The following is a 72089-nucleotide window of genomic DNA, read 5'->3' as shown; positions in this document are numbered from 1 at the left end:
TGCCCCAACTTTTAATCCCGATTATGTTGATATCGGATAATTGTGAAGTTCACAATAAACCTTTTGTCACAGCCAGTTATAAAATGCAAGAAATTTCGTGATATTCAATAGCTTGATTGACAGTTTACTATTAGCGTGCGGTTTCATTTTGTGTCTGTCAGTCATAACACGACGGCGCTAAAATTCCATTCTCTACCCAGGCAGCAAAATCCGTCATTTTTACATTGATTCAACGCCGATTTTACTGTCTGGGTAGGGAGTTGGTCTTTGACGCGATATGAGTCATTCTTTGCTGGCAGACATCAATTAGGAAGGTAATTTATTATTTGCGCAAATTGCTTTGTAGTGCAAAAAGTGCATGGAATACTGTTTGCACAAAAATTGAAAAACAAAATTGATGAAATTCTGTGTTCTATGCAAGAGGACTTTCAAAATAAAATGTCAACTGAGAAATTTGACGAAGAAATGGCGAAAATAGGTCAAAAACCGAGTCTTTATCACCTTTTCTACCTAAAATACACAATCACGAATATACTTTGCGAAATAAATTGATTGAAGTGATAGAAAAGGCTTTTGACCAACGGCATACTTTTTCCCGTTGTTATTTGATATAAGCCGACGGAGTAATTAGCAATAAGAGAGACGTAGACCTGATGGTCTCGGCCAGTAACTCTTGACGCCAAAAGGAAGCAGTGACAGATACGGTTAACGAAACACCTTTTATTCTGAAATAAAGTGGCCAATAAGATCTAAATAAGCAGAGATGTAGCCTACGTATACGCCGCAAATTCTACGCCGCAGCCTTGCGGCGTACACTTTTTGTTAGCTTAGTTGTCGCTTTAGGCTACGCCGTAAAGTTTTCGCGGTTTTTTAGCGCATAGCGTCAACGCATACTTTTCAATGTCTTCTTTTCGGTACAACACGCCAATACCTTCCAGCGCTGCAGTTGAAAGAATGTTTTCAATGGGCAAAGACATATTGGAACCAAAACGCAGCAAAATGTCAGATAAACACTTTCAGATGCTTGTGTTTCTTCGTGGAAATTCAAAATAAAACTTGTTTGTTTCGAGTGGTTTATACCGTGTGAATGTTTGGCACCTAGCAAACAAAATGAGTTTACGCTCGTGTATGCGCTGACGCTGACAACTTTTTTTTACAAGTTACGTTGACGCATACGGCGTATGGTTTTTCGAACGTTTACGCTGACGGCGTCAATATTTTTTGTATGCGCGTACATTACTGTAAATAAGTAGGCTATTGTATTATACTTCTGCTTATCAGTAATTTTATGTGCTGTGCAATGCTCACAATGCGAGTTCGAAAATATCTTTCTTGATTTTCCCAAGACAAAGCTTTCCTATATACAAATTAGTAGCACAATGAGAAGGAACTATTTTTTTTATTTTCAAAAGAATTTTCGATCTCTGTCATGCACTCGTTCAGTTTGGCCATGCCCTTGCCATGTAAGCGAACAAATACGCACTCACACTCCACATCAACACAGCCAAGTACACGTTGAAAACTGCTTTTGCCGAGATAAAAAAAAATACAAGTATTCTTTATCATAAATTTAATGTGCTCAAAATTGATGATATTATTAAATTAGAGACTGCAAAGTTTATGTACAAATATGTGCACAAATTGCTGCCACGGGCGTTTGCTGGCTGCTTTCCTTATGTAAATGAAGTTCACCAGTAGCCTATAGCAGGGGTCCGCAAATACTTTTTGGTGCGACCCAAAAAGCAATCGTTCGAAATTTTCGCGACCCAAACGTTTCGGAAGTATATAATTTTGCGCAAAACACTTTGCAAATTAATATCAATTCCAATACGGTCGTCCCCGCTTATTAAGGCCACATCAGGACCGGACAATTTTGGCTTATTAAGTGGGGGACAATTTTCTACCACTCCCGTACCTTCAGCAACTCCGGAATGGACTAAATTGGGTTTAATAAGCGGGTGGACATATTAACCGTGTGCTTCGTCGTCGTGCAAGCCTCTGGGGCAGAGGGTCTACTCTATCCTTTTTCTGCCCCAGACTCAAGATGTTTCCGGACTACACTGGAAGGCTACTAGAGACCAGTCTTTAGTTTCATCATCCATGACACGCAGACCTTCCATTCCGTTAGGTGGCTTGAAGATGGTACAGTCATTGATGATGTGGTCTGCGATCTGTTCCTCCGCACCACATTCACAGGAAGAGGCCAATTCCCCAATGGCGCATGGTTGAGCGGAAAAGCCGGACACCCGTGCAAAGACGGTTGAGGCGCACCCATGCTTGTCTTTGTAGTGTCAGGCCGATGGGGCATGTGTCGGCGTCGAGGATAAACGAATGGAGTCTGGTGGTACTTGACTTCCCTTCAGAATTATATTTATAGTCCGTCCAAGTAGCCGCAGAGATGAAGTTCATCTGCTTCGTTGATCAGAAGTTGAGCGGCTGGCACGAATGGGTGTCTTGATTTCAGTCGACAGGGGTGCTGGTTTGGGGGAGCAGAGATCTTGTGATGGAAAAGATGGTTAGGCTCTAGTGCCCGTGGCCAAGAAACAAAGTGGCTTCTTCGCGACGAAGCTCAGAAGGTTGGATGCCAGCGAGAATGGCAAAATTGTCCAATGGTAATGGGACGCAGGCATCCGGTAACTGTGCGCAGTTTATGGCAGTGAGCACTGCAGCACCAAACAAGTGTACAGTACTCTGCAAAAGAGTAGACACGGGCTAAGGGCTATACGCAAAGTGTCAGCTCTCGCCCCCCCAGCTGGAGCCAGCGCGGGATGTCATTTTCTTGCGCAGTGACACCAAATGGTGGCAGTACAATATGTGTACGATCTGTCTGGTGTCACCCCAAGATATTTTGGTTTGGGGCAAAAGGACAGAGGTTTTCCATTGTTCTGAACATGGAGCTCACGATCAGCTTCCCGATTGTGGAGGTGGAAAGCTGCCGCCAAAGTTTTGGTTTCGCTGAGTTTCAGTCGCCAGTTCTGGAGATAAGCTGAGAGAGTTTTCATGCCCTGCTCAAGGTGTCTTCCAGGCTATATAACAATCGAAAGTATAAATTTTCTTGTAGCCTACCAAATTGTACGAAACTCAGCACATCAAAGACCATTATGATTGTATTTATTTTTGCCATACAAGTTATATTTATGGTAAGTTCAAACCGTTTCGCGACCCACTGTGGATGGTCTTGCAACCCAAATTTGGGTTGCGACCCACTATTTGCGGACCCCTGGCCTATAGCACTGGTCAAAACAAAAAGAATGATTTGTATTTGCCATTTATAAAATCAAACGTTAGTAAGAACAGTGGCGACTCGTGGTCTTAAAACATGGGGGGGCTGCATCAACCAGTAACCTAATAAAAATAATCATAAACCTGTACCGGACTGAGTTATAAATGCACTGAGTTAGGGTTTAGGGTTAGTAACACAGTAACATGTTCTTTTAATTGGCTGTCGTTTAACGTTTTTATTATTTAAAGTAAACTTTTGATAATGGTTCGAATTTGGTCAAGTTTAGGTGGCCACCAGATGGAGCTAGTACTATTTTGGGACTTGGTATTAACTTAGTTGGTTAGATCTATGCTTGTGCTTTCCAACAATAGCAAATTTGTTCAAATTGAACAACAAATGAATAAATGGGAGACAAGTTCCTTCAGGTGTTTTTCAGTGCATTTCCCGTACTTCCTCCTTTATAATTGTCCATTCCAACGTGTGACGTAGTTGAAGTCATCATCCAGTTGACCAACAAGGCGAATTGTGAAAGAGCACTAAAATGGCTACAGTTAACATCTAAATCATGCCTACCGATAATTCTTAGGCTACCGTACTTGAAAATATCACAGCCTAATAAATCTTTTCAAGACAAGCGTGAACAATAGCCTACATCTCAACTAACCTAGATAATAAAGATACAACTTGCTCTGTATTTCTTGATTTAGCTAAAGCCTTCGACACAGTTGATCACACTATTCTCATACAGAAACTGCAAACATACGGTTTTCGGGGCCTTCCATTACAATTGTTAAAAAGCTATATCAGCAATCGTCTACAGCACACGGTCGTCAATGGAATCTCTTCAAACTCAAGACAGGTTACCTGCGGTGTGCCCCAAGGATCGACATTGGGACCCCTTCTTTTCTTACTGTATATAAATGACTTACCAAATTCAACAAACATGAATGTTAAACTATTTGCTGACGACACCAATCTTACGATGAGCGACAAATGTGAAATAAATTTGCAGAACAATGTGAATGCCGAAATGCAAAAAGTTTACAACTGGTTGAAGCTTAATAGATTATCATTAAATTTCTCAAAAACTGAATACATGCTAATAACAAATAAAAAACACATAAAAAATTTTAACATTAACATTGGTAACACAAGCATTCAACAAAAAGATCAAATAAAATACCTTGGCGTTTACATAGATAACAAATTAACATGGAAATATCACATAGATAAAATTTGCGGAAAAGTAGCAAAAGGTTCATGGGCGTTGCTTAAACTCAGAAATTATGTCAACACAGACACTTTAAAAGATGTGTATCACGCTTTGATTTACTGTCATTTGCAATATTGTATTTCAAGCGGGGGAAAGGCCTGTGACAGTGCACTGGATCCATTAATAAAATTACAAAAAAAGGTTATAAGAATAATTACGAAACAAAATTACTATGCTCACACTAATTTTTTATTTTTCAAAATGAACATCTTGAAACTAAAAGACATACATAACATTGAAATAAAAAAACATATGTACAAAGTTCATATGAATGAGTATCCGTCTACGTATTGTGATTTATTTACAAATGCTTCATCTATTCATCAGCATAACACAAGATATCAAACAGGCAACAATTATTTTATAAACAGATCAAACACAGAATTTGGCAAGAAGTCCATGCAGGTATTGGCCCCAAAGCTCTGGTCAGAGGTTCCAAGCAGGCTAAAAAACTTATCATTTCATTGTTTCAAAAAAGAGATCAAAACGTTAATTTTACAAAGCTACAGTGCATCGTAAGTGATATGTTATGGAAACCAACTTGTCAGTTGCTTAGGAAACTTTATTATTCTCTGCTTGCTTCATGGAATTTTGTGTTTTGGCCTACGTTATCATCAATATGTTTTTTGTTTTTTTTTGTGCGTATGCTGTTGTTGAAGCACGGGAACGTTTCAATTATTATTTTTCTCTTGTAAGCTTATTTTAAATGGCAAAATCGTAATTTCCGTAGGGTGGCAATTGACTAGTAAACCGTATGGTCGTCTCGTTGTCTCCCTGTCGGTATGGGAACTTGTGTAACTTTTGTACTGTGTATATTGCATATTTCAAACATGTACCTATGTTCCTGTTACTGACAAATAAAACATTGATTGATTGATTGATCTCATGCTTCTACTGGTCTGAAATGATTAAAAATACGGTAATTACAGTAATTTGCTTCATTTCACATCAAAACTAGTCTGTCTCAGTGACTTCTCAAAACACAGATCAAGTAAAGTAACCTACGATCCCTTCACCTAATCACCGATAGCTTCCACACGCTTACCCTACGAGAACCAAAGTTGGAATCCCTGACCAGGGTCTGTTCTATTTGCAGTCCCCACAGCGCTTGTTCAGTGATGCCAGAAAACTTTTTTCTGCAAAACTACGTCTAAAAAAAGGAACAAGCAACACCGGACCTGCAAAATTTGCAGACCCAGAATTGCCAATTAATTTTTTTAATACAAATTTTTTTTTTTATTACAAAAAAAAATAATATTAAGAGTTTTTTAATTCTTCAAGCGAAATAAACTGAAAAAACATGGCTAAACTATCTATATGTATTATAATTCACATATGCACAAAAATGTTGGGGGGCTGCAGTCCCGCAGTCCCTTATGACGAGCCGCCACTGAGTAAGAAGATGCCATGTTTCAATGGAGGGTTACCATGTAATCAAATACCAAAAGAAATATATTACAAGATATTTAATTTTAAATGTTTTTTAAAGAAATTGTACAATAATCGCTCCTAAAACATATCATTTGCTTATCTCTTTGCCCATGGTCATTATGTTTTTTGTTGTCTTGTTTTTTTATGTCACTGTTTGGTCACAGCGGTATACCATAATCTCTTCATGGGAAAATTGTAACATAAGATTTCCGGATCCGTTCGTCTGTATGCAATGACCGAAAGAAACACTCTTTTGAAAACGTCTATTCAAAATTGTATTTCTGTAAAATTAGCCAACTGGCTGCCGAAATTGGAGAACAACACCGTACACCACTAAAAACTTGTCACTACAATGCAAACTACTTAAATAAAGACGTAAATTTTGTCCAGCTGGCAAGCACTAAGCAAACAGTTAAATGTGCGACCAACCTAGGGATTGTAGATCATAGGGATGCGAAACTTCATCCGCTTTTGGCTTATCCGCAACACTAGAAGTGGTTACGTTTTTTTGTAATTTACAAAAGACTTTACTTTTTATGGGTTATATAAGAAGAGTGAAGTTGGTTTTAAAGTAATTTAAGGTTTTTAGTTGAAAGCAAGCCAGCAGTAAAGCGTAAAAAAATGTCAAATTGGCAATTGACTCTTCTAATGTTGAAGGGTCAATTGCCAATTTGCAATTGTCAATTGCCAACGGAGTTGCGCGTCCCGGAATGTACCGTCCCTAGACCAACCTTCAAGCATCCATTTTAAAATGACGAGAATAGATTGCAATGTTTCAAACGCACGTAAGCAGTTTCTGTGACGTAATAATGATAACCATTATGAAGCTATTCTAGCACCTGTTAGATTTGGCTTACACCATGTCTCGTAGCCTAATTCAAGATTTAACGATGATGTAATGTTTCAGCAGGTGTGACAAACGATGGTGCAATCTTTGCTTATTTTTAGAAATATTTCATCACTTAATACGCTAAGATTCAGTAGACCTGAACGGTTTTATGTGACTTTTGATTTGTACAGAGATTGTCCGTAACACTGTTACAATATTATAGCTTTGGTAGAGAGATACTTTTTGAATACCACAGACAGATAATCGATAACAGCTTTATAAGATTGAATTGCATAATTCAAAAAATAATACAGAAAATAAAATTGCTACATAACTTCAAACGTTCAGTTCAGTTCAGTTCAGTTGTTTTTTTATTTCTGACCATCATATCAAAACAATACACGTCAACATAGCAAAGGTCGAGAAAAAGGTAGAAGCGACAAAACGCGAACGTTAAAAACGTGCTTGTGACCGAAGTAAGTTATTGAGTTGAAAAAAAATTTGGCACGGTCGCAACACCTTCAGAAAAATTTAAGATATACAAAGAAAATAAAAAAAAAAGAAAATGTTAAAAAAACAAAAACAAATAAATTTCGGCAAAACTTTATGCCCTCGTCAGGAAAATACCTTAATTCATCTAAACAAAAACAAATATTCGTGAAATGTTATTAATAAATGACTGAAAATAAATAAAACTGCACTGACCTGCGTACAAGCAACAACTGACGAACAAACACAAAAGGTGGTAACAATCTGTCAAACCAACGAGATATAACACAATGAGTGGAAACTCACTCTTCTCTTAGTGTTTCTCTTTTATCTCTCTCGTTTCTCTACGTGGTTCGTTTCATGGTTCACTGCATGCACATGAAAGGCTACAGACTGCGACCGTACGGGTGTACGGCGTGCTAAGAATGCACTAAAGCAAGGCTAAAGTGACGGCGAATACCACGAAGTAATTGGACTGTTCCGACCATAGTATTATTGTTAGGTGGTTTAAAAGTTTATTTTCGTTACCGCTTGTCTTTTCAGATTATTGTGTGAAATTTTGAAGTAGGTTAATCAGGATGTTACAGGTCAATAAGCAGGGTAAATACATAGGCTCTTGCTAACAACAATATTAAATTAGTATAGGGTAGCAAAGGTCTACGAAATACGATACAAAACGACTGACTGTAGGCTATATGGTTATCAAAGTTTATCTTATCCAGCTATAAACAACCAACAGGGCTAGAAGAAGTTTGGCTTTTTATAACAGTGCAATGGAAAACAGTTCTGATAATTTAACCGTCGAGTATCTTGTGGAAATAATCGAAGATGAAGAATTTCAAAGTATTCCCATTTCAACGAGCGCGTCTACAGTGCAACGTGAATTTGGGTAAGAAAGCGTTTCAAAGGACCTCGCACCTCTAATTAAATTGTGCAGTTGTGTGTTGAAAGCTGAATAAAATTGTTTGGATATATTATCCGGTATTTTTGCAGATGTCACTTATGTCCGAAAACTTACAAAACCAACGGGGGATTGCGTTTTCATGTCAAGTCAAAGCACGCTGGAAACACATGTAATAACACCAGAAAAGGTATGGTACTACAGTTCCGCATATTACCTGCCTGTAGACCGGCAAGACAACTTTATAGCCTGAATCGTCCATTTACACATTGTTTCTACGTCTGGCGACGACGGATCAACGTTAAAATCTGACTGCAGTCAGCCACTTGTGTGTAACAATTGCTGTGGTAGGCATATCCAGTCTGCCAAATTAAAACATATCGCAAATATTGCATCTATTCAACACCTGCCTACGTCGAATCCACGTAAAAAGGGGAAATTGTTAGACCACATTCCAGACGTCAAAATAGCAAAATGAGGCCCCTAATTTCTTGAAACGGAGGCCCATACCCCCTTCAGGTTGCAACTAAGACATCATATATCTCGTTTTCGTTTGTAAAGGGGGCATTGGTCCCCCTGACCCCCCTCTCGGGAGCCCAGATTCTACTGAATAGCGTCATTACACCAATATATAATGGAAACATAAGCTACCGGGACGCATCTTTTGAAAATGTACCATTACATAGGTGTATAGAGGGAATGGACCAATCAGAGGGTTAGGGAAAAGGATAGTAGGCCTAATAATATAGTTGCTAAGATCGAGTTTTCGACCAACCAACATGGCGTAGAGAGTATGCTATTGGCCAGAAGACTGGAGGTCGTTGGTTTGAATCCTCTATTTTGGTTAAGATGTCTTTGATTTGGGAATTTGTAGACAAGTTTCCTTTTAGGAAACGTATTGTGGTACACTTTCAAAAGGTGCTACCGGGACATCCGCCACTACATGTAGTATTCATTACACACTTTGTATTTTTTTAGTGTCTGAATCAACAGTACAGAAGATGTGGTTACAAATTGGTGGTTCACTTGATAATTTCACTGATGCAGCTCTTCAATATTACATTCGTGCATTCGAATCCACCACAAATGGGAGCGAACTTTTTCACAAGTTTAGCTGTGATGCAATTGAAGTGATCCCAGGTTTATTTCACGGAAAACTTCAACGTATGGAAGCAGTGGAGCAAACAAGAAAATTGTTTGATGTGTTTCTGAGGTAAAAACCAAACATATAGTGGCATTTTCATTCTATACCGATGCTATAGCTTGTTTAACCAATGTAGCTTATCAACAGTGATTTACATTTATTTCAATCATGTCTGGTACGACGAACGACAGTTCTGCCAGATTTCAGAAACTGCCTTCAATGATTAATATGCTTATTCAGTGATCTCGTGGGATTGCTGTTGACTGAGCCAATCCCAATCTCTCCGTCTTATCTTCAAGTACGAAACTTGTCTTAATTCAGTCTGCATTTATTGGTCGATATCCAAAAACTTCATATAAAGTCGCCAAATAGATAACGCAATTGTCTATACCAGCCAGTAAATGAGACATACTCAAGATGCATAAAACGGGGCAAGATGCATATTTTAACTTTGCCTACATTACCGTAAAAAATAGCACGAATTAACGTTTTGAAATTTACATTTCAGAGATGAAAATAGCAAAGTTTCACAACAACAACAAACGACTAATACGGTGCTTACAACTGATGAAATACACATAATAGAATATATTGGGGGATACGTGTTACGAAAATTGAAGCGCAGTGCCACAGATGAACAACAAGGCATTTTGTGTAAACTAGAAAGTGACACCAGTTGCACAGCGGGTTCATCTATGATTGACACACTACAAAACGACGAATACGGAACATTACTGAAGCCAAGTCCTACTCTGATGAAAATTTTGCTGAGGCTGGAAGTGGATTTTCGAAAACATTTCAGCTTTCGTAATACAATGCAGACTGTGTTTAAGGAGATTGATATAAAACGTTTGTATTTATTAACCAACGACTGGGACATTGTGTCATATATTGTAAACCACATTTGCAAGCTACAGTATATTTTAAAATTCGTACCTATCAAAAAACGAAGATTTTAAAGCTCAAAGTCATTGGTGATGTTCAGAAAAACAACATCAGTCTGCGTAAAGCGTTACAGTAAAGACACTAATGTACGGAATATTGCTCGTTGTTTTACAATAAAATGTAAATGAAAGTACTTTATGTTGTAGTGCTACGCCTTCCCATTGCTTTAGACTACGTTTTTTTTCATGGAACGTCATTTTTCATAAGGTACTTTTCATGTAGTGGCCGCTTTTAGCGAGCGCCGAATTAGTGTTGTGGGCAATACCAGTGATTTTACACCAAGGCTACTGTGCAACAAACTTTACTCAGTCGAATTTTGTTTGATTTTATATCTTCTATTAGCCCAGTTAGCTTGCTTCAAGTGATCATTAGTGTAGCCCCAAAATTTTTGTGACATGTAAATAATTTAATTCGTTTTTTTGTTCTTCTTTGTTTTGTGTTTTACTTTGTTTTACTTCATGTCCCGTAATCTACAAAAGCTCTACAATTTCTGAGCTCTTCAAAAATTTTCTCAAGTGGTGGTGGTTTAAGATTTATACTAGTTGTACCGTATACAGCAATTGTCAATCCTTCATCCCGGTGGATCTTGGTTGATTCGCCGTGACAGCACATAAGTGCTAGGAGGGCTATTTTCGAGCAAAAACTTAATCAACTCGGCCATGGCTTTTGATGACATAACCAATCCTTCGAACGTTTGGTAAGATAGGAATTTCTTTTCTCGTACAGCAGCAGTGTCTCCTACAATGCTTTGCTTCCACTGGTTCAGTTCAGCTACAAAGGTTGAAGATAGCCAAGTTAGACGTGGATCGTCTGTTGTACGATATGGCACCAACCTTTTATTGTATCCATATGCCACCCTGGTGTTCATTACATCGAACCACTGGTTCATCATGCCGGCGAACCAGGCACTTCGCTCCATTTCAGGACCACCTCGTTTTTGCATCAACTGGCCGACTGTTCCGGATAGAACTTGAGCTGCGTAGCAAACTCTCATTTTTGAGTAACTTTGTAAGTTAAAATGGGCGCTGGTCAGCTTGCAGCAACGCAGCTCAGCTCTGTTATCTGTCTGTGTTACAATATTATGTTTCATTCCTCTTCATGTAATATTTAATGGTTGTAGGCCTACCTAAATTTTGGTGTCTGTTTAAATATTGTGCTTTATATAATTTTTTTTTCGTCAACAAAACAAATGAAGCTAACCTGAACTATATCAACTGAAAAAAAAAGACTTCGGATCCAATCTTCTTCCTGTTTGCCAATTATTTCAGACTCTACTTTAGCTCCACTCCGATTCCGGCCCTAACCCGAGACGCTGGCTCTCAAATCTTCCGAAACTTCTACTCATGTACACCTCTGGTGGCAATTGTTTGGCCTTGCATTCCTCTGGCAACACTGATTTATATTCTCGATTATTTTGTGTTGTGTGAATGAATCTAACCCAGATCTAAAACAATGAAAACTATTAATACTACAAAAAGTGCTCAATGCTAAGCAAAAAAGCAAAGCAGAGCGAATTAAATCAAAATATAGTTATTACTATCTGAATTCTTAACAGTGTGTTTCACCTCAAACGGATCATCAGAAGGGTCTTATTCAGTCAGTCAGTTCATTTATTTGTCACAAACACAAACATGAAAAGAGTGTTCTAAATAGAATAAGACCCTTCTGATGATCCGTTTGAGGTGAAACAGACTGTTAAAAATTCAGATAGTACCATAATAACTATATTTTGATTTAACCCAGATCTAAGTATCTAAACTCAGAAAGTAAATTTTGTTTCTTTAATTTTGAGTGTACCGTTATTTTAAAGTTGTTGGTTAGTTCTGATTGGAAAAGTTTTAAAGCACCAAGAATTAAGGGACTGTGAGGGTAATTTATGATGGGATTTCTAGTAACTTTGGTCTCAGCCTTCATTTCAGGAAGCTCCTCGGGCATTGCCAATCATACAGAAATAATGTTGGCGATCTTGTGCCTTGCCAACCTTTTTAGCATCTTATTAGACGGGTGCAACCTAGTTCGTACCCTGAACAGTTCGTACAGTGAAAAGATCGAGAGAAAAAATTAAAAAAAGCGGAAGTCGCTGATTGCAGTTTAATAGCACAATGCCAAACTCGCTGATTGGAGTTTCCGCAAACAAACTCGAGGGTTAGGGTTAGCGGAAACTGCGGAAAAATGAAACTGCGGAAAAATATTTGCGGAAACTGCAATCAGCGAGGGTTAGGGTTAGAGCATAGATTACTCTATGGTTAGGGTAAAGGTTAGCGGAAACTGGTACCCGGTCAATTGGTCGACAAGACAATTGGTCGACAAGACAGTTGGTCGACAGGACGTTAAGTCGACAGAACGATTCATTTTAGGGTTAGGGTTAGTTAACTAACCTTAACTCTAACCTAACTCTAACCCTAACCCTACGCACTTAACCCTAACCTGTCGACCTAACGTCCTGTCGACCAAATGTCTGTCGACCAATCGACCGTGCACCGCGGAAACTGCGGGAAAATGTTTGCGGAAACTGCAATCAGTGAGAGTTAGGGTTAGAGCCATAGACTAAGGTTAGAGCATAGATTACTCTATGGTTAAGGTAAAGGTTAGCGGAAACTGCGGAAAAATGTTTGCGGAAACTGCGATCAGAGAGGGTTAGGGTTAGACAGCATAGATTACTCGATTGTTAGAGATAGGGCCGAGTTAGGGTACTGTAAGCGGAAACTGCAGTTAGCAGAAACTGCAGAAAAATGTTTGCGGAAACTGCAATCAGCGAGGGTTAGGGCATAGATTACTCTATGGTTAGAGTTAGGGTAAAGATTAGCGGAAACTACGGAAAAAAGTTTGCGGAAACTGCAATCAGCGAAGGTTAGGGTTAGAGCATAGATTAGTCTATAGTTAGGGTTAGCGATAACTGCGGAAAAATGTTTGCGGAAACTGCGATCAGCGAGGGTTAGCGTTAGGATTAGCGGAAACTGCGATCAGCGACTTCGGTTTGTGCTACCTTTCTCTCGATCTTTTCAGGGGGGAGATTTTAAAATGTTTGCGGAAACTGCGATCAGCGACTTCCGCTTTTTTTAATTATTTCTCTCGATCTTTTCAGGGTACGAACTGAGGGTACGAACTGTTCAGGGTACGAACTAGGTTGCATCCTTATTAGACGGGCTGTGATTTCGGTGAACTTTTTCTGTGATAGAAGTACAAAAATTCAACAACAGAATTAGGCTACTGCACTGTAGGTCATAATGATATATTTTTTTGATTGTCAGGTTAATAATAGGAGGCATTCCATTATAATTCAACAAATTTTAGAAAGAAATGTAACCTCTAGGTTTCAAAAGGTGTTGGTTTTGATATATTTTGTTGTGTTTAAAATTTGAACTTGGGCAAAAAAAAAATTTTGAAAATCGGACAAGTGGTTTTTGAGATATCGCGTTTTGAAATTTTGTTGCTGTCACTAGGTGGCACTATTAATGTTCCCAATGTTTTTTGATTTTAGGGTTATATTTGGGGTAGAAAGTTGGTTGAAGTGTCTATTCCACCATTTTTTATAATGCAAAATTCAAAAATGGTCTCAATTTTAGTCTAAAAGCATTAGCTAAGGAGTTATGGGGCATTTAAAAAAATTGGGGGACCAAATGCCAACCCTCAAATTGTCATGTGGGTAACGAGATATCTCGATAAAATATTCTGTTCTTGAAAGTTTCTTGCATATACTTCATGATAGTATAATATTTTTTTATGAGACTTTTGTCCTTTTTGCACAATGCAACCTTATATCAAAGATCTATTAATGCAATATTTGAATGATGCTTGCTTATGACGTCACAATAACAAATTACAGATTTCCCCAAAAAACTTTTTTTCATTGTGAAAATTGCCCGGGAAAACAAAATTTGACTGCAATTTTGAAACAAGGGCTGGTTTTCCTGAGCAATTTTCACTATGAAAAAAGTTTTTTGGGAAAGTCTGTAATTTGTTATTGTGACATCATATGCATGCATTATTCAAATATTGCATTAATAGATCATATAACTTCTTATGCAAAAAGGACAAAAGTCTCATAAATAAACAGTATATTATCATGAAGTATACGCAAGAAACTTTAAAGAACAAAAAAAAATTTTGGAATATCTTGTTACCCACATGACAATTTGGGGGTTGGCATTTGATCCCCCAATTTTTTTTAAATGCCACACAACTCCTTAGCTAATTCTTGTAGACTAAAATTGACATCATTTTTGAATTCTGCCTCATGAAAAATGGTGGAATAGACACTTCAACCGACTTTCTACCTCAAATATAACCCTAAAATCAAAAAACATTAGGAACATCAACAGCGCCACCTAGTGACAGCCACAAAACTTCAGAACGCGATATCTCGAAAACCGCTTGTCCGATTTTCAAAATTTTTTTTTTGCCGAGATGCATTTTTCGCATACTATGACATATGCTTTAGTCATCAAAATTGAAGACTTAGTGGTTATTTGGATTTGTTGAATTATAATGGAATGCCTCATAGGTGAAATATAAGGATGCAAATGCAACCTAATTCGTACTCTGAAAAATGGAGAAAAAAATTACAAAAAGCCAAAATAGCACACGGATCTGAATTTCCGCTTAACCCAACTTTAAAATTTTTGTGGAAACTCTGATTAGCGACTTCGGCTTTGTTGCAATCAGCGACTTCGGCTTTGTGCTATTTTTTCTCTTGATCTTTTCAGGGTACAAAATGAGGGTACAAATTGTTCAGGGTACGAATTAGGTTGCATCGAAAATATAAATAAACTTTGCTAATGCACTACGTGACTAGCCTATAAAAAACAAATATGAGAGATTTTGTAGCATTATTGTAATTCCAGATGTCGCATGTAAATCTTTCATAAAGTTTGTCTATGCCTGATATATCATATATAATATATATACAAAGTTGAAAACATTGTGCTGTGTTTGATACCAGGTTACCGTATATACTGTAAGAAGTAGGTTGATCAAAAAGTAATTCAAATTGGTTTCCTCTAAAAATGAAGCCTCCTCTACGTGCCTCTGAAGCGGAGCCATACTTAGAGCAAAGTGCAAGCTCAGGAGGAGCGCAACCTTCAGCTAAAGCAATTTATCAACAAAGGAAAAATTATGGAAAGAATGTTGCAGCTATGGGAGAGGTCTCACAGTATAAAGTTGAGGTACTGCAGTATGTTTGCTTTTTCAATTAATTGTAGAATGAATAAAATTAAGTTTTTTCAAGCTTTTTAGAATCAACAGCAAATTGTTCGTTCTCTAGGTCCAAATGTAAAAATTGTACGTAACAAAAATATATGGCAGTGGGTATTTGACCGGCGCCGGTCTTTGATCTGAAACACTATTTGACTGGTCATGACGTCACTATATAGGCACTTCTTTCTTTTTCTCTTTCAAAGAAAAAGACGAGAAGAGTGCCTATATATATAAGTTCTAATTTTGACAGTTATGTTCAACTGATTGGGTGGCGCGTAGGATATGTCTCGGGTTGGTGATCCAGAGGGAATGAGTTCGATACTACGCGGAAGCGTTTTTTTTTTTTTTTTTAAATTTTAAATTAAATTTTGACCCGAAATGACTCAATCTTTAGGCTGCTGTATTTTTGTGGTCAATTTTTAATTTCAGAAGCCTACAGCCCAATTTTTTATGTCTTTTCAACTATGAGTAATAAAGTTAGAGTTTTTAATTTTCTGGAATTTAAGAATTTCTCTGGGTAATTTTCCGTTTGTCATAAGAGGATGCGACCGTGTTTGCCGAACGACGCATTACATTTTTGCGTCCTTCGGCAAACACGGTCACATCCTCTTATGACAAACGAAAAATTATCCAGAGAAATTCTCAAATTCAAGAAAATTAAAAAACTCTGACTTTATTACTCATAGTTGAAAAGGATGCAACCTAGTTCGTACCCTCAGTTCGTACCCTGAAAAGATCGAGAGAAAAAATTAAAAAAAGCGGAAGTCGCTGATCGCAGTTTCCGCAAACATTTTAAAATTTTCCCCCTGAAAAGTTAGAGAGAAAGATAGCAGGAAGTCGCTGATTGCAGTTTCCGCTAACCCTCGCTCATCGCAGTTTCCGCAAACGTTTTTCCGCAGTTTCCGCTAACCCTAACCACTTATCTATGCTCTAACCCTAACCCTCGCTGATCGCAGTTTCCGCAAACATTTTTCCGTAGTTTCCGCTAACCCTTACCCTAACTCTAACCATAGAGTAATCTATGCTCTAACCCTCGCTGATCACAGCTAGGTTGCACCCGTTGAAAAAACATAGAAATTGGGCTGTAGGCTTCTGAAATTAAATATTGACCACAAAAATGCAGCAGAACGATTGAGTCACTTCAGGTCAAAATTTAGTTAAAAATTAAAAAAAAAATGCTTCCGCGTAGTATCGAACTCATTCCCTCTGGAACACCAACCCGAGACATATCCTACGCGCCACCCAATCAGTTGAACATAACTGTCAAAATTAGAACTTATATAGGCACTCGTCTCGTCTTTTGCTTTGAAAGAGAAAAAGAAAGAAGTGCCTATATAGTGACGTCATGACCGGTCAAATAGTGTTTCAGATTCAAAGACCGGCGCCGGTCAAATAGCCACTGCCAAAATATATCATATATAGGCCTAGAGACATCCCATTTTAACCTGTATGTACATGCTTGATTTAAGATCCAATTATTTTGAAGAATATTTGATTGTTTGAAGCTGTTTAACTCTTATCAGCGCAAGATGTAAGAAGGTTTCTGAGTCGCTTACTGTTGTAGCGATTTCAAAATGTTAAATTGTTTCCACAATCAATTATTTGCGTTTACCTTAATCGGCACATCTGTTGACAAAATGTTAACAATCAGAAACAATAGGAAATAGTCCTGAAAATAATGAGTTTGGAATTTGAAATCGTTGCCCAATAGCTCTGAGCTATTATTGTTGTATAGAAGGCGACTTGTAAGGAAAGTTGCATGAGTATTCAGTGAATGGCTTTCCAACTGATGGGAGTTAGATTGCCAGTTCTTGTATTCTACTTCAGAAGAAGAATACTGTTGTGGATTCCCCTTCAATTCCAACCATTCATTTACCATACAATGCACTGATAAGAACGGTTAAGTTAATGGATAATTGACGTGAAGTTCCATCGCAGCTCAAACCAGCAAGGGGAAGAGCGGTGGAAAGTACTGAAGCGTTGTATGACCATTTAAACAACGCACTGCTATTGTCATATGTAAGCCTACCAAAACGAAACAGGAATGTCCTCATGATGTCTTCTTCTCACTCTACTGTTTCAATAATTGACTGTCACAAGAAACCTTCAGTCATAGGCGCCGAGTTTTCAAAATAGCTGGGCGGGCGAACACATACTGTCACGTCATAAAGGTTATTTTGTGCGTTTTTCAAAAGGGCGACTTTGCTAGGTTGTTGGGCTAGCGTAGTTTTACATGTCTAATGTCTATGTCTCCTCTAACACGATTTGGAAACAAGTAATAAATATAATTGGTACGCAACAACGTCTGGTCCTGGTAATTCAGTTCCGCATATTTTTTGTGATTGGTATGTGCGGGTTGCGAGACAAAAACTGCAATACTGTACTAGTTTCATAATTACATTACTATTGTTGATACAACACGATAACACACACACAATACATCGGTGGGTTCATACGATAAGTCGCTCCTAGCGGGCGCACAGATAAGAGACAAGATGATGTAACGCAACGCAGAAGCGATTTTATGGCAATTCAGCTTCCGAGAAGCCCATAGTGGGAAAAAGAACGAAAGGTATAAAACACTTTTTTACAAACGGCGCTCCATAGCATAGTTAACAAAAAATGTGTTTTTCCGAACAGTGCTTTCGGAGATAAACTGCGCAATTATTTTGTCTTTGTCAAGTACATCAACTTCTTTGTGAGCGGTCATGATGCAGGCAGTTTAATATCAGTGACGTAACAGACGCAACTGTGATGATTGAGACGACAAAATAGAGCATTTCGGCAGCAGAGTTAATTGATAACGTCGTTTGAGAGAAAATTACTCCTTTGAAGAACAATGCTACAGTTTTTACACCGATTTAACATCTGGCGATGTTAAAACGATGTAAAAGCAGTGGAAATTGCGGTCAGACTTTTGCCGCGATTGAAGTTCCTCACAGGTTTGCGCAATTTACTTGATTTATAGCACTGGGCTACGAGTGGCAGAGTGGAGACAAACGGTGCGGCTGGACACTTTTGCTCGTTTAACGGCGAATCAACGTTGTTTAACGTTGCATGAATGTAACAATGGCAATAATTGACGAAAACTAATCGCTTAATTAGTAGGTCTAGCAAGGCCTATCATATGGCGACAAAACCTTGCGAATAAGGTAAGTAGGCTAGTATCAGAAGGTGGCAGATGGTTACAGAAATTTTGGGACTTAAAATTGCATTGAATTTTTTTTTTAATTCCTGAAATGTCCGGCGGGCGCGGCCCGCCCGCCCGGGACTCGGCGCCGGTGCCTTCAGTTATCATGAATTATAACAAGCATAAAGACGGAGTTAATACTTTTGACAATCTGTCAACATCTGTGCCGATTGAGTTACCCAAAATCGATGTGCTAATCAGAGTTAAATTGACATAAAAAACAACTTCTGGGTGTTCCAAAATGTTTTTTTTTTATTTTAGATGCAATTTTTATCCTATTGAATTTGGCACAATTGTCATTTTGCAATGCAACTTCAAACTGATACGATTTGCAACCTACTGATATGTAGTGTAAAAGGGTGCCCATCATAGTTACAACAAAATGCAAAAGTATGCTTTATCAAAAACTGTGATTCTGTGTCCTAGTGATCTCTAGTGCCAGACCATGATACCAAGTGAGCTTCCAATTGTTGTTGTATCTACATATTTTAATTGTAAAATTGGCAAAATTTAAACCAATTTTATCCACTAATCTAATTTTTCACTTATATACATTGTAGCACTTAACCACCTTCACCATGGATCGCAAGGAATCCATCTTGACAGTTGAAGACAGTGTCCGGAAGCTTCAACTGCTTGATGCCAGAGGAAAAGTTTGGACCCAAGAAATTTATTTGAACGTTGATGATAAATGCCTCAAACTTATAGATTGTGATTCTTCAGTGAGTGCTTTTATAATTAGTGTGCTTCCGTAAGTGCAACTGTGTGCCGGTAGTTTTCAGTTACTAATGCGCTTTAAGTTTTCAAAATTTGTAAAAAAAATAATAAATTTGAGCAAGATGTGAACGACCCAGAAAGCTTTCCTTATTAAGCAACAGCAGTTTAAATTTAAACAACTTCAAATGATCAATTTCCTCACTAAGGTCTGTGGTTTCAAATCCATGGAAGTACAAGGTTTATAGGCTACTTGCTAGCAGTCGTTAAGTAGGCTATCAAACGAAGTACCATATCACACAGTTTGATCAGTTAATAAGCAAACTAGAAATACTATGCTGTGCACTCTTGCGTATCATGATCACCTTATTATTTGACTTATCTTTGCCAGGGCGAATTGGAAAACTTTCCTTTAACGTCTATTGTCCACATCCAACCAGTCATCAATGCTTGCAACTTCAACAGCATATGTGCTATCGTTGTCAAAGACACAGAGCAGCATTCCACTGACATTCACCTCTTTCAATGCTCCTCTGTCCCAGTAGGTTTCATATTCTTGTGCTGGTTTAACAGCTTCTGTGATACTGTGGTTGATAGTTTTGTAATTACCGGTATACTCTATATCCAGTGTGCTACAGTATGTACCGTACTATGTTATATATTATATATATATGTATGTTTATTGGAATGAAACTTGCTTTGCGATCTATAATATGAAATCTAAACATAAGATTAACTTATAGCCTAATCGTTGGACGACATGGACATTGAATATTTTTGTTATTTATTACCATAGGTCTTTTAAATGTAATTGCTTCCGTTGCCATTGTGTAGTAACCCACTTAGTTGTTTATTTTACATTGTTTTCACTATGCTAGACGTTAAAAGGATCAAGATGGCGACTTTTGGTAGCTGGAAGAATCCTTTTCATTGAATTGAAAGTAAAGTGTTGTGTTTATGTACCTATCCAGGCCGATATAATATGCGCGGACGTCAGCAGTGCGATGAGCGATATTAAAAGTAAAAAGGGAAAAAAAAGTCGTCCAGAAACTCTTCGGCGCCACCGTGAGGCCATAGCAGCGACGTATGCTCCCCCTTCAACGCCCCCCATCAACGTGAAGGATCGGGTGGCGGAGTGGACAACCACTATTGAAGCACAAAGTAGGGACTAGGGATGCTTAATTGCTTATTGTCCATGTGGCAACTTTCTAAATCAGTGGTTCATAACCTTTTTGTTGGAACTCCTCCCTTTAACAACGATTACACATTCGGCGCCCCCTTCCCCCCCCCCCCCGGTTTCAAACAACTGTAACTCGAAAAGTAATTTTGTTTTTGTTGATCACAGTACATGGTGATGAGATACTTGCAATTGATTCTAGACAATTACATTTTTAATGCAAGGTTCAACTCCACAAGTTGCTTGTATTGAACGTTGTCTGCTCAACTGTACTGTCTGCTCAAAAGAACTGTCTGCTCAACGTTGCTTGTCTTGAACTCACGGCCTGTCGTTGGCAGTAACTACAAGATCCGAGCACTTTGAATAATATATATATTGGTTTCAGACTTGTGGGTAAATAGAAAGATAATATGGAGTTCCAGTTCTTCAAAGTCTGTCTTGGCTTTGTGGTTAAACTTCTAAGCAGAAAATTAAATGTTTTGATCGGTTTCCAATGTTTTTACCTGCATCTGAAAATTATTTCATGTCGTTTGCTTCCAAGGTATTTAGATAGTCTGCTTAAATTTACCATCTGCGAGTGCAGCACTTAACTTAGGCCACTGAAGTTTACTGGATTTCCTTTTAAATCGACTTTTCCGGAATCCAGATTTATAGTTTGAATATGAAACTTCTAATTAGCATGTTATTGGACAGCCATCAATCATTCGTGTGAAAAATACACCACATTATTCATTGTTTGCATTACATTTCCTTACACAGGTTGAAAAAACAACTGCAAGAGCTCCAGCTTTTTATGAAGCACTCTGCTTTTACAAAGTTAACAATTTACGTGATAATTAAGTTTGTTCAGGACACCTTTCATTGCTTTACTGGAGGCAAAGTGTTAAATGCTAAGGCTGTTCGATAAATAATGCAATGAGTGTTAACACTTAAAAGTTCTTATTTTGTTCGTTTTGGCGTGTAACGAAACCAGATTGCAGTACAAGGACAACAAAAGCTCCATCTGCACATAGCCCTACCAGTAATTCCCAGTTGTTAAAACATGCAAATCGCGAAAAAATAGTTCAAATTATTGTTGAAAAGCTTGCGCCCCCCATGAAAAGTGGTTGATGCCCCTTAAAGAGGTGTGCCCCCCCGGTTAAGAACCACTGTTCTAAATCTATCAACAGCATTTTTTCAAAACTACAATATACAGGGTGGGCCAAAAGTAGGCTTACAGTTATAAAAAGTAGGGTTTGGGTCTAAAAGTAAATTTATTGTTTTCGTGTGGGTACTTTTAATTTAACCAGATAATTTGAAGCAAGCTTCATCTGACCAGATGATTTTGTCCAACATTTCAACTTGTTCTCCAACAAATTGGTCAAAGTTTAATAACTGTAAGCCTACTTTTGGCCCACCCTGTATTTCATCTATATGATGACTTCTTTCATATAGTTATGTTTTGTGATTGTTGACGAATATGTGAGCTTCAATAGAAGCATAAATTTCAACAATTTTAATATGCCGCACATATTGGAGAATCAATTTCAATTGTTTCCACACAAAGCATGTAACATATTAACCAATCCATGGCGTTGCTTTCCTCCAACCCACATATGACAATGATGGAGTTGAAGGGAAGTTATTACAGTTGCAGCAACTTTTTCAATAAAGCTGTGTATTTAGTCGGTCGTTAGCTTGCTTAGCAACACTTCATTAGCATGCATTAGCTAACTCTTTTACGATATTAACTGACACTTTCGCATTGATCCGACGTGTCTGTGTGCTTCCCTCAAGTAGTCAGCTACCACTTGAGCATTTATGTGATGGTGATCGTCATCCTCAGTTTGAGCTCCTTGAATGGCATTGTTGCTGTGTTGGCCGCTCCCATCATGAAGTCACCCACCACTGCTTGAGATTTCTTCTATGGCTCTAATGGCCATCTAATAGGCGTCTGTTGCTTGACCATGCATTTAGAGTTATGGTAGGGACGTGTCGTTATCTTACAATGTCCCTCCTTGTGTTCCTGTAAAGGCCCCATTGTGGCTGTGTACATTATTTAGCGACGTACATTCCCTCGATCCTCCCTAATTGTCCAACCCAACTATTTTAAGAAGATTTCGAGCTCAAAGTAAATAAACGGTTGCTGACATCATCTAGAGTAACTACCTCAACACCGATACAAAGTGCATTGTGACGTGTTTATTTATTTTGTCTGCAATGAAACATTAACGACATTAGACTTCAGGTTGTAAAGCTTGATCCTACAAACAAATTGACATAAACAACTGGAAGTAATAGCCACTGATGTTGAGCACACAAAACGTCAATGAATGATCTGTCGTTGTACATTCCGGAATCTTGTTAATCTTCAACTTTAATTTGTGTTACGTCACAATATGACCGCCAGGTGATAATGCTCGACCAGCCACCTTCGACCTATGTGTAGCATGTTCGTCTAATTGAGTTTATGTAGACTTTAGACCGCGTCAAGGGGGTCAGTCTAGGGTAGGGGAGACGAACCTTTTTGCGGTCGCTGGCCACTTTGTCAATTACACACGAGTTATCGGGCCGCACAACTTTTTAATCGTGACTTCATAGATTGGAATCAACCAAAAATAGAAGGTGAAGTTGGTGAATAGTGTTTTCACAACTTTACCTTATAGCTTTCCTATTTTCTAACCTTAAACCCTGAAAGTTAGTGTTTAGGGCAAGAAAAAAGCAAAGGAAAGTTGTACCAGTGAAGGTATAAAACAGCTTTGAGATGTCTTTTTTTTGTCTTTAATGCATGAGCGATTGTCAAATTGTTTTACAACCACACAAAAATTTTTGACGGGCCGCAGGTTCGTCACCTCTGGTCTAGGGGAACACCCAAGAAAAACGCTTATCACAATTTGCCTATTCGATACTTTGAGACGACGTCTGTTGTGGTAACACAACGTGTAGTGACCGTATTGTGACGTAACTGATGACGATGTTTGCCCTTCGTTTCCGAAGATGTCAAGATCCAGAATCAGAAACATGGCTTGCGCAAATGCGCGTGATTTTGTTTTAAGTAAGGAAGGGCTGCGCAGGACTCCAACCCAGGGCTCGAAATTCGTTTTTGTTTACGGCGGACAAACGTGTCCGGTCTGAGCAGCTATCTCGGCGGACAAATTAAGTCTCACGGCGGACACACCAGTTTTAGAGTCGATCGTCATGCTTAATCACTTTATCTTGATAATTCTTCACCATTTGAGAACTATAGCTACGGTTTAGAAGGCTTGTTAAAATTGCAGTGAAGTCACTCTGAAAGGCTTTCATCAGACCAACGACGTGCGCTGGAAGAGTCAAAGCGCCCTGTAGCTGCTTGATACGCCGCATAACTGATTAACTTCCACCAAACGAAGTCGTGTGGCTTCTTGCGTCACAATGCTTTGGGCACGAGTCGGAAAACTTCTACACTAACACTACTATTTTCTGCTGTGCAAAGTTTCACTCGGCTTTATTCATTAAGTTTATTTTTGCGCGTCATGTGAGCGAAAGTGAATTTTCCCTGGGTCTTTTCTTTCTTACTGTAATACCAAAGCTTAACAAATTTTGTAACCAACCTTGCCTTATCAATATTACTCGGAGATCAAAGCCAGGCATTCTGACGTAAAACTTGAACTAAGTTGCGTGTAAATAGTGTAAAAGTACCGTACTCCCATCGATTCTTGGCGAAGAATTCACCTATGTTACGCTGATTCAATGTCATCAATCGAAGCAACATAAAAATTGAAAGTTTTCCTGCTTGAATGGAAGCTAAAGGATACGATACAATATTAACATTTTCTAGATGCGTGCTAGAATGCGCGGGAAATTATATTCTCGCAAAAACTGTTCGTGCTATGCAATGACGATTTGTATCGCTAGTTCCTGTGTTATTTCTCGGCGGACAAATATGACCGATCTAGGTGGTACTTCCCGCGGACATCACCTGCTGTGACGGCGGACATGTCCGCGGTGTCCGCCGTGAATTTCGAGGCCTGCCAACCTCACCCTCTTGCCCCCGGCCTCAGAATCCAATGGCAAGACATGGTCAGGATGAAGCATGAGATGCAGCAGGATGACTATGACATCATTCATGTCACGTCATGCTCTTCAGCACGTCCTGCAACTATGATACTGGTTGGTGCTTTCCTGTCTGTTGAACTACATATCCTGATCCCGTACCTTATCGACAATACATGCAGCTTTTGGTGAAATTAATTGTCTAAATCCAACCATAAATAACCGTTCAGACTTTGAGTGCAGCTGCAACGTATTTTTGCCCCCCCACTATGGAGCAGCACTATTGTCCCCTCTTCAGTTATCAATCGCATCTCTAACGTGATTATCGTACACAGATGAACTTCCATCTTCTCCTCGATCATCACTCAATGGAGTCCAGGAAAACAATCCAGAGATCCTTGCTTTCAGGATACATCGAGACGTGGTGGGTCCCGTTTCGTAATTATTGAAACCTCCAGTCTAAGAAGTTCATTATATTTGTACTTTCATCTACTTTATGTATCATCCGCGTGTGTTCAAAGTCCATGTTTCGGGCTGTATGACTTCCTGCAATACGAACCACTCAGGAAGCCTATTCTTTCACGATTAGTTCCTTCAACTGATGGAATGCTGTGTCTGTTTCAACTAACCACTCTCCAGTAACTTACTCGCTCTACCACGTGGCTATCAACTTATGCAACTGGGATTATTACCTCATCACCGTAGGTCGATTGCATCGCGTGTTTGTAAACAGCGTCACATTGATGACTAGGGGTGGAAAGTTTCCTGGAATTTTGGAAACTTTCCAGGAATTTTGAAGGACCCGGGAATATTGGGAATTTTCATTTGGCATTTATAATGTTTTAAAAATTTGTTAAATATTTCATCAATTAGAAAAAAATATCAAAAAACCTATTTTATGCGTTTCTTATTTTCTTTAATTATTATAAACACTAATTTGGTGTTGATTAAGAATGAGGCTTATGCAATATGCATACTTTTTCAATATTTAAAAAAATACTGATCAAAGTTGGGAACACTCACACCAAGGTCCGCAATAGGCTCGCAAATAAAAGGGCTATCAGGTAAAACTAAATCTAGGCAAAACTGGGCCTAGATTTAGACAATTCAACTCAGATTGAAGTTGATTCTGAAGTCGGTGACGCTGCCAGAACAGTCATTAGTACATCATCTGAAGAAGCCGAGCAGGAGGAGATGCTAACCGACAGCAAATAGAACAACGACTTTGTAACTGACTCAGTATTGTTTTTCTTTGCAAAAAAAACAGATTGGTGATAATTCATTTTTGGAGTTATTAAACTAAACCATGTGTTTGTATGTTCTTAAGTATTTTAGTTATACATAGTACTTTTATTCTAAACAGTATAAAGCCATTATTTTCCTGTTTCAACATCAAATTAAGATTGTTTTGAAAATTCCCAAAATTTCCATGGAAAGTTTCGGCTCTGAAAATTCCAGGGAATTTTGCAACCCTATTGATGACGCAAAACAGAAACAGAAGATCGTTTGTTTTGTTATCAATCGGCGCCACTTTGCGCATCAAACATTCCGATTATTCGGAGCTCGAATAAATTTGGTGCGACACTTTGGAGCTCGAATAGGTCTAGTGCGACACTTTGGCGTAACCACCAGAACTTGTCCCCTCGTCTCGTCGCACTGTTGTGTTGTTCCCACGCTTTTGCAAGGTTCTTATGACACATTGTTGGTAAACCTTCATTTGCAGCAAATGCTCAACCACGCGTTGGACGACACTGAAACGTTCGTGTCGATGCTGCAGAAGTCAGCTGATGCCACCAAGGAGCTGACAGTGAGGCAATCCAAGAGGAAGGGATCCAAGAGGAGCAAAGGAAGAGCATCAGGGAACGGAATCATGCAACTGAGAGCTAGACTTCCTCCAAAACAACAATTTGTCGATTGCTTCCAAAAGTTCAAGTTCTGCTTCAATTTGTTGGTGAGTGAATGAAGCAAACGCGTTGTATTTCTACGTGGCTCGCTGTTTCACATCTGATTACCGTTCCTAGACGTTACTTTTTCGTCAGTATATTTGTGGTTTGCCGGAAATTTGTTCAATATTATCGTCGCTTTTACAAAGAGCATCATTATCGATTAATTGAAAGTTTTATTAAGAGATCCACAAAGGATCCTGTGTTAATCCAATAAATTATTCATAAACAAGATGGCTGCTTAGTGTTGCTTCGGTTTCATTTGTGATTGTGTGGCTCGTTGTGTGAGCTCCATGCTGTTCTGCCACGTCAGCAGTCGGTGGTGTCCCATTCTGATGGACTTGTGGTAGGTGAAACTGAGTGTTAATTCCCCCCCCCCCCCGCGCTGAGGTTGTAACCTCCTTCGAGGTCCCGCTTGTTGCGACTTTACTTTGAGACCATTCATGGCCGATCGCGTTGCGTTTAAAATACTTTAATAAATTGTTAATATAAACTAAATTAGAGATGTACTGATATATCGGTATCATTATCGGAGTATCGGTATCGGCAAATTTTGGCGGATACCAAAAATGTAAAAAAAAAACGTATTTACTGAGTTCCATTAAGGATAGGGGATCTCCTGAAGTCCTAAGAAACAGCAGGCCAGCGATTCTCCATCAAGTATCAATTCGGTAATTTATTATTAAAAATTCATGGAGAATCAGCAGAGCCCTATTTATGGCATATGCATTTCGCTCTACAACTGCATAGCATCATTAGTGCCTTATTCAAATAGATTCTATTTTCATTGCGTGCTTTTGTAGCGTGACGGATAGCAGCCACTCCATATTTAACAACGCTAAAGCCTGTTCGGCATTTTGATAAAAAATAACATTATTGAAGGTTATGGGCTATATATTAGAAATTGAAACGTTGTGCTACAAATCGTAAAGAAGCCAAAAGAACCAAAGTAGTTTCATTGTTGCATCCTCAGTAGACTTTTAAAGAAACATCATATTTGCTGCCATAATTGATGTCAGGTTTTAAATGACTGTTGCAAACCAAGCAAACTTGCGTGGTAAGTTACATCAAAGAAATCCCTGTTCAAATAGCGTTTGATAGCTCGTGGCTCATGTTGTTTGCTTAAGGTTGGTCTACTGGCTTCAGTTCATGCACTTCAACTCAATGATCTCATGCCCATGATCGGTTTGTTTCATTAAGGATTGCAGCCGATGTGGTTGCGCGCATTGATTAGCTTTTAATGGAAATACCCATAAAAGTTATAAATCTTGATTATGTTTCAACTGATCGCGATGTTGGCAATCCCTTCTGACAAGTGAATTATAATAATGTCATAGCCTAGAGCAGTTCACGTATAGATTGTTTGAAGTGTTGTGTTATTATTGACGATCCAGCTGCATTATTGCTCTGAACTTTTCCTAATTTCCTTACACAGGAAAGAGCACATGCGGTAATTTACCATATTTCAAATTGTTAAAATCACTTGTTGACTTGACCGGGGAGTGAACCCTGACCTCCCAGTATCAGAGGCGTAGAAGATAATCATTCCCTTCACCCAGCTATAACAATTGTTGTGGGTTGTAAATATGCTGCGCATCTAGGAATGTTCACTTGGACTAGATTTAATATTCCCAACGTTTTGACAACAGCGCATACGCGACATTCTTTCATGTCAAGTGGCACTAATTGGCTCGATTGGCACAGCCGCTAAAGTGGCTTATGGTGTCTTCCACAGCGCTTAGCGGCTGATGACGCTCAACAAATGATCCCTTTGTTTCTGCACTGAGGTGCCCACAGTTTCGTTGCCAATGACAATGGACTTTTTATCCGAGCCCTGCAGTTGTCGCACGACATCGACTTCTTTCTGATTGCCTCTGTTGAATGCGTCCAATCTATTGAGCTTTTAAACGGTTCCGTGATCGATAGATAAGCGACATGCATGTGTGCGATGGCCGGAAGTAAACATTTTTGTCGCTTCAAATTGAACTTACCCGGCGTACCGTTGTGACGTCAACAATAGCTGGTCAGTGGTCAACGCGGCGCATGTTACAAGATTGCATTGTAACTATCAACTGAATTTTATGTCATTATTGAACATTTGTTATTCCCGTAGCAACTTCGCGTTGAATAATTTCGATATTTGATCACCACTTGGAATCTTGTTCACAAGTTAGCGCGTGGGATGAACATTCACAAACTTTGAATTGCCGTCAGCAAACATATCGCACAATAGAAACAACCCAACCAACAAAGCGTGATTTTTTACATTGATGCAACGTCTAGAAACGTTAAAACGATATGCAATCGGAAGCTTTTGCCGACTAGTTTGTTGTTAATTTTTTTCAACTCAACTCTTTGGTGTAAAAGCTAAAGGACCGAATTAAAATGTCAAAGCGAAATTAGCTGAAATGTATCAAACATCTTCCCATGGAGGATATCTAGTCAATCTGGCAACCCTGGTTTAAAGCTAATTTGCAACGTTCTAGTAATCTAGTCAGTGGCGCGATTCGTTCGATGACCTTCGGAAGCAGAATTGTCGTTCCATTCCAGCTCGTCATTGAACAATCATCAGCCACTCCTAAGGTTGCCACAAAGGCCTCCCATGTTTGTCGACACGACGTTCAAAGACGTTGCTTTTGTGTAATTGTTATCCTTGGCATAAACAGATACGATGTGTACACTGAGGTCTAGCTACCTTGGACAAACACGAATCTCTTGCGCTTTTGTGTCAAAGCTTCCGCATGTCTCGTTTGTTCGTTCATTGATGAAGTGTATTCGTTGATTTAACGTAAGATTAGCATTGGAACGAATGCTATATGATTGTTGGCCAAACCGAAAGTGCTCGAACCTAACATTGTTGTTATCTAAGGCGAACTTCACCAGCGGTGGGGAAGCGAAGACCGTAGATCGATCCCTGACCTAACCAGGCTGGGATTATGGATCCACATGATCACTGGCGCCGACTCCGGAGGGGCGGCGCCCCCCCGTGAATTTAGCTCGGGGTGGCTGCCCCCCCGCAAATTATTTAAAAAGAATCTTAAATCAAATGTTTCTAAATTCAGATTTGCGTTAGTTTGATCTTCATTGCGGATCGATCTCAATTAAAAGATCTACTTGTTGCAACAAGAGCGCTGCTCCTAAGATATGATAACAAAAGAAACAGAAGTACGGTAGCTGATAAACGCCAGCATGGTGCCGTTGAAGCAAACAATGATTGAAAAACGTTTTTCTTGATTTCTTCCGCTTTGTTTTTTCTTGGGAGTGTCAATAACGAGGTGCAGTTTGCTGTTTGCTCAGTTTAGTATCTACTCCTATTAAGAGCTAAAGTTCAAAGTGACCAGCATATAATTCGAAGTAGCCTACAGGCCTCGAAATTCGTTTTTGTTGACGGTGAACAAACGTGTCCGGTCTGAGCAGCTATCTCGGCGGACAAATCAAGTCTCACGGCGGACACGCCAGTTTTAGCCGTCGATCGTCATGCTTAATCACTTTATCTTGATAATAATTCTTCGCACGGTTTTAGAAGGCCTTTTAAAAAATCAGTAAAGTCACTCTGAAAGGCTTTCATCAGACCAACGACTTGCGCTTGAAGAGTCAAAGCGCCGTGTAGCTGGTCAATACTTCACATAACTGAGTAATTTCCACCGAACGAGGTCGTGTGGCTTATTACGTCACAATGCTCTGGGCAGGAGTCGGAAAATTTCTACACCAACGCTACTATTTTCTGCTGTGCAAAGTTTTACAGGCTTTTTTCTTTAAGTTTATTTTTGCGTGTCATGTGAGCGAAAGTGAATTTTCCTTGGGTCTTTTCTTTCTTGCTGTAATACCAAAACTTAACAAATTTTGTTGCATCTTGCTGTAATAGCCTACTCGTATAATCTAATTAAGTAAGAGATCAAAGCCAGACATTGTGACGTAAAACTTGAACTAAATTGTGCGGCGTGATTAGTGTAGAAGTACCTGTACTCCCATCGGTTCTTAGCGAAGAATTCACCTTTGTTACGCTGATTCAATGTCATCAATCGTTGAAGCAACGTAAAAATCGAAAGTTTTCCTCCTTGAATGGAAGCTAAGGGATACAGTATTCACATTTTCTAGATGCGCGCTAGAAAATATATTATCGCAACAATTGTTCCTGCTATGCAATGACGATTTGTATCGCTAGTTCCTATGTTATTTCTCGACGGACAAACATGACCGATCTAGATGGTACTTCTAGATTTTTCTGGTATTTCTGGTACTTCTCAATTTTCAAAACCCGGCGCCTATGCACATGATCACTTTGATGTTTTCATCTTCCAGGCGAAGCTGAAGTCCCAGATCAAGGATCCATCATCGGAGGAGCTCATTCATTTCCTCTTCCAACCTCTTGGGATGATCGTTCATTCTTGTTCTGGGCCTGAGTTGGCTCGCCAAGTCCGCTCCCCTCTGCTCCTCCAAGGCACAATCGAGTTCGTCAAAGGTTGTGTGAACCCCCAAGAAATGCGACTTTGGAGGGACCTGGGTGAATATTGGTTCAAGTCAAGGTTAGTTGCATGATTTCCAGTGTTTCCCAAGCCCTACCTGGTGTAGCCCCTGCTGTGACCCCCCGAAGCTCATGTTATCGCTCTTAACCCCATTTGAAGATTGCTCTCTTAGATGGAGCTAATTAATAATCTAGTTAAGTCACTATGACAACACCCAGTTTAACCTAATGGTCCACACATCCGTACGAACAATGTAGAAGCTGGTACCTTTCCGCCTTCATAAACGAAGCCCTCGTTGTTGAGGAGCTTTTTCCGCTCTTTCCTTTGTAATAATTGTAATGCAAAAAGCATCTGGCAACCCTGCTTGGGTTAGAACAATGCACGACATTATGACGCGGTCCGAATGACGCGAGACTTGCTTATCCCTGGTATCTGGAAGTTGAGAGTGGACTGTTCAAAGACATCGCTCTCAGTGCTATAGCACAACAAAAATAAATTTCTAAACGCGCGTCACTATTCGCTGGTCTGCGTCAAGATATTGTCATAGTTCGCGTTTTTTCAATTGCACCTTTTTCTAAACTTGCTACGTTGCTGGCAAGTGCTCATGATTAGTGGTGGTGCACCGGAGGCAACATTTTGGCCCGAGGCAGGAAGTTCCGGTCAGAGATTTGCAACTCCGGCCGGTGATATCTACGTCATAATCAATCTTCCAGCCGAGAGATTGTTAGTTGTAACACTCTAACCAAGCGCTCTAGAAGGCGACTCATGGCGATGTTTAGGATTTTTTGAAAGGATTCATTCAGAAGCATTGGCGTCGATTTCTTACTGACGAAAACCAATTCCAGGGAGGCGAGATGTCCCCGCTAATTCTGAAAGCGATTTCTAAAAGTTGCCGATTTTTAGCCTAAACGACGATAATCCACTATTTGTGTACCCACAGTCTGTCGCGATTGTCGTACAACATTCTCGGCAGTAATTGTGTAACGTTGACCGAACACCCTGGAAGACACAGCCTTCGAATTTGGCGTCGACAGTTACCGATGTAAATGCCAAAGTAAAGTAATCGAACAAAATATGAATGAAATCGGCAAAAAGTGGCGACGCAAATTTCGAAGACGGTGTTAATTATAGAAACCCAATCAGCAAATCAACATGTTTAACTGGGTTGGAAAGCGTGTCCAGTAGTAGAAAGGAAAGTTGTGACACGTGAGCGTCGAACAGCTGGAGAAGTGCATCCTTGAAAGATCAAAACAATTGAGTTCAAACAAAACTATGCCAGTGAAGTGCGCGATGAAGACTCCCCATGACGTTCTTGAAGCAAACATAGTTCGTAATGTGTGAGAATTAAACTGAAAACATGATAAAAGAAAAGATGTTGAATGGTCTTGGTCGCAAATATAAATATTGCGGCTTTGCGTTTCCAACATTTGCTTCTTCGGTTTTCGTGCCGAAAACTTCACACAATTTAAAAATAGTTATGGAATTGCTGTAAACGATGAAAGTAGTTGAATATTGCCGTTGGTGGTGGGTGTGGTATCGCTTTCACTTTTTTGAGCATTTTTACTTATTTTCTCATTTTTATTCTGTAAAATTGTGTTTGTGTGACCGGTTGCCTGCATTTTCTATCCACCCGATGTAGAATTGGTTTTAAGACATTGAAGATTTTTCATTGACTTCCTTGATCTTATTTTCAATCTTACGTTTCCCGTAGCTCTGTATGTTGCATATACGCACAACAAAGATTTTTGGAAGGTACATGAGTATGGGAGAGTAGAATGAATATTTGTGAAGGAAATGAAACAACAAAATACTTTCAAATGACCCCTTACAGCGCAATGTTGCAAATGCCAAATTTTTGTGTTAGTTATGCATTTGAAAAATATTTGAATAATTTTGTTTGGCCCTCCGGGCATGCACCTCCGGGCCGAAGCCGTCATCACTTCCTGCCGGAGTTTGGCCGGAGATCGTTCCATTGCTATTGATTATATCGCTTCTAACTCCATCGAACCGGCGCTCGTGTGTCAGAGCGGTTACATCACACATCTTCCAATTTCCGGTCTACCAATAATTGTTAAATATCATACAGAACAAAAACCAATTGAAGCGACCACAATTCCATGTATGGATTTTAATGGCCCTATTTCAAAATTGTATGAAATGCCTCTTAGAAATTACAATTGATCGTTTGGGGAGCCGCGCTGTGGCAACCAATCTGATTCCGAATATCGGTTCGGTGAAGTTCTGACCATACGAACGATACTTTCTATAACTGAACAAGAGTCTAGACCAGGGGTGCACGCACCACTAAGGGTTGCGAGACCTGTGCCTAGGTGGTGCGAGGATGCTGAATTATCAAGGTTTGTTATACTATGACGTAAGAAGCAAAGTTGTTTTACCAGGTTTCAACAAAAATTTCGAGCTGTAGACATCTTACTTTTCAGTCAATCCTAGGAGGGGGTGAGAGAACTGGTTGGTAATTTCAAGGTGGTGCCGTCAAGGAAAAAGGTTAAGAACCACTGGTCTAGACCAAGATGCGATAGAAAAAACACGAACTTCGACAATAACTTAGCCGAGCGACTGTGACGCGCGCTATTTAGATAGTGAACTTTGTTACACTAGTACTGTAAGCACTACATCTGAACGGCGCTAACATACCAGCAACCACAAGAATTAACCAGGTCCCGCATCATTCTGGTATTGTGGCATACGGACCGTGACATGAAGATTTTTCCCGTGATTACAATGATACCAAAAAGGACGCTAGATGTTTGTGGATTAGCTGGATATTGTAACGAGAGGTGAAGTTTTGATTTCTGATGGTTCCTTCAACCGCGTCCATTTTAGGAACAAATTTCCAAGTGACATGAACTTCCCGCCTTATGTTCCCCGGTTCAGTTCCGGATGGGCTCCTCCTCTTATTCCATCAATGGATGCGGAGGACCAGGGATTGGCCGCCACCATCCAGGATCAAGCCAATCTTGTCCTGAGGACCGAGGAAGCCTGGAAAGCCGGTGGAGCAAACGTGAGTGTTGGAGGTTTCTATATAGATTGTATTTCTTCTGCATAGGCTCAAAGCAATTTTCAATATCTTCGGCCATTAGAGCGGCCTTCGTTTTAATATTAATACTGAACTTTTGTCGGTAGAGAACGTAACTTGTTGGTAGATTTCCTCCCCCACCAATCACCTCCTTTGATCTATTCGACATCTGGATCTTAAAATTGATGTTTATTGATACTTTCAACATCCTGGGAGTGACAATAGTTGGACCTTAATAACAACGTTAAGTTTGCAAGGAACAAAAACTTCTTGGAATTCTAAATTTTATTTATTCCTCCGCGCAGATTGAAGACGCGTTGAAACCTCTGTCTCCTGTCGTTCCGTCGGACCCTGCACTCCAGAGGAAGCAGAGCATATACAACGGAGGAGTCGATCCGTCATTAGCCTTCAAGCAACATGTGAAGAACCACGTAGCGAGGTATCCTTCCTTGGTTGCGTCAATGACATAACATATAGGCTACCGCGCGTCCGACGTGAAAGGCAGCCGCCTCATGGCCGGCCGTGTCGCCAGCTTGGTCGGATCGTTTCTGTTCTGGACTTAGCCGCAAACCAATCTCGCGTTGTCATCCTCGTCTGACATTGCTGTGACGTTTGGTGAATCTATTGCCGTCTTAGGTCTATTATGTATGTCATAATTTGTCACAATTGAAGTCTTTGCCAATAGTAACATCGTCTCCTCATGGCAGGAACCAGGCGGCCCAGTCCGGGCCGACCCCCCCTCGCAAGTTGTGCCGGGCTATGTACGACTACACAGCGCGCAACGAGCACGAGATTTCAGTGAAACTGGACGATCTCCTGGATGTTATGGACGACTCCAAGTCCTGGTGGATGGTGCAGGACAAGGATGGTGAGTCATCACCACACCATCTGCATCAGTTAGGGCGATCCACGGTTATCTTAAATATTCTAAGGAAAGTCTAAGTCGGCATTGAGTAGAAGTTTTGAAAGGGCAGTAAGTCAAATATTTCACAGACAACAACATTTCAACAAGCAGAAACTTTAATTGGTCAATCTACGTGGACGGGGTCAGCGTCACTGGTTCAAAGCCTCTACCATGATAAAAGGGGCATTCCTATTTAGAAGAGGATTTATTATGTTCTTGGTATATGCGCACATACTAATTTCATCCAAGTCATTAGCTACATATCGCCGGAAAGACCTTGTAACAAGCTGTTCAAAAACGTTATTAGATTGGTCAAGGAATTAAGAAGTTAGTCATTTAAGTTTGATTAAAACTTCACCAACTATCTCCACAATCATCCTTAAAACTAACCAAGGACTTGAGGGAATGGCTTTAATTTCATTGAGGTTTTTCCAGGAGAGACCGGATACGTTCCAGCCAACCTGATGCTTCTCATCTCATCTGCCAGCAAGTCTCCGGCAGCAACATCTACAGAGTCACCCCCTGGGTTTGTTCCTAACCCCCCAGCCAAGGTTAGTAACCATGCGGCGCTACGTCCCTTGTTGTCATAATAAAGATTATGATGGTACAGTAGATGCTTGTGCCTTGGTTATGGGTTGTTTGGTCAAAGTATGTTGTGTGACATGTAAATCCATCTGCAGGTCCCCGCGGCCCCCCCACCACCCCCGGTATTATATGCAAGCATCAACAAAACTTCCTCCCCCACCAAGATCCAACCAGGTAAGGGCCGTCACCCAGTGGCAAATAGCTGCTGGAATAATTGAATAACTCGTTTCATGTTCAACACTGGTGTGGTTCTGGAACCATTCGGAAAGTTTGTAAACGTTTCCTTGCTCGACCAGCCTGGAGAACTATCGGGGTTGATCAAGGTGTCCGAAGCGTACAAATATTAAAACCATATTCATCTTCACAACTTCGATACTAAGGACCTGTTTTAGCCTGATGCTGCGAGTTCGCTGTGGTAATAAGTTGTAAGTTCCCTAGTTATGTGCTATGACGATATTTCAAATATTAATTCGTCATGTGCATTGTGCAATGACTAGAGAACTATGTTCCGAAAGCCAGTGCATACCGTTATTACCATGGCAAACTCGCGGTATCAGACTATAACAGGTCGTTTGTGAACATTGTGAAGTAGGCAACGATCATGCTGCTAAAAGCGAAACTTAATCAATTGCATTTATTCATGTATTTGTATGATTGTAGTTGACTTGCTGTTGTACTAAAAGTATGAAAACTATCTGAGTTTGGTTGTATCTTGTGGGCTGTTCTTTGTCATCAAGGTAGCTTCGATCATTATTCTCTCTGTTGTTATGATGGCAACTCCACCTCAGGGTCAATAGTCTAACTAAGCGCTGACTTGTATTGATTGAACCTTTTCTTTGCTTCAGTTGCGATGTCATCAGCTCTGAACAGTGTGGTTCTGAGGAAAACACCCGTCAGCAACCGACCCAGAGAGTCCTCCATCAATCCTGGGAGCTTGCAGGATGAGCTGAAGGAGAGAGTCGCATCTCAGAAGAAGAAGAACTTTGTTCTCCCTAAGAAGAGTGGTAAGTTTGAAGCGAGGTGGTGGCTTGTGTGATCACAATCGTGTATTGTGATGATCATTAGGGTGGCTTGTTTTTGAACTTTTTTTTAAAATTCTCTCGGGGTAGTGGGGAAATGGTGCCAATGAGTGAGAAAACAATCATGACAAAATTTGAGATTTGTAACAAATTGTCTTCAGCCTCCTCATGGGGCCCAAAAATCGAAAAATGGGGTCAAAAACGCAATTTTTTTCAAAAATATTTTTAGTTTGGGTAGATACAATATTGTTTAGATATATCTAAATAACCTAAAAAAAAAAATTGAAGTCATTTGAACTATTCCTTCAGCTTCCTCACAGCTTCTGAAAATTTTCATTTTGCTGAAAATTTTGCATTTTTGTTTGTGGTTACATAACTACAAACTTCGTCAATGACGTAAATTCAAATAAAAGACGTCACTTTTTCCTACCTAATTAACCCAATTTCATTAAAAAATGACGCAACAGCTCAGGGCAGGTCTATAAAGAGAAAAACAATGACGTTTTATAGCTGGCAAAATGTCTAACTCAATTATGTTTCATGTAACCACCCACAAAAATGCGAAATTTTCAGCAAAATGAAAATTTTCATAAGCTGTGAGGAAGCTGAAGGAATAGTTCAAATGACTCCAATTTTTGTTCTTAGGCTAATTAGATATATCTAAACAATATTTTATCTACCCAAACTAAAAATATTTTTGAAAAAAAATGCGTTTTTGACCCCATTTTTCGATTTTTGGGCCTCATGAGGAGGCTGAAGACAATTTTTTACAAATCTCAAATTTTGTCATGAGCGTTTTCTCACACATTGGCACCATTTCCCCACTACCCCGAGAGAATTTTAAAAAAAAGTTTAAAAACGAGCCACCCTAATAATCATCTTCCATTGTTGCAGCATCCTCCACCTCTCTGCTCATCACATCATCCTCATCCCCCGCTCAAGTAAAGCACTGGCTCCGATCCAATGGATTCTCCACCACCACAGTGGACAGCCTGGGAGTCCTAAATGGAGCACAGATCTTCTCCCTGAAGAAAGATGAACTGAAGCAGGTGACGAAACAATCCGAGCAACAACGTCACAACTACATGTGGTGACGTCACACACTTATTTAAACACCCAGAGAAATTCCATCAATAATGTTTGCAATGGATTCATTCTGATGGTTTGTTCGTCCCTGTAGCTCAGTTAGTTAAGCGGCCGACATTGTGTCCCCAGCAAGGTGCAAGTTCAAACGACGCTGGTTCGGCTCTCGGGGTGTACGCTTGAGCACTGCACTCCCGTCAGCGGCACCTAGTGGATGGAGCACCACACAGACAACAATCGGAAACTTCACTCTGTCAATCTCGGTGACCCGGGGTTACGTCAGTGGTTCAAAGCCTCTACAACCGGGGGGCCGCGACCCCCTGGAAGTCGTTTAGCATTTTTAAGGGTCCCAAAGACTTTATGTTAAAAAAATATTTGGCAAAATAACATTCAAAAGTATTCTACTAAAATTATGTTTCTATGTTTTAATCTTGGGTTCAGCAATCTGATAAAATTTGATCACTTGACTAAAATCGCACTCTTTATTTAAACTTGTGTTGGTTGGAGTATGATCATTGTAATCAAACAGTAAGGCTTTATTCATCATCATCATAATCCATCGTCGGTTTGTTCCCCACTAGTGGGGGTGGCCGATTGTTTCCGCGCAGCAATTGTTTTAATCCCTTTTCTCCATTTCACCCTGTCCCTTGCATCTTCCTCCTTCAGTCCGACTTTTTTAAATTCATCCTTCACTTGTTGTTTCCACGTTCTTCTTGGACGACCGCGTTTCCTCTTCCCATCCACCTTTAGATCTAGTGCCTTTCTAAGAAAACTTCCTTCCTCCCTCCTTATCACATGTCCATACCATCTTACTCCATTTGCCCTTGCCAGTTGGTCTATGGTCTCTCTCATCTCTAGCATATCCAACAATTCTTCAGTCCTTTTTTCCCTTCTCGTTTTCACCCCACACATTGCTCTCACCATTGACCTTTCCGTTCTTCTCAGGATTGCCAGTTCACTCTCTCTCAATATCCATGTCTCGCTACCATATAGCATTGCAGGCCGCACACAGCTCCGATATACTTTCCCTTTCATCCTTAGTGAGAATTTTCTGCCATACAACATTTCCCCACATTCCCTGAACTTTGCCCAGCCCAATCTTGCCCTTGTTGTCACCGCTGCTTCACATCCACCACTTCCATTTATCCGATCACCCAGATAACAGAAGTCTGTCACTGTTTCGATGCCATGGCAGAACTCATCATCATGGCCTTCCACTTCATTCCTTCCTTTACTGCATTTCCCACAAACAAAACACTTCGCCAATCTTGTTGCGGCTCTCTTGACATTAGCACATCTTGCATGTACCCACTTTCCACATTCCTTGCATTGCATTGAATTTCTCATCACTCTCTTGCCACATATTCCACAGGGATCTACTTTGCTCTCAACAACTGTTCCTTCTGCTCCACTCACCATCACTTTTGTTTTTTCAAGATTCACCTTCATACCCTTGGTTTCAAATGCTTCTTTCCATTTCTCAAACTTTCTCTCCAGTCCCTCCATACTATTACTTGTCAAGACCAGGTCGTCTGCATACAAAATTTCACTCAATAAGCCCTCCCTCACTCCTTCAGTTACAACGTCAACCACAATAGCAAATATCAGAGGTGACAAAACTGATCCTTGGTGTACACCAACCTTCACAAAAAACTCGTTTGAATAATTTGATCCAACTCTCACTTTTGTTCTTGCATCCTCATACATAGACATCACAGCTCTCACTAATACCTCCGGTATACCTCTTTTCCTCATTGCCCACTCCATCACTTTCCTTGGTACTCTGTCAAATGCCTTTTCTAAGTCGACGAAACACATATATAGTTTTCTCTGCTTCTCTCGGTATTCCTCCTGCATTCTTCTCAATATAAACAGAGCATCCACTGTACCTTTTCCTGGCATGAATCCAAACTGCATATCATTTAATTTCACCAATGTTCTCAACCTCTTTTCTAGTATTCGCTCCACAATTTTCATTCCATGCTCTAGTAGTTTTACACCTCTATATGCACTGCAACTTCTCACATCCCCTTTTCTCTTGAACAATGGAACAAGAGTACTATGCTTCCACTCCTCCGGCATTCCCTCTCCATCTAATACCCTTTGGCTAAGTTGTAGCATTACTTCAATTCCCAACTCTCCACTTGCTTTTATCATCTCTACGCTCACTTCTGATGGACCGGCTGCTTTACGCAGTTTCATTTGCCCCATTGCCTCCACCACTTCATCACGAGTAACCTTTCCCACTGGACCCTCCACCAGATCAACCTCTGTCATATGATCCCATACATTCTCCTTATTCATAACATTTTCCATGTGTTCCTTCCACACTTCTCCTCTGCTTTCCGGGCTGAAATGCAACTTCCCATCTCCACTCCTTATACATCTTCCCCCTACAATATCATTCCCATCCTTTTTCATTTGCTTTATGAGTCTGAATACTTTGTTTTGGCTTTCCCCCATTTTATTAAGTTCCTCCTCAGCACCATTCTTCATAGCTCTTGCAACAACCCTCTTTGCCTTCTTTTTCATACTCTTATACTTCTTTTTATTCTCTTCTGACCCATTTTTGCGCCACTGCTTGTATGCATCTCTTTTCTGTGAAATCGCATGCTTCACCTCTTCATCCCACCACCATGTGTCTCCACGATCCCTCCTCACTTTCTTTTTCCCACATACTTCATCACATGCTGCTAGGACACCTTTCTGAAATGAAGCCCACAAGTCCTGCGCACTCATGTTTACCAGCTCTTTTGCTCTTTTCATAAACTTAATTCTCGTTTCTTTTTCCTCCAGTTTCCACACATTTCTTACAAAAACTCGTTCTTTCTTCACAATTTTCTTCACTTTTTTCATATTTAAGTCTCCTACTACTAGTCTATGCTGCAACTCCCACGGAATTACTTTCACATTCTTCAAGTACTTTCTCTGTTCCTGCCCAACCACAATAAAATCAATTTCCGACTCATGTCCTCCTGAGCTGTAAGTCACCTTCCTTTTCTCTTTCTTTTTAAACCATGTGTTGGCAATACAAAGTTTCCTTTCATCACAAAATTCAAGTAGCATTCTTCCTTCCATGTTTCTCTTCCCAAAACCATACCCTCCATGAATGCCCTCGAACCCATTTGCTTGTTTTCCAACATGTCCATTAAAATCTCCTAATCCAAACACCAACTCTTTTGAACTCCGTAAATCCCATTCCTCTGCCAAAACATCATAAAAACTTTCCTTTTCTAAGTAATCCCTACCACTTTGAGGTGCATATGCACAGATTAGCCTCACTACCTCCTCTTCAAAAGCAAGTACCATTGTCATCACTCTGTCACTCCTTCTTCTAACTTCTATTACTTTCTCACACAATTCCTCTTTTACCGAGAAACCAACACCACCGATTCCTGTGTCATTTCCTGACCACCATAACTTATATCTCCTCCCATTGACACCTAAAAACCGCGCTGACTGTCCCCTCCATCTTACTTCCTCTAGGCAACATATATCCACCCTTCTTTTTCTTAGTTCTTCACATATTTCAGTTCCTTTACCACACAAACTTCCCACATTCCAGCATCCGATTCTAACACCATAATCTTTTTTCAATGTTTTTTTGTTTTCTCGGAACCCAGAGATTCTTCGCACCCCTTGCCCATCTAAGGGCTGCTGGGGACTAGGGGCCATTTTTAGCTTTTGCTGCATTTAAATAATATTTTGGAGCAAAGATTTTCCAGCCGGATGCCCTTCCTGACGCTAACCACAGTTATTGGCGGTGGGCCTAGCCTTTACTTAAAAAAGTATTTCCTGCAAGGCAGCAGGATTTCTAACAAGTTTTAGCCAACCAGTCGAGGTTGTTGCCCATGAGGTGGGACGTGGACCCACTTGTTAGTTTGGTGTGTGATCAAGACCAGTGTTCCCCGAGACCCATGGTGTAACAATCCATGGCGACTGCCCAGGGTTCAAAGGTGCTACTTGTACCTCACACCTACCTCATTACGTGACTGAATAAGATAATTGGCACTAAGGAATTGCGCCAGTGGGCGATGTTAAGCGAAACGCGAACTTTGATGAAGAAGATGAGAATGTAAAGAGCTGGAATGTGTCGGGAAGCTTGTTATTGACAATACAACATTAAACATCCGAGACCCATCCACATTATTTTTCAACAAACCCACATTGACCTGCAAGCCCCACATAATTATGATAGTGTAGTATTGAAAGTAACATTCCATCATTGTCATCGAAACTTTTGGAACATAAAGTTTCCTGGCACAACCAGTTATAGACGGTGGGCCTCGCCTTTGCCTTAAATGTATTTTTTGCAAGGCAGCAGGATGTCTAACAAGTTCTAGCTAGCCAGTCGAGGCTGTTGCCCGTGAGGTGGGACGTGGACCCACTTGTTAGCTTGGTATGTGATCAAGACCACAGTTCGCGAGACCCATGGTTTAAAACCCATGACGACTACCCTAAGGTGCTACTTGTACCACACAGTGTTGCATCTAAATAGTTTCTACATGACTGATGTTCTTTTGTTACTGTGCCATGCTAAAAATTTAACATGCGATGTTTAAAAAAAAAAATTACACAGGCCTTCATGTGATACTTTAGTACTGAAAGTAACATCTATTGTATGTAAATAAAATCCATGCCCTTAAATAGATCCCAGGTGTAAAAGTACCCCCTTGTCAAAGCTACTGCCAGTCATCGCACTGTGCTACTTTTGTTTGGATTCATGAACTCAATAAATGAAACACTTCAACAGAGCGATATCTTCCTAACTAGGTTTGTCCCCACTAGTGGGGGTGGCCGATTCTTTCCTTGCAGCGATTACTCTTATTCTCCTTTAGTCTATAACATTTTTTCCTTCGGTCCGTCTTAGTCTGCCCCCCTATTCTTTTGTCCCCGTTCTATCTACCTTTTAAGTCAATGCCTTTCGAAGACAGCATAAGCTAAAATGATTATGTTGTGCAAGTTTTATTTATTTCGCTCACAATGCCGTGTGAGATGCCTGAATGAAAACGTTTGGAAGGGAGTCGTTTGGTTACAGTGGCATATTGCTCTACGAGTCGACAAGTAGCCGATGCGACACCAAGATGATGCTTCCAAAGAGGCTTTCTCAACCTCGCTTATGGTTATCGTCAATCGAATCTTACGCCATCCGGGTAGTTCAGTCGGCAACTAAGTTTGTGCCGTCATGGTGGCCATCCCTCATTCCCTGTCACATTGCAAGTAAAAACAGTTTTAACATTTTATTTTTCGTAACAGATTTGCGACGACGAGGGATCTAGAGTCTACAGTCGCCTTCTTGTGCAAAGATCCGTAAGCGGGTCCCAGTCCACGAACGCAGGATCTGAGCTGGGAAAGATCATGAAGAAGAGACAGGAGATGTTGGAAGATGAGTGATCGTGGATGATGTTCCAACAAACGATTTTGTCGGATATTTTATCAACGTTGTTTCGAAATGATACTTTTTGAATTGAACATGTTCATGTCCAACCCATACAGGGAATCCCCGATAACCTTCCAGTGTCGCTGTGTTACCCACCGACATCTTTTGTGGTTTCTTCCCTTTGGAAACCCAGCGATGACGTCATAGTCGCAATAATCTTCGTTGCCAGCGCACAATTGATAACGCAGGAGCGGTTTCGTGCCAGGCGGCGACTATGACCGATGTTCTATGGTGGTTCCTTCACAAACTCGCTGGGTGCTGCAGCGGGAGTCAAATAGAAATCTCTTCCGAAAGTGGCTTTTCTAGACGCACCATTATATTTGGTCATGTGCCTTTGCGTCATCTTTGTGACGTCACACAGGCGATGGGATTGGTTCATTGCGAGATTAAGAATCCTTTGCACCGGTCGATACAAACCCAGAGCGACTCCATTGTGTAAACGTACTTACATCTGTCGTTACAATAATCATCCCCCCTCATGCAACGAGTGATGGAATTATCGCACATTTATTTTTGTTCAACAATCGTCGATGTAGATAGTTCAGTAGATATATTCATATGTTTGTTACATCACTATCGAATCGGGCGCTTATTGTTTGTTTCTTCAATTGGTTTGTACATAAGGTGCTTCCCCAATAGCGATACTACTTTGTTTTAACTTTTTTGAGGCAATAATCGCGTTATTAGTATTGTAATCAAACGGCGACGCGGTAGACTATGACGTCATAATTATTCGCCGCGGCTACTCATTATTGTCCTGTCATTGTATCAAGGTTTAGCGGATCTCTTCTTGTACATACACACTTGCTTGCAACTAACTAGTCATTGAGAGTGTCTACTGTGACGTACAATGAATAGGTTGTGTAAATAAAATAATTGGTAAGCTCTGCTTGCACAAATCGCCATTCGCTGCTCGCGATCCATCAGACGTCATTTTGTATTTAAGCAGTAGTCAATGACGAAATAGGTAACGTAGCGCATCGATGACGTAATCACCTTGAAGGGAGGATTGTTCACAGTGAAAATGTGCGGATGACCAACATCAACAATTCACGAAATGTTGAACATCACCGGTAAGTGTGAAGCTACAGCTTGTTGTTGAAGACCTGGCCTTGAGCGATCATAGCGTCCGCCACTTTCTTGAAGCCAGCCGCGTTTGCGCCGAGTTGATAGTCGCCTGTATGACGTCATAAACGTAACATCATTGACACCTCTCGGTGGTTGACGAACCGGCTTCCTCACCACCGTAGATGTCGCTATAATAGCATCTGGACTAAAAGAAACGCTTGGCAGCAAACAGGGTTGCCATATTGCCAGTTTTAACGCTAAATTTTAGCGTTTTTTTAATGCATTTGGCAGGCTACTTTGAATTTGGTATTTTGATATAAGAATAAAAACTCTGTTTGATCAATGCACAGTAGCCTATTTTCAAAACACCACGTTTGAAATGGCAAATTTTGATGATGCTTTTCATAATATTGCATTTTGGGCTGATTCTATCAACAGCATGATTACTGCCATAGCCTAAGATGTTGCGACCGTGCCATATTTTTAATCTGAAAATGTCAAGTTACAAGTTTGCATTAAAACCGCCAATATGGCAGTCCTGCTTACTGCCAAGATGAGCCCTACCAATTGGCTTCCAGTCCACATGTTATTATAGCGACGTCCACGCCTCAGCATAGACACTTGATTGCATGCTTGCAGGAATTGTCGTCCATTTAAATCACTGCGGGGCGGAATCAAGCAGGGTATGGCCAAATATCAAGATAACTGTGAGGGGGTCTCTGCAAACCGTAAGCCAGAATTTTGTGACCATTGAAAGTTCCAGATATAAATGCGAGATGGTCTACAAGGCCACTTTCGCGCCAAACCCATATTTATTTTTGATCCCGTAGTGACATTAGGTGAACAATATTTTTTCTAAAGGCAAGCTGACAAATTTAGCCACTGCGAAGAAAGGCGTAGGACACTTCATATAATTTGTCTAATGCGGTCATGCTCGTGGACCCATCGAGGGATCTTCCCTAGCAAGTTTGCACACCCCCGATTACAAGTAGAGATGTACCGATATATAAATATTGGCATCGGTACATCTTTAATTATAAACATCACTTGCGCCCCCACGTGGCCATGAATGGGGATGAGATCTTGCAACTAGAGGGATCATGCTCACCTGGGTGGCCAAGATCAGCAGCAGTATCCTTGCAGGTGATGAAGATGTTCTTCATTATCGCCTTCAGTTTTCCATCAACCTCCTCTCTGCTCCAGTGAACTCGGGAAGAATTCTGTGCCATCTCCAGCCCAGACACAGCCACTCCTCCAGCGTTAGCCGCCTGGGAACAAGATTAGCGGAAAAGATGAGTCACATGTAGTTTGCAGTTCATACAAAAGCAAATATTATTATTGTTACATCACAGTAACAGCATCACGGAACCACATACTTTGGCTGGGAAATAAATGAGTTTATTGCTCTTGAAAATCTCGATGGCCTCGTTGGTGGACGGCATGTTGGCTCCCTCGAAGACATACTTGCATCCGTTCTTCACCAAGCTGCTCGCGTCCTGCTTCTCGATCTCGTTCTGTGTTGCGCATGGCAACGCCACTTCACACTTCACCTTCCACGGGCGCTCTCCTTCGAAGTACCTGGGAGGATCAGGATGAAGATAATAATGGGATCTATCGGGTGACTTCAAGCTCAATAATCCCAACAGTGTAGACAGGCAATGGCCGGTGGTTCATGGCAAGGCAAGTTGGACTACAACGACTTCTACAAGCGGCCGAGTGTCTGCAATAAAACTCCACGTATTCAAATGAATTCTATTGCGACTGTAGCGATCCATTATTGCGTCAAATAAGTTTTCCTTCCTAACAAGTGAACCAGTTTAACCCATACGTCATCTTCTAAAGATTTTTTATTTTTTCATCTAAGCGACTTTAATTAGAAAAAAAGAGAACAGAAAATAAAACTGGCTCACTATAGTTAAAGAAAGGAAAACTTATTTGATGCAATAATGGATCGCTGCACGACCAGTAGTTTCCAAACAAATATATTCACTCATTGGCGTTCACTCGTTTCCAACAGAACGAAGCCTTCGTGGCTTCCTGTTCAAAGATCAAGGGGATCCTGGGATTCGCATCAACATTTCTTCGCGCTGTGCGGGGAAAGTTTCTGGCTAGGATCGGAATGCATCAGACAAATAGTTGAAGTGCCGCCGCATGGCGCAATTTGCAAACCACAGAGAGGGTCGTACTCACTGCGCAGTCTTTGAAAGTTTTGTGAATTCCTGGCATCTTCCTCTGCGCTCTTTGATGGTCACAAGTTGCCTCAGCTTGGAGGCGTCGAACCCGTTTGGCTGAGCACAACAACGTAAGATCAATGTTTGACAACCACGTTACTACGTAACCTATTGATCAATCGAAACATATGACGCAACTTTTCATTCTTTGATTTATCAAGATAAACATTCATCAAACAATAAAATCAATCAAGCGATGACGTAGCTGTGTCTGTTGCTGAACTTCTTAGACACGATAGCTAGCATCCCACCTCATAAATCGTCCCAGAAGAATCACTCAGTGTGAGGACGATCCCTCCAAGCTGAAGGGCTTTCTCCGCCGCAAACTGAGCAACATTCCCCGATCCTGAGATGTTGATCTTCTTCCCGGACAAAGAGTCCTCCCGGTCGCGCATGGCGAAGTCCAGGGCGTACACAACCCCGTACCCTAACAACGTACAACACAGAAGCACGAGGTGTTAGTGTAGACACACTTTAACGTTCCGGTCCAATAACCACATCTCGCCACGAAAGCGGCACCACTGCAAGCCAAACTTGAAACCACACACCACGATGACGGAACTGGGGTCAGTGGTTCAAAACCTCCCCAGGACGCGATGAAGCTCCCAAACAAGTTCCCACAATGCTGACAGAACTGAAATCAACATTTTCTTTACAAAAATTCAACGTAGATCGCAACTCACCTGTGGCCTCGGGTCGGATGAGGGACCCGCCCCATCCCCACCCCTTCCCCGTTAGCACTCCCTGGTGGCAGCCGGTTATTCTCTTGTATTGCCCAAAGAGGAATCCGATCTCGCGGCCACCAACTCCAATGTCTCCGGCGGGAACATCCGTGTCCTGGAAGATGAGGCAGTTACTCTGAGCATTCATCGCTACAATGAAGTCAATCAGCCGCAGGTGGCTCTTCAAGCTAAGGAGGTGGTTAAAGAGGATCTTGGCAGAAGTAGATGAACATCATAACGAGCACCAGGACAGTTCATCGAACAACTGTCGGCTCGTTTGAGGTAGCGACAACGAAACTACAGCACGTAACAAATGTTGTTGACGTAAAACCCGACGGATTCCAACACAATAAAGCAGTGGTTCCCAACCTGGGGGTCGCGACCCCCAAGGGGGTCGCAGAGCATTTTATAGGGGGTCGCGAAGCTGTTGCTCATGCAACAACAAAAGTGAATGTAAGTAAGACGAGGTACCGGTCCGCTAGTAGTGTGACAGGCTACGTTTACATAACGTTTCAGTGCGCCCGAAATGAAAATTTTCCTTTTCGGTTCGTCTGCCAGACTCGTAGTCTGTTTGCATGCGATGACCGAAATGAGATTCGTGGCGGTCTGGATTTCATGTCGGTAGTTTCAACAGAAATAAAACCGAAATGAAGCGGTTGCGGGTGATGTAAACACACCGCAATGAGATCCTAGCAACGAGATTAGCCCCAGTAGTTTGTGGTCTGTTTAAGTATTTATTTGTAGTGTAGGAAGAAGAGAGAACTTGAACATTACATCAGTGCAATAGCTTTGTGTTTTTGAAATCATAATGATAGATATTTTCAACTGGGACTGGAATGCTGGTTGTTTAATTTAAGTGAGCAATTAGCAATTGCGAACCAGCAATACAAAGTCACTCTTTCCATTTTGGTGTGAAATGTATGATGATTCATACCAACAGATTTCTAAGCTGGCTTTTCAAGTATTACTGCCCTTCGCTACGACGTATCTAAGTGAGAGTGGTTTTTCAGCTCTTCTGCATATGAAAACGAAGAAAAGAAATAGAATGGATGTGGAAGACGACATGAGACTGGCTCTGTCTAGCAAGCAACCTCGAATTTCACGGATAGCTGCAGACCTACAAGGTCAACCATCGCATTGACTTGTCAATAAATGCAAGAAAAACATTTTTAGTGCTGCCTTTTGTTGTATTATTTGTTAATAGTATACTTGCATTTAGAAAAGAATATAAGTGGGGGTCGCGGTATCTACGAAATTTTTTAAAGGGGGTCACCAAGACAAAAAGGTTGAGAACCACTGCAATAAAGTCTCACCGGGCCAATATGCTTGTAGAGCTCCGTCATGAAGCTCTGGCAAAAGCGTAGAACCTCGCTGTCGGATTTTCCTTTCGGGTCGAAGTCGGAGCCTCCTTTTGCACCACCCATTGGTAAGGTGGTAAGCGCGTTCTTGAAGATTTGCTCGAAGCCGAGAAACTTGATGATTGACAGGTTGACCGAGGGATGGAAACGCTGAAGACAAAGTGACGTTTCAACAACAGAACGACATCATGACTCACAATGCAAGTTAGGGTGACCTCGCAGAGAAGAAGGCCGAGACAAGCTTGCATCAGCTTCCAGCTGCAAACAGCTGCCAGCACGCAGTTTGTGTTGGTTTGGAATACAGTGAAGCAGCTGAGCTCGTTTGGCTACGTCACCGTGATGATGTCAGCATCAAGTGAAACTCACCAACACCAATCTCTAGTTGCAATGACGTAGGTGAATCTCACAAGCGCAAAAACTTCCCGTGTCATCGCGAGGCCATCAATCAACCGGCAACAATCGCTCTCATATCACAAACCTTTAGTTACGTCACAATATGAGTAGCGACATACTCACCAGTCCACCTTTGTAAGGGCCGATGGCTTGGTTGAACTGGACTCGGAAACCTCGGTTAATCTGCATGTTGCCCTAAAGTAAAACAGAAAACGAGGAATACAGAATACTTTCCCATAAATCTCACAACTTTTGTCGCATCCTTCGAGAACAACAACAATGTTTTTTAAGCACACCGCAATGTCCACTGCATCTCCCACCAGATACACGGATCAACAATGAACACCCATGGATGCCCAGTTCTGACGAGATTCAACCTCGAAAATAACGATTCACAATTTCACACAAACCTGTTCATCCTGCCATGGCACGCGGAACTGAACCACTCGTTCTGGTTCAATGGCGGCGAGGAGGACGCTCAGGTAATGTGGGGAGCGTTGGAACAATGGCTGTAGTGACGTCACCACTTCATCCACAGCCTGCGCAACAACATGTGTGGTCAGGTTCCAGTCATGACAGCTGTGTGCTCAATGACACGAGAACTATCAGTTAGAAACAAATGATACAGCAGTTCGCTCTTCATCATCCACCAAGGTGTTCTCGACATCACACGTCTTCCAAACCTGCAAAAATTCAACTTGGTTTGGGTCACGACTTCTGCTTCTGGCTAGTACTTGTTCCAATGAAATCGACATTATCATTAACCAAACAATTATAGAAACTCCAATTACTAGTTGCGCCTGAAATACAACTCATGTCACAACGCAATAGCAACTTGACGTGTAACTTAACAGGACACAGATAAGCCATCAACAAGCCATTGATTCCAAGACTGACCCCATGCCACTTAACCTCTTCAGATTGCAAATTAGTCTTTTCAGAAGACGGTGCAGATATTATGAAAAACGAGTTTGCTTCCCAATTCCCGACCCTATCTTCAGCCACTTATGAAAATCAGTTAATGAGTAAGGCAATAGCCCTAAGAAGGGGATGTAGGCATTTCTCTCTAGAGCAGCGTAGCCTATTGTTCACAATTAGACTGAGAGAAATTAAGGGCTATAGTCGAAGGGACGCGTGTCTAGCCCAGGGCTACTCAACTAGCAGACCGCAGTCTGAATCAAGACCTTCTGGGTGTTGAAAGCGGACATCGGGCTTCTGAAAGAATAATTTCATTGCAACCTTTCAGGGTCTCTTTAAATAGATTTCTACAGAAGGAAGCAATTTGTTCTGTGATTATCTTAGTAGCTAGGGGGCGTCGCTCCCCATAATCCCTGACACTTTGTCAAAAATCCAAATTGAGTTGCATTTTACCTAAAAAGAAAAATGGTTCAGTACCGGTACTGATAGTTCAACTTTCGTGGTTGCGTGTAAAATTACTTATTTTCACTGCACCGCTAAAAATATTCAATTCGTCCAAACTGGACCTTTGTTAACATTATAATAGTTGAGTTACCCTAGTCTAGCCTAAGACAGCCACATACTCTTGAGCAATGTCAAACAGGCACCCTATCGAAAGTTGAACCAGAGCTCTCACTACTTGGCTATGCAGCTGGCTGGTGAGAGCTCTGTTTCAACATTTGATGAGAAAAAAGCCAGAACAGCCAACTTTAAAAGCAGAAGACTAAATATAGATAGAGGTAAGTGAATGCTTGCAAAAGGAATAGGATATTGTAGAAATATGTAAATACTATATATATACAATAATACATATATAGTACAGTAGTCAGTAGGCCTAGATGTTGCAACGGTGCTGACACCCTTGTATTTCGTAAATCATTTCTCTCTTAAGCGAGCTTTAATATTCGAGTTGTGTTGCTTTGACCTTTGTCCAGACCACTGTTTATAATGGCAACTAACATTGTTTTTTTGCTTTATCGTCGAAAATGAAACAGCTGAACTGATATAATATTAGAACATGTTCTACTTTAACCAATAAAAATAAACTGAGCTAGCATGATCAATTTTTCTGCCAAGCATAGTGCAAATACAGTAGAAACTACCCATCGCAGGTCCACTTTCAATCTGTTTTGGCGACCTTAAAACTACAATTTGGGGTTGCGACCTATACGGTACTTTGAGAAGCGCTTCAAGATGAACAGACACAATGTTGGATGTTTTAATTGAAAAAAAAATTAACAGATGATAGTCTCAATTGTTTTTAGTAAAGCACAGTAGTAAAACTTCTTAGTAGAAGCACAATATCTTAACTGTGTCTACGCCACTGTTGTAAGTCATTCAGTAGGTCTAAGCCAGGGGTCGGCAACAATTTTTAACAAACTAATTCTGCTTTATTTTCTAGCAGATGTGACAGATAAAAAGCCACAAAATGTAGCCTAAGTTATGAATTTTGTGATACTTCTATAAATATGATATAGATCAGAAAACAGTTTCTTTGCTATCTTGAGAAATTATTCATTTATAGTATATATATAACTTACCTCCATCTGTGAACGCCTGAATGGCTTTCCACACTTGACATTGCCACAAACCAGTGCCGGTCTTTGGGGTGTGCAAACCGTGCGATCGCACAGGGCCCGCAATTTACTCAGAAAAAGCAGTAGTTTTGTCATTTCCAATAGAAAAATTCAACAAGTGAATTCAACAAAGGAATTAGCAACAAGAAAGACTCAACGGGTGCAACCTATTTCGTCCCCTAAAAAGATCGAGAAAAAAAAACAACATAGCCGAAGTTGCTAATCGGAGTTGCCGCAAACATTTCAAATTTCTCTCGATCTTTTAAGGGGACGAAATTTGATTTTGTTACTCCGATTTCAGGGTACGAAATCGGGATACGAATTTTTCAGGGGACGAAATAGGTTGCATCTAGACATAACATAGCTTTATTTCCGAAAAATGCCCAAGAATGTATGATCTTATCCTTTTGCCATGCCACCTGACAGCACCATTTTACAGTAATATTCATACCCAAATTTTGAACATGCTCTCAGAATGCCCCAAATTCAAAGTAATTTTTTAAAATTTTTTGTGGGAGGCCCCCCAGACCCCCCGCCGCTGGGTGTCGCCTTCGGCGATCACACCGTCAAGCTTCGCCGCCGACCGTGAAACCCCCTTCCCCTTTCAGTTCAGTTCAGTTGTTTTTTTATTTCTGACCATCATATCAAAACAATACACATCAACATAGCAAAGGTCAAGAAAAAGGTAGAAGCGACAAAACGCGAACGTTAAAACGTGCTTGTGATCGAAGTAAGTTATTGAGTTGAAAAAAATTTGGCACGGTCGCAACACCTTCAGAAAAATTTAAGATATAAAGGGAAAATAGAAAATGTTACAAAACAAAGCTTTGTAACATTTCCAAAGTCAAGCTTCGCCGCCGACCGTGAAACCCCCTTCCCCTTTCAAAATACCTAGCTACGCTACTGAATTGGATCATTGTCATTGGAGCCCGCAAATCATATTCCGCACAGGGCTCGAAATACCCTAAGACCGGCACTGCACAAACCTATACCAGTAGCCTACTATGGACGTTGTGGCATGAGGTTTTCTGTGCATTGAAAGCTTTAGGTGCTTTTTGCATTAGTTCTAAGCCTGCTTTCTACTATTCATCTACATTAGATAAAACCAAGCAACCACACAACATTTAACATTAATACTTTAATGTATATATTATGTTAATGCCGTGTGGTTGCTTGGTTTTATCTGTCTAAGGGAACGTTCAAATATTACGTAACGCTTTTTTTCCGAATTTTTGACCCTTCCCCTCCCCCATGTAACGCCAACGTAACGCTTTTTTTAATCCCCCCCTCCCCCATGTAACGCTTTTTCAGTACGAATTCAGCACAAAAAACTACCATTCCGTACTCGAAAGCGTTACGTAACGTTTTGCTTGAACCCCCTCCCCCCAATGTGACGCTAACGTAACGCTTTGCATAAACCCCCCCTCCCCCTCGAAGGGGTTACGTAATATTTGAACGTTCCCTAACATGATATGTGTTCTGGTGCAAACTAAGCTGAACTATCACAAGATGTACATATAAGGTGATAATCTGATTTTATTCCGACGTTTCATCAATCAGATATGACTGACTTTTTCAGGGGCTAAATCAGGTACCGGTAGTGACTACTTGTCTAGCATGTTCTTTTATGATTTGTACAATGTACACGGTCACTTGAAAAGAACAGGTACCGTAGTATACAGTAGGCTATGTTGTTAGTGCTAAAAGCTGTAAATTGACCTCATAAAATCAAACCTTGAACAGAATTTCCTGTGTTACTTGTCAACTACTTTTAACAAGTGGCTATTTTTACCTATAAGTTGCCATGGTTTTGATCAAAAACCATTATTTTGTGGCAGGTGTTGCCAGAGTTAAGGTCAGGGTTAGGGTAAGAGTACCTAAAAGTTTGGATTAAGATCAAGGTTAGGAGTCTTTTCCCAGGACTTCAAACTTTTTCAAATCAGTTTGTCTTCAACGGCTTCAAACTTTCTTAGAATTAAGGCAGAACTCCATATCTGGCAACAATTTATTGGAAAAATTCACAGCCTATTTTTGAATCTTGTACGGCAATGATGCAAACTACCGTACCGTATGGTATTTACTGAATAACTTTATTTAAGATTTCAACTAAAGATTGTTCCTTTCCTCCATGAAACATTTTGAACACTAGCCACTGATTAGGCTATATATCAAAACATTACCTGTCACCTGCAACTACTGTACTCAGAACCGAGTTGATGCAATTCTGGGCATAGGCCTAGCCAAGTCTATTTTCGAAACCAAGGCTAGAGTACATGCAGAAAGGGATAACTTCATTGATGTTCAACCTGGTGAGTTATCTAACATACGCCACAGAAAAATGGGAAAATGCTCTCCACTTAAATTTCTTGCAGGCAAACCCCATCGCGTCTTCCTTCCACTCGGCAGTCAGCCACTGATGTGAAAATGTGACTGCATTGAAAAAATTTGCAAGATCAGAATCAGATGTTGAATGTTGAGTTCATAGACATCTTATTATAACTAGACCGCGCATCGTCACTTCTCTCGTTTACGATTTTTGAAGAAAGCAGGTTCAGACGTCAGCCATTATTAGTGTACCTATTCCGCGCGTTTGCCAATGCTTTTGTAGGGACCCGTAATGAATTTTCATTGTTTTGAATTCAATTCAATTTATTTTTCCTTGTCAGAATGCAAAACAAATGATATTGTGAAAAAGAAATACAGGAACAAAACCAACAAAAGGAAAAGGTGGCAAAACTATTATGGTTTAAGACGTGCATGAACGGATTTAATATTGCGGTATATGAATCGATAAATATACAGTAGTTAAGCACGGCCACCAAACCTGATACTTTAAAACAAGTAGAAGTAGATGAATTAATTAGTTAAGAATCAGTCGCCTCCTCGTTCCTGAAACAACTGGAGCGCCAATTCTTAAAGCAATGAGAACACGACTGAACACAACTTAACTTTCTACAAAATGTAATTCTCCTATAATATTTGCGTTTCTTAAAAAACTCAGTTGTTGTGAACAAATAATTGACAAAACAAATAGTTTTCTATGCAACAACACAACCGCAGCTTTTACCAGGATTCTGTTCAATAGAGATTGATGGCTTTCGATTTTCTCCGTTGTAGCAAAACGTTGCATTATGACGTAAATTCGTGTGATTTCATCAACAATAACTTTTAAAGAAATAGCTTCAGTTTCAAGTTGCTGTGAAATAACAACTAATAAATATCTCCGCAATTCACCTAGTATGACGAAATCTTTATATGATTTCACCTTTGCTGTTCTACAATCGCAAACATATTGTTAGAATTTGTTAATTTATGCTGCCAAAATGTGCGCAAAGATAACGTTATGTGCAAGGTGCCGCTTTGAACTGAGTTCACACACTTTACCTGTTCAACCCAGCTTCTTATCATTTAAAGATAGAAGTGGACTTTTTAAACCTTCTTTCAGTGTTGTATATATTTGTGAAGAAACTGAATTATGCATTAAACGGTTACTAACTACCACAGCTGGGAGATTACCTCTTCATCCAGGCATTGTGGAAGCTATTGCGGTAGCTGTGCTTGGAAATATAAACCATTCCAAGATATTTACTAATCTCACGGATCTTGTGTTTGAATGCACCGTTACCGATAATCACATTTTTACGCTAGTCAAAACTGTGTCCAAATGTTATTTAAAAATTAGGTTTTACCACATTGGTAAGGAAACCTGCAAGCAAATACAAGGCAAATTGGTTCGTAAAACGCTTAACAAAACAGTACTTTTCAAACACCAATAAACTACTTCCTTTCGACATCACATCAGTATTGGTGAATATTTAATTTGTTTTGATTTTGTTGAGCTATAGGCCTACGTTATAGCCGCTATAATATAGCGTATCATTTGCTTAGGTTTGATGTAATACACTGTTTGTTGCTGTTTTTACAATAGGCTAATCATCAGCTCAGCTGTAACGCCAAATTGAATACGGTAAGAGTTCTGCTGAACTGCTGGAAATGATGCATTCAGTGTATCGTATACGTGCTCTCGCATCGCAGTGTTTTTGCTTTATATTATAGACTGTATGTATAATTCTGTGCAATTTAACACATGCTTTTATTCATTTCATAGATGAATAAAACCTCTATTACACCAAAGTTCTAAATTATAGTTAACAAGTTAGTTTTCTGCAGAAGCGCAACCAGCTCAGAAATGTTATCGTTAACAGCGCAGCTTTCACGCGAGTTTGAGACACTAACAATGGCCGCCGCCTTTTTTCAATTTCTTCAATCGAAATACGAGAAGCGCAGTCTAGTTATAATAAGATGTCTGTGGTTGAGTTGAAAAAGTTGATTTTCCCGCATAATTATATTCGCATTGCCAAGCAGTGCTGCCACTCAAAAAATCGCTTGATCTTACAAAGTGTCATTCAAAAATCCTTACCTGTCCCTACGCAAACTTTGGCACTGATTAGTCTAATGTAGAAAAGAAGTTTCAGAAGTTTTCAAGATGAGCAGTATATGCTCCAACTGTAAAAACCCTTGTTATTGGCTTCAATTTCAAGGTTGATTTCAATCAGTTTTGCACTCCTTGTTGGCTTAATTTTGTCAGACCTGTCTTATTCTCTTCTGTTCCGATGTGTCAAGTTGGCTTGTGTTATCGCAATAAACTACTACGAAGAATATAGACGCCGTTCTCTGTTTATCCCCACCACTACCGCACTCGGGATGTTGTTGCGCTATTGCAGCTGTATATGGGTGGCCCGTCTAAATAGTAGGCTACCGCTAAATTAGTCTCTACTGCTAACAATAGTAGGCCTACCGCTACAATTATTTTCCAACGTGTCTTAAAAATGTTAAAAAGTTAAAAATTTATCTTTCTCTTGCTACTGGTTTCTAGAGAAAAGTGCAATAAAACTATAACAAACCAAAAAAATTCTACAATTTTTTTTTTACTTTTATTGCGTACGGTACCGTACTTTGTTTTATTATCTTTATCCTGCATTGCTGCAAAAAAACATCTTCCCAATAATTTTGTACAACATAGCAATCACGAAACAAATGAAAAACATTATCGGTATGGCAGCAATTTTACTAAATGTAGGCTTCTTGGGCTTCAGCGGTTTCTCTTCTTCAGACCAAATGCAAGCAATGCATTATTGGTCACTACTCACTATAACTTTGATTGAGGCCCAACTATTTGGAATACTCATGATTTTATCTCTAGCCTACTGTCGGGATCCAATTCATCCCTGCAATGTGATGCCATCTGGTTTGTTGCTTTATAGGAATTAATTTGACTTTGTCAAGGTGAAAGTGATTTGCAGTTTTTGTGGATTCACATCTCGTGTTTAGGTTGGATGTGAGTCGTGTTTAGGTTGGATGTGAGTCGTGTTTAGGTTGGATGTGAGTCGTGTTTAGGTTGGATGTGAGTCGTGTTTAGGTTGGATGTGAGTCGTGTTTAGGTTGGATGTGAGTCGTGTTTAGGTTGGATGTGAGCGTGGTAATGTAGTTGCTGTGGTTTGTCCAACTACTTTTGTGTATCGGTGGTAATTGAACTCACGTCGTCGAAATGTATTCCCTAGCTTTAACCCACTAGATCACGATGGCTACGGTTTGTCCAACTGTTGCAAAATAAATCATTTACTGTATAGGCCAGGGGTGTGCAACGTGCGGCCCTCCTGTAACAAAGGTTGCACACCCCTGGTATAGGCTATGCAATTTTAGTGCCAGCGAAAGTCAAAACTTACAAAATCGAAAATCCGCTAGATGGAAAAGTGAGTCTTTACTTTCAAAATTATCTGGCTGCCACAGCGGAGTATTGTGAGTTTAGAGATCAAGTTGCATGCTGGTATCTCGTTCTTAAATTCTTATTTTTATTTTTGTGTATTACTATTTTTTTCAGCCTGTGAACTTATTGAAGTTCTAATTTGCATGCAAAGTGTAAAATGCGATAAGGTTTTGTGACCGTGCCATATTTTGAACTGATTGTCCAGCTTTGGTATCATGCACGTTATAACGTCTGTGTTTTGTTTGAAAATGTGACACAAACATTTTCTTATCCCCGGTGACTCAGCATAGGCGTAGCCAGGGGGGGGGCGAACGGGGCCATGGCCCCCCCAAATTTTCAAAGTTTGGATTCCGAAGTTGAACCCTTTGTTGACAATATAATATAATTTGTATAAATTTATATTGTTTTCCAAGACATTTGGCTATTAACACCCCGCAGGACTTGTTTTAGACACACAGAAAGACACCAATAAATTTTGCAAATCGTACATCGCGCAAAGTTTACGCGATTTACGCTTCTTTTAACTAATCTGTGGAAGCAATTTCAGAATCGCTTACTCTGTAGGGTTTTTGTGTAGCTGAGTTTTTTGTGTTCTCTAATTTTAGCCGCAGTTTTTGCCCGTTTGTGTGTAGATAAGAGCTACCTTTAATAAGTTAATAGCTGTTTATCTGCTAATAAGTTTCATACAAATATTACCCTGAAAGTGTTTCCAGAAAGCGTTATAATCCATTATTTAAGTGTAATTTTGCAAAAATTTTCCGGGGGAGCATGCCCCCGGACCCCCCTAGAATACGCGTGCCTTCGGCACGCTCTAACCCCCACCACCTTTATTGCTTCCCTTGCTTAACCAACCAGGATGCGCCACTGCACATCAGGTGGCGATGTCGTAAACCAAACATTTCGTCGTTCTCTTCAATTCATCAAGTATTTGGCCCCCCCCAAAAACATTTTCTGGCTACGCCACTGTGACTCAGTTCGTATCTTTGTTTCTATCTCAGTTTTCATTTCCAGTTCTCAGTTCCAGTCTTTACGCACAAAGAAATTTAAGCCGCGTTGGTTCGACTCTAGGGGTGTAGCCTACACTAGAGCACAGTTTACATCCGGAGCTTTGGAGTATTTAGAAACCGGAGTTTCGGTCTTCGGTCGGATTGGAGCCGTAGTCTGAAGTTATTGTCAAAAACAGGAGCCGGATAGGCTACTGATTGTTTTTTGCCCGTTGATACTTTCGGTGGCCGGTCGATTGGTCGACAGACATTTGGTCGACAGTCATTTCGAGGGTTAAATGACTGTTCCCGACAATTTTCACCAAATCAAACGTCATATAAAAACCGTTCAAGTCTACTGAATATTACGTCATGGAAATTCCTAAAGCATGTGCCAAAATTGCACCATCGTTCATAAGACCTGTTTGGGCCTGTTTAAACAGGAAATATTACATCAGCTTAAACACCTGTTGGAATGACTTCATAATTGTCTTTCATTATTGCGTCACAGTACTGCATACGTGAATTTGAGATATTGCTATCTATTCTGGTCATTCGTAAAATGATTGTTTGAAAGTTGGCCGCACATTTAACTGTTGGCTTAGTGCTTGCTAGCTGGACAAAAGTTCCGTCTTTTATCCAAGTAATCTGTTCTGTAGTGACAGTTTTCAGTGGTGTACGCGTTGCACCCCCTCGTTTTTGGTAGCCGTGGGCTAATTTTTACAGAAATACACTGTTTGAAAAGAAGTTCAAGTGTGTGTTTCTTCGGTCATTATATGCAGACGAAAGGATCCGGGAACTTTAAGTTACAATTTTCCCACGAAGAAATTATGGTTTACCGCTGTGACCAATGACAGAACGAGCCAAGTCATCCAAAAGTAGTTTTGAGAAAATGGCATTTAAAAATTTAAAAATTTTAATTTTAAATTTGAAGTCAAACCACTCTTTTTTACTGTGTGACTATATTTTGGACCTGTGACGGCAAGTCGGCAATGATGACAAAATGAGCTATGTCACATTAGCTCATTTTGTCAATAGAGATGGTATAGAAGCAGAAGCGGCACAATGAGCTATGTAGCAATAGCTCATTGTGTCGTATAGCCCTCTGGACTTAGTTTAAAATGAGCAGTCAGTTCTGAGAAACCTGTTCAGGCTAGAACTTAGCTCTTTCTGTCAGTAAAAATACGGGGCTTGAGAAACACTTTCCAGTATCTAACCACAAAAAATGCAAAAATGGACCTAGCTCGTTCTGTCATTTAGCCCTCGATTTGGTCGACAGACATTTGGTCGACAGGACATTTGGTCGACAGGACATTTGGTCGACAGACATTTGGTCGACAAGACATTTGGTCGACAGGACATTTGGTCGACAAGACATTTGGTCGACAGACATTTGGTCGACAGTCATTTGGTCGACAGACATTTGGTCGACAAGACATTTGGTCGACAGACATTTGGTCGACAGTCATCTGGTCGACAGACATTTGGTCGACAAGACATTTGGTCGACAGGACATTTGGTCGACAGGACATTTGGTCGACAAGACATTTGGTCGACAGGACATTTGGGTTAGAGTTAGGGTTAGTTAGGGTTAGGGTTAGTTAACCCTAAACCCTAAAATACCCTAAACCCTATTCGCATACTTGTGGAGGTTCTTGACGCAGGGCTGGTTAATGAGATTGGCAGAGTGAAGTTTTCCGATTGTTGAAGTGTTGTTGCCGGGAAATTATTCCTCTCATTTTTCCATTCATTAGGTTAGGTGCCGCTGAATGGAGAGCACTGAGCAGTCCTTAGAATACGTTGCTCAAGCGCACACCCCGAGAGTCGAACTAGCGCCGCTTGTTCTTGAAGCTTCTTTGTTTATGAAGCCACGCACAAACCAACTGAGCAATCGGGGCGTTAGGATGACAAGTCCCTTCACTCTGTCAATCTCGGCGACCGACCCTGCGTCAGTGATTTAAAGCCTTTACAGTCTACAAGTATGCAAAACTGTCAGGATTAAGCTCTCAGAGACTTTGTCAGTTCGAGGATAAAAATTTAAAACCAAACCAACCATTCCTTAATTCTGTTGTGGCATCATGCAACAAAATCATCTGTATAAGTTTCTACCTAACACGGGCGTGGGACATGAACGAAGTAATTGGGATTCGAATTGCCGGTCCAACCTGATCTAACGTTAAAATATCGTAGGTATGGCGCACACAACCGTTCTACGGAACTAACTTGTGATTTAGATGCGGAATTTGTCTTGTGCAGTGTTGGCATTGTTACAAACATACGAGTCACGACGCAAACAAACGAAACTGCCACTTTCTTCGCTTCAGTGGGTTCAAAGGCTATGGTCATTTTCATTGCTTTTTGACGAGAATAGGACGATATTATGCTGTCATATGAGAAAGACGTTAGGAAAAGGAAAGCTTTTGCTACTGGTGGGCTTTTCAATGCAATCTGACGTCAGTTCTGAGCAAAGTTTTTGCATCCAAAATAGCAACTTCTTGTGGAATCCCGAGCAACGACATAATTTTTTGTGACAAAACAATCACGAGCCGCTAACAATAGACCCAGCCTCGAAAACGGGGTGTTTACCAAACAATTGTTTCCTCAAAGTTTTGATTTCATTTAAAAACTTTATCCACGATGCAAGTTTCACAGTAGACTGCGCTTAGAAGCAATTTAAAATTACCCAGAAACGCCGATTAGAACAGTAAACATATTTAAAACAGCTTTTTTGAAAGAATTTTTTTTGAAGAGCTCTGACTGAGATTTCCGAATCAGTCCGATTACACAAGTGGACTTGATAAACGGGGGACAGTTGTGAAAGAAATGAATTTCAGTCTGTGGAAGAGCTACATTAACTCCATTCAGATAAATTTGAGAATGTTGTTTTCCGTGGTCCCATGTGGGGGCACCTTGACTTAGATAGCTGCATGGTTTTTTCGCTGCTTCAATGGTGAATATTTTAAAAATACTGTTAAGTTTTCTGCCATTGTAGGCTACATTGCAATGAATGTGGGACTATACTGAAATAAAATTGCTTGTTCCATCGATGTGCAATTATTAGGACATTTGCTTATCATTAAAGTGCCCCTGACAGGTTGGAACAAGTATAGTAACTTTTTAAAGCATTTCCTTGCGCAGAATCATACTTAGCAAACTTTTTAACCTTAACCTCGTAGCTCGACTGGTTAGGGCGTAATTTACATCAAACGACGGCTCCGCAGCGCCACCACAGGCGAAACTCCATATTTCATTGCTCTGGGACGACTTTGGTGGTATTACGTCATTGTAAGTCGGCGTTCTTAGCGACGGTTGAAACATACGTTTCCTAGATGTGATTGCTGGATCACAGTTTAGTCGGAGTTGGTACCAGCGGTTGCTTTTTTCAAAGATCTGTTGTTTTTTACAGTTTAATAAAACTGTACTGGATACGTTCCTACAAAACCTAAAATATACTTGAAGTGAAAAATGAAGAAATTGTACGAATCATCATTCATATTTAATTCATCATCACTATTCATAATAAATAAAAGTTCTCTCTCTCTCTCTCATAATGTGCCCTCAGTACGTACATAGCAGAGTCTATACATGTAAAAGCCTAGTTTACCTGTACAAGGGTACGTTTTTGTAAACGTTGTTGTTTAGAAGTGCTGAAATCATCATCAGCAACTGGTTGCTGCATCTTTGCTGTTATAGATGGTAGCCTATGGCAGATTCCTTCAAAATGTAAAGTTTGCTCAAGCCCATTTTTACTTGAGTGGTATCAACAAAATCATCTTCAGTGAAGTGAAGAGAACATATATGACTAGTTTTGTATGGCCCATCCTACTTTCGAACACTTGAAGAAAACTTCTACCATTTTCTTCTCAGCACCTTGTTTTGTGGGAAAACGTAAAAAGAAACCACACGGTCTTTGTCACTGACACTGTCACATATTTATTTATTATTTATTTGCGTCAGGCAAAGCTGTCCACATCGAAAACAAAACAACGAAATACTGTACACAAACTGAAAATGCACAAAGATCACAGAGAGCCACCTTGGATGCCGTCGGTTTAAAAGCTCACTAAATAGGCTATCTACTGTCACAAATTTACATATAATGAGCGTTTAAAAATAATCAGATGACATCATGTCTGATATAAAGCGATTTGAGGAGTGTATGCAATCGGTTAATAAACGAAAACATGTTTTTTCCTCAATAAAGCATCAAACGTAGTTACATTATTCATTACTTGATATTCACGGGCACTGACCTAACGAGGCAAATTGTGCAATATTCTGAAAGAGTCATTGTAAGCAACACGTAATCGTTTTATACTAGAAGATCTAAACTTGTTCCACAACTGGGATAAGTAAAACGACATACAATAAGAACGAAATAAACTGTTTTTTACAGCGGGTGAGCATTTAGAACAATTGAGATTTTGCATTATTTGCAGCACAGTACTGAGAGCGTACTTGCCTTGAAATATAATTTTCATCTGAGAACTATCAATAAATACACCCAGATATTTTACAGAGTCTGTGAACACAATTTCAGATTTACTTAGATGTAGCAGAGGAGCACGTAAAAGATAAAAGTTTTTTGGGTAGAATAACATACCAAATAACTTTTTAGAATTGAAAGTAATTTCATGTTCAACAGCATACTTGTGGCAAACATCTAACAAATTTTGTAAGCCACACAAACTAGGCGAGATGCAGCAAATGTCATCAGGAAACATAATATGATTTAGACAAGAGTTGCCAACATAGCAACCAACTTTTGTTTTATTGAGATAAGAAAGCTGATCAATATATATAATATATACGGCAAAAAGATAGGGGCTTAACACCCCACCTTGTCAGACTCCGCTGGACACAGTAAATGATTGGCACAGGTGACCTTCCCACCTCACTTGCATAGTTTTTTTACTATAAAGGCACAAAGGTCACCAGTATTCCAATAAGCGAACAAAATAGATAGGCAGTAGGCACGTTACGTGTGATAAGCGTTTTAAACATTAAATGATGATTGACTTTGTCGAAGGCTTTTGAAGCATCCAAAAAGACAGAATATACAGGAGTGTCATGACTGATATAAGAGGACACTGGTTGTTTTATTAAAAAACACTCATTTCAGTACTATGACCAGACTTAAACCCAAATTGATTGTCACTGGTATTCCAGAAAGGCAATAGATGATTCACATAAAACGTTCAAACAGTTTTGAGATTACTGTGGCTAGAGCAATAAGTCTATAGTTACCTGAATCTTGAATGTCGCCATTCAAATTCTTTACAATCGGGACTAAGACAGTGTTCAAGCAAGAGTTTGGTACATTGCCATGACTAAGACACATATATATTAAAATGTACACTAATATAAAAACAAATAATCAGCATAATATGTTCAGCTGAAATTTTGTCAGCACCAGCAGCGCGGTTTATGGCAGTTTGACAAGCAAGGAACCAATTGTGTCCATGTTGCAACAAAAGTTGTAATATTTATCCCTAGAAGAAATACATGAGTTAACAAATTCTTTTTCAGTGTTGGTTTTGCTAGAATTTAGCAAGGAGCTGTAATGATGTTTTCACATCTCAGCAATTGCTTCAGTTCCTTGTGCTCCACCAACATTTACAGGAAGAGAACTTTTTTTGCAAGTAGACTTTTTTACTTTCTGCCAAAATGACTTATGTGAGCTGTCCAAGTTGAGTGCTGAGGCAAGCACATTTGCTCTATGTTGTTCAGAGGCATGATTACAACGGCAAAAGGCTTTTTTAAACTCCTTTCGTTTGCTCTGCATCAACTCATATAGTTAACCATTTCACTGTTTCCCATTTTTCACCTACATGATGTAACTTTCTCTGGCAGTAGCATGAGCTTGCTTAACATGATTATTCCAACCAGGAACAGAAATATGTTACATTTCTTCTTTACACCAACAAAGATTTTATCAGAAGCTGCTTTGAGAGCATCAGTTATAATATTATAGAAAGAGTCTATTGAGGCAACATGAGAAGCATCTGAACAATGAGAATTATTGCATTTAATACTTTCAGTTGGCAAGGAAATTTGGGATAGATATTTTTAAATACAACAATACACATGAACAGCAATTTTTAAGCATTGCCTCAACCATAAATTAAAGGTAGCCTACTGTTTGTGAGATACTGTTGTTACACTGCAAATGGCTATAGACAGATTAGGACAAATAAAAAAGTATCAAAATTGTAGCCCTATGAAACTGCAATTTCAATTGAATTGAGATGCTGTTTGATAAAAATAAACTCAACTTATTTGATCAAAACCTGGTAGTAATAGTAAGTTAACTTTTCTATTTCGGTAATTCTTAATTTGCACATGCTTTAGACCAACAGAGCGCCACACATTCACGTTTTGCAGTAGCCGTACTATACCTAACTAGGGTAAGTCACCAGTCACCACAGATTGTATCCTTCCAGCTTACGGTGACGTCACAGCGATGTTGCCGTTTTTATTTTCGCAATAGAATGAGTGTCAGATTCGCCGATGTCAACGAAAGTTTGCAAGCGTGTAACTTAGTAGCCTGTTGATATTTTTTACAATTTTCTGGTCAGGGAAGTTTGTTAGTGTCACCTTTTTGGTATCTTAGGTAAATTTCGCAAATTTATTTTTCTGTCAGAGGCACTTTAAGTCAAAATTTGTCAAAATAGTTTCCAAAGTGCAATATTACAGGGAGATTACCTTGGAAATTTTGTCACAAAAAGTCATTTTATGGCAAAATTATATTTTTTATGCCAAAGCATAGTTGACCTAGTAATTATTGAATGATGACCTTATTTCAGTGGTTCCCAACCTGGGGTTCGCGGACCCCTTGGGGGTCCGTGATTACCTTGATGAATTTTGGAGAAAAAAAAAGAAAAGCGATCTTTTTACTTTCATTTCTCTGTTTAAATGCAAATGTGTCAAGTACACCGTACTTTTAAAGCGCTCTGTCAAGAAGTAGGGTCAAATTACGAAGTAGGCTACTTTTGTATCATTTTGAGGTAGGCTACGTTGGTTATCTCGAGGAGAAGTTTTAAAACGACTGCAGCAGCTAAAAAATGAGGTATCAACTCTTTTGAAAGCAAATAGAAGTCCCCTATCAAAATTGTTTGAGAATAAAAATGTTCTATACGGCATGGCCTACTTAGCCGATATTTTTGGTCATATTAACAATGTTAATCGTGGCATTCAAGGACCAGGTGTGACAATAATTGATGCAGCTGAAAAACTGAAGGCGTTTTTAGCCAAGTTGCAAATCTGCGTTTGAAAACGCAGATTGGAAGCAGGTAATTACGCTAACTTTCCAATGTTAGAAGATCTTATCTTGATGGATGAAACTCAAAGAGAATGTACTCTTTTGATCTCTATGAGAGAAAAATTTTGCGCACACTTGAAACCCTGCAAATCTCATTTCAACGTTATTTTAATTTAGAACACCTGCCGAACGAAGTTGAAACATGGATTCGAAATCCTTTTCTTTTTAACTTGAACAACATTAGCGATGACGATCTCAGTAAAGATGACCTAATTGATTTGAGATTAAAAGAGTTATTACGCATTGACTTTCATTCAAAAACTGTGGAAGAATTTTGGTGCTCACAACTGCAAACCTACCCATTCTTGGCAAAGCAAGCGATTATTGTTTTGTTACCATTCATAACCACTTAACCTTTGCGGGGCAGGATTCTCAGCTCTTGTTAGCCTACAATAAAAACTAAACATCGAAATCGCCTGGACGTTGAAGATGACATGCGTGTTGCATTGTCAAAAACTCAACCACAGTTCAGTCGTTTAGTTCAGGAAAGGCAACACCAACCCTCTCATTAAATTTGCTTACGTTAAAAAAGTTTCGGCATGGCACTTTGGGTCACCTTAATATTCAAATACTGCTGACATTTCTTGAACAATTCATTCATTTTCTTATTTGAGCAACTGTTTAACCTGATATTTGCCGCAGAAGTCATAGCGGCAATACAATATGACACAGTACAGTAGTTGAGTAGCATAATTATTACAATAGTTAATAGTATGTTAATTGAGTTTCAGGCAAAATTTAGGTAGGGGTCCGTAGAATTAATAATTTGTCTAAAGGGGTCCGTGACAACCAAAAGGTTGGGAACCACTGCCTTAGATGATAATCATCATCAATGACCTAGCCTACGTCATAATCCAACAGTGCGTGATTGACAAGTGACATCATTGTCGCAACTACTTTGATGAACATCTCAGGACAAACGCCAGGTCTGTGCCAAAGCAATCGCGTTCATGAGGGAACAACTTTTAAATTGTTTACAAGCTTCACGTCATACTGCCTGTCGGCTGTCTTTAAATGTTTTCCGCCAAAATACAAAAGTGTTATCTAATTTTTAGATTGTGCTCATGTCATCCCCCACCAAGATAAGTTATTCGTTTGTTACGTCATATAATATTCTCACAATACACTTACTCTATAAGTCTATAGCCTATGCTGTAATAAAAACTGGTATACAAAAACACACGATCGACTGGATTGGTAAAAATAGAGGAAGGCCTTCGCTCAACAGTGGACTACTACAGGCTGATAATGATGATAATTCATAAAGGCCAAGATGGACGACATTGCCTTGCTGTCGGGTCTGCGACACCATCTGCAAATCGTAACAGGTGGAACTGGACTTGTGGACAAATTCCTCAAGAAAAAGGAAGCGAGTATACGAGGTGATGTTTGCACCGATCTTGACAAATTGAGTACAGAGGGTGCTCGTTGGCAAGGTTGTCAGGTATCTTTTCATATTTCCAGCCCAACTGCCACTAAAAAGTAGTCCAAACTTTTCAGACCCAAAATTTGATAGTTAACAAAATAAAGTAAAGCAAAAAATAATTAGAACTGGTATGAGTTTTGTAAAATTAATTTTAAAAAGAAATCAAATGATCACAAAAGCCCCGACTGTTAAAATTACCCCGTCACTTAAAACAAAACTAACCGAATTCCGGGAAACTGGCAACCCTTGTACACAGAATAAATTCGTTACTGTAAAATAAATACTCTGGCGTACTTCGACATTCATGCGTACCAAACTAGCTGTGAAACCACTCCAGCTTCAGTTTAAAGCGGAATGTCGGTTAGAATTTTGGAAAGTACCAGAACCACTTCCTTGATATTTGGATGGCAACTTTGCTTCTTAGATTTTCACGGGTTATATTTGGAAGGCCAGTTCACGCGTCATCGGTTCCTCTATTTGCTTTCGTCTTGTCCCAGTCAGGAAAAGTTGGGTTTTGCTTCATTTCAACATCTAATGATCTTGAATCGATATAAAACAGAAACTTTCACTTTCTAGGGTTGAATAACTGCAAATGTCGATCAAATGAAAACTAACGTTGAAACGATAGAGATCAAAATGCACAGCAGCATGTCGGAATTCAACGACTGCTAGTTGGAACAAATATTATTGTTTGAAACTCAAGAGCTCAGAAAAACAAGATTTCAATAATGTCCAGCGTGGATGCGATCAACGAAACGCAAAACAGGTTTATCCGTTTTGAAACATAACAGCACCTTCCTTGTCCTAGCAACAACAAAAAATGACTGTTATGGCTGTGAATAGTGGCGTTGTCTTACAGCTTGGTCCATGAACATTGCTTGGATTCACGCAAACCAAGGACTACACCATCCAGTAACACTGGTTCGCATCTCCTGCCAAGCAACAAATGGACCTATAAATGACACATATTATTATTAAACAATTATTTCAGACCTTGCGATACATATGAAGTGAAGAGAACAATTGAACAATTTCACTTCCATGCAACATTGCAACATGCACTTTAAGACATAGGCTATGCAGGTATAATCAAGTAGACACATTAGACGTGTACATTCAGAATACGGTTACACGAGATACATTGCTAGCAGGGCCGTTGACAGGATTTCTCGGGCCCGGTACCAATTTATTTTCTTGCCCCCTTCATCGACAATGTTATGAAAATAAAGGTTGTGTACAAACGTTTATTGATGTGCTGTTAAAATGAGGATGACACATGCCGTTCAAAATAGAAAATTAAGAGGAATATCATTTTCAACGGCATTAAATTTTTTCGTAAACCGCGATATCCTTGCTCTCAATCACGATCTTCGTCTGCATGTTTAAAATTGTAGGAGTTTTCGGCTGAAATTAATTTTTGTAAAGTAGACACAAGTGGCTAGAAGCGATTACCACCAAAAAATATATATATTCAGAATTAAAGAGTGAGTGAAGAAAAATATTTCGTGTTTATGAAAAAAAAATTGTGGTTAGGAAAATCACTATACCCTGAAGGGGGCCCGATAGCCTGCGGTAGGCTACTTTACCATCTGACGGCTGAAATGTCTGTTTTGACCTCTGATGGTAATTCCATTACATCTGATTTTATTAAGACCTTGATATTAAGACCGTTCATGAAACGATGACAACAAGAAATAATGCGAATTCATGAGCGACGAAACCATTCAGCTACAAGGTTGAGGTCATGGCATTTACCCGAGTCTCTACTTTCATATTTAAAGATGATCTATTGATTACGTCAAGGTATGAGAATTGATCCAACACGAGAAGCGCCGTTGGATCTAACTATTAACTTCTGGCTGTTTCCTGATTGTTATCTTGGCATTCTAGATTTATTCTTTGCAGATGTAATTTCCTCCAGACCATCCTGACGTAAAGCAGGACGCGCGCGTTGCATCGAAGCGCATGCCTTGTTCTACATCAGTGGCCGTCTGGTGGCATAGTTGAGTCAGGCCTCATTGCCTCTGACCGACCTATGCGATCCCGCGGCACATTCTTTGAAATCCTTTCCAGTGTTTCCATTCCCATTCTAACAACTAGAACCTGCGCCTTTGGCGGTCGATAGCAAATCACCCCGGTTGGGAATGCCCTCACCATGGAATGCAAGAGTGATTTCATCAATTACGTGGGGTGAGCAAAAATGGGAAGAACTGGTTTATATTTGAAACAAATTTTGTAAACTTTGTTTATTTGCGATATTTTTAATATGCTTTGGCCCACCCTGCTCGTTTCTTAAAGAAATGTCGTTTTTGGTCGCTTGATGTCGCTCCTGTCAGAGCAGCAGGAATGACGTCACTTACCCTGCGTGCCTGAACATCGTGCGACATCACGTGACCTCGTTTCGCTTCCTTATCCATAAAATTACTCTCTTTGGATGACCATGCATGCGCCACTATGACGTCACAATGAAACAAAGCAACTCGTTTGTTTGCGGCGTCAGCGTAGTTTTCGCGTTGGAACGCTTTTGTTTGTTGTCGCATTCTTAATTTCATCATTACCTTTCCGGACCGTTAGTGTGGCTGCACATTGCGAACATACTTTTGGTCCCAATGACGTAATCAGGAAAGTTTTGCGGAACTGAAAGTAAAGAAATCCGAAAGTATTTGTGGAACTTGATTCCATCTCGGCGAGGTCGCTCAACCGGAACAAAATTCCACGAGTGGCTTACCTTCACACCGGTTCGATGCTAGGAATGAGTTCAAGTGAACGCACACATTGCAAATAGACATTAACGAGCTTTATTACCATCAAGAAACGTCACATCAACATTCCAAGGGATAAAGTGTTTTTCGCCGTCGGGACTTTCCATTCCATTGTGACGACACAATGGCGGCATACTTGGTCATTTCTCCCACTCATTGTTGACTCTGACCGGATCAGTGACTATTGTATGTGCTCGATGATACCACATGAGCCGTTGTGAACATAGATCTGTGCCATGTTTATTCACAGGGTTGCTATGGCAACGAGTAGGTCAGTTCATCTCCAGGTAACAAGTGACAGGCCATGAACTACGTCACCTGTGACGTTAGTGTGGCGATGTCTGTCGTTTAATTTGCGCAAAATGATACTTTAAAGTTATGAAAATCTTCTCGCAATATTCAAGTGCCACAAATTATCTCTTCCATACTGTTATAATTACTTCGCGCTCTCTGGTGCACGTGCGCACTAAGCAATGATAAAGATCTTCCGCCGATGCCTGGCAAAAGCTAAAATCTAAGTTCGTTTCCTAAATTAAACTTGGTCACTACAAAAACTGGCCAAAGAACAAATTCACGACTACACTGTCGATGGGAACTGACGATGATCACGGACAATGGTAGTTGAAGGTTCACCCCCCACTTCGAGTGCCACACCTGAATCTCTAGGACGCACTACATTTGTAACCATGTTGCCACAAAAACCTTTAACATTATGATGTCATTGAGCAATCGCGTGTTGCAGATATTGCGTCAGCATGCAACGTCATAATGCATGCCTGCACCACATCTGATGACGCGTCGCTCGCTTTACCAATCAGAAAGAGCAATAAGGTGGTTACAAAACTAAGTAAAATGGGGATAAGTATTAATAGTATTTATTGTTCAAAAGTAGAAAACGTGCCTTTCTTAGGGATGACTTCTGGGAAAGATAGTGAGAGGGTAATTATTGCATCTCAACTCTCTCCTCGGACTACTACCTTAACGTGGTGAGAGAGTTTCCGTACCTCAATGACCTCTAGAGCTGTACTGGCGGGAGCTAACTGCTCCCAGAAGGGTCACTCATGCCAGGTTGGTCGAAAGGTAGAGGTCAGACAAAACGTAGTCCAAAGTCCCCAACGGCGGAACAGACGGATAAAGCCAGCCAGGCTCAACGGCTGTGAAGGCGGATGAAGGCTGCAGCATGCCACCAGCTCCAATCGTCTTGGTTTGCCTTGCCATTGGATAAAGCTGATGGTTTTGTCAAGTTTATGTGTGCTTGTTGAGTGTGCGCCAGCAAGTCCACGCTAATCAATTCACGCACAGGCGTCTTCGCAAGACACTCAAACCTAACGGCCATCATCCTCGAAGACGAGGGATAGCCATCATCATCATCATTGCATCTCAAACTAAAGCGATCGATGGAAACGTTGTTCAAGCGCAAATTAACTTGTGAAGATTGTTCGAGATTTTACACATGGTTACTATTGTGACGTAGTAAAGCTTGTTGTTTCATGATCTAGAAAAAAGCTACTGGCAGAGTTGCCCTAAAGAAATTATCAATAATAGGGATGCATGTTTGCACAAAGAACCACTCGGTACAGGAGCAAGAAAAATAACACAAAAATACATGAGAAGTGAGAAGAGTTAGCACAAAAACATCCGCTGTGCCTCGCTATGTTGTGGAGATGCTGCTTATTGCGCAATATTGCCCAGTATGATTGCGCCATACTGCGAAAGCGTCGACGCCTTCTCGAGCTATAAATAAATCTGGGAAACTCCAGATTCGCTTCAAAAATTAAGAAAATTTAACAAGATGACGTCATCGACGAGGGTGTCGGCTCTCAGGGTCAATGTCACGGGACACGTGTATGACGTCACTATCGATGCACGTGCCTGCACAACATTCGAACCAGCGACGCCCACACAATGATGACGTGTCAAGGATGCCTTCTTCCTGTCAATTCTTGGGGATTGATCTGCTCGGTAACATATTTTGTTATAGAATGTATGACCGGTTACAACTCAAATTTTATTGTGAAACTGATTTAATTAAATGAGAGGTTGGTTCATTGAAGGTTTTGTCAGGATTCCAGAAATTTGAGTTCTGCTAATTCTTGTTAATGTTTATTTGCATTGAAAGCGACAATTTTTCTAAAAACTTCTATCATTCCAAAATGTTTAAGCTTAACAAAGCACTTCAAAGCTTCCGCTTTATAATTCACCTCTACAAGAACAATGGCTCAACGCGACAGTTTAACAAGCTGACAACTTCTTTGAATAAACTCCTCTCGTTGCACCCTTAGTACCTGCCTGCAGTGAGATGACAGTGCAAGCCCTCATAGGGAGGTAGCTATCAAAATGCTACTTTGTCTTGAGCAGTTTTGACAGAAACCACCCCGCTTGGACCAACCGGGCAAATGAAGCATCTCAATCGCACACGCGCTTTATAAACTCGATATTTCTGGCACGCTCTAATGACATCATCTGTTGTTCACTTGTTACGCCATAGTTCCGCTTTTGTGTAGCGGCTCTTGTAAGTTGTTAC

General features: G+C 40.2%; 2 protein-coding genes across 4 annotated transcripts; one reads left to right on the top strand and one right to left on the bottom strand.

The window, feature by feature from the left end:
• Positions 1 to 15182: 15182 nt before the first annotated feature.
• LOC145770838 (epidermal growth factor receptor kinase substrate 8-like) lies at positions 15183 to 43507 on the top strand. 2 transcript variants are annotated; one of them, XM_082582570.1, is made up of 15 exons: positions 15183 to 15400; positions 19182 to 19343; positions 19727 to 19876; positions 20307 to 20496; positions 24859 to 24947; positions 26247 to 26474; positions 30769 to 30992; positions 33777 to 33954; positions 34275 to 34408; positions 34677 to 34837; positions 35309 to 35424; positions 35554 to 35632; positions 36304 to 36462; positions 37372 to 37526; positions 42817 to 43507. In XM_082582570.1, exons 1-15 carry the CDS (start codon positions 15242 to 15244, stop codon positions 42952 to 42954), a joined length of 2322 nt encoding a protein of 773 aa, XP_082438696.1. In that variant the 5' UTR covers positions 15183 to 15241; the 3' UTR covers positions 42955 to 43507. The 2 variants fall into 2 exon arrangements, with proteins under 2 accessions (XP_082438696.1, XP_082438697.1); XM_082582571.1 differs by lacking the exon at positions 42817 to 43507 and having other exon boundaries at positions 36304 to 36504; positions 37341 to 37461.
• Positions 43508 to 43913: 406 nt separating this feature from the next.
• On the bottom strand, positions 43914 to 52312 carry LOC145770839 (NADP-specific glutamate dehydrogenase-like). 2 transcript variants are annotated; one of them, XM_082582573.1, is made up of 11 exons: positions 52294 to 52312; positions 51271 to 51322; positions 49183 to 49311; positions 48896 to 48967; positions 48335 to 48529; positions 46983 to 47136; positions 46551 to 46726; positions 46259 to 46356; positions 45445 to 45646; positions 45177 to 45336; positions 43914 to 44177 (listed from the first exon to the last, which is right to left on the bottom strand). In XM_082582573.1, exons 2-11 carry the CDS (start codon positions 51274 to 51276, stop codon positions 44086 to 44088), a joined length of 1284 nt encoding a protein of 427 aa, XP_082438699.1. In that variant the 5' UTR covers positions 51277 to 51322; positions 52294 to 52312; the 3' UTR covers positions 43914 to 44085. The 2 variants fall into 2 exon arrangements, with proteins under 2 accessions (XP_082438699.1, XP_082438698.1); XM_082582572.1 differs by lacking the exons at positions 51271 to 51322; positions 52294 to 52312 and adding an exon at positions 49456 to 49593.
• Between the last annotated feature and the right edge of the window lie 19777 nt (positions 52313 to 72089).

This window comes from Aplidium turbinatum, chromosome 5, assembly GCF_918807975.1.
Source record: "Aplidium turbinatum chromosome 5, kaAplTurb1.1, whole genome shotgun sequence".
In the NCBI taxonomy this organism is placed as follows: Eukaryota; Metazoa; Chordata; class Ascidiacea; order Aplousobranchia; family Polyclinidae; genus Aplidium; species Aplidium turbinatum.
Note: the sequence above shows the minus strand (reverse complement) of the source record. Positions and strands in the feature narration are given on the sequence as shown.

What these genes read in the sequence shown, in the direction of transcription:
- LOC145770838 (XM_082582570.1), top strand. Translation starts at nt 15,242, where the DNA reads ATGAAGCCTCCTCTACGTGCCTCTGAAGCGGAGCCATACTTAGAGCAA. An exon ending in TTATAGATTGTGATTCTTCA is followed by an intron (nt 19,344 to 19,726) that starts GTGAGTGCTTTT and finishes TATCTTTGCCAG; the next exon opens with GGCGAATTGGAAAACTTTCC. An exon ending in AGTTCTGCTTCAATTTGTTG is followed by an intron (nt 26,475 to 30,768) that starts GTGAGTGAATGA and finishes TTCATCTTCCAG; the next exon opens with GCGAAGCTGAAGTCCCAGAT.
- LOC145770839 (XM_082582572.1), bottom strand. Translation starts at nt 49,533, where the DNA reads ATGATAATGTCGATTTCATTGGAACAAGTACTAGCCAGAAGCAGAAGT. An exon ending in CATCCGACCCGAGGCCACAG is followed by an intron (nt 46,727 to 46,982) that starts GTGAGTTGCGAT and finishes GTACGTTGTTAG; the next exon opens with GGTACGGGGTTGTGTACGCC. An exon ending in AAACTTTCAAAGACTGCGCA is followed by an intron (nt 45,647 to 46,258) that starts GTGAGTACGACC and finishes TGATCCTCCCAG; the next exon opens with GTACTTCGAAGGAGAGCGCC.